This window comes from Galeopterus variegatus, unplaced genomic scaffold (genome assembly GCF_000696425.1).
Source record: "Galeopterus variegatus unplaced genomic scaffold, G_variegatus-3.0.2 Scaffold433, whole genome shotgun sequence".
NCBI classification, from domain to species: domain Eukaryota; kingdom Metazoa; phylum Chordata; class Mammalia; order Dermoptera; family Cynocephalidae; genus Galeopterus; species Galeopterus variegatus.
Genome location: NW_007726544.1, coordinates 147371 through 219459, shown reverse-complemented (window position 1 = coordinate 219459; position 72089 = coordinate 147371).

The following is a 72089-nucleotide window of genomic DNA, read 5'->3' as shown; positions in this document are numbered from 1 at the left end:
TAAGTTTTCAACTAAAATAGGATTTAAAATATATCTTCTATCTTACTTTGCCTTTGGATTAAATGAGGATTTTTCTATATTTGTTAACACAGATTAATATGTGTTATTAAGCATTGGATTTTAACAGTGTAGTTAGTCTTCATATATTCATGATTTCTTTGTATAATCAAAGAGATAATGCATTAATCAAGTCATCAACATAAAATGTATTTCATACAAGTTACAATTAAATAGAAAACTTCATTTAAATAAATGTGAAAAATTCAAATAAAAGAACATGGCTTCTGCTAGCTCTTTTTATATTTAGTCATCTATTATTTTCCTTTTAAAAATTATTAGAGAAGAATCTTGGAGAGAGAAATTAAAACTAAAATAGTTTTTGTTTTTGTAAACAATGTTCAGTATAATAAGATCCTATTTTAATTTACATGAGAGGTTTATGTGGATATATTAATTCTAAAAATTGAAGATGTATTACAGAATTTACATATGAAATACAGGAAGAAACAGAAGGCAAACTGCTCAAACCTCGAGCTTCTATGTTAGCTGTATGGCAGGTCTTTGGGAATTAAAGACACCCATAGAAAAATGACATCGACTGATACCTGCTGGTCACCAGATTGGAGTAAAGGAATCTGGTATTTAGAGATCTTTTACTTTTTCCTGCTGCTGCACAGTATTGCTGTAGTGGCCATCTCCAGTAGACCATTTCATGCTTTGATGCTGCACTTGGACCATTCTGCCCTGCTAGGGGACATATCATGATGGCCCACCATTCAGCCATATCTTATATTTTCACAAAACAGCAGCCCTGAGATATTGTTCAGACAATCTTTCATAGTATAAATGTGTGTTTTTTAAGTATGGTGCCACTTTATAAATAATAAAGACAAAGTCAAACAAAGTTTGTTACTGTTTCTGATAAATTCATCCACTTTTGTAAAACCTAAAAGAATTATTTGAAAATATTTTATTCTCTTGGACTGAAATCTAGCCCCTGAGCCTATGATAAAGTAAACATTATTTTACTATATTGAAGAAATAACAAAGCAGAGGAAAAGAAGAGCCCACATGGGGCCCTTTCCTTCCGTTTCTGGAGATCGAAGTTCTCTGGTTATTAAAACACAATCAAAATTTCAGAGTTTGAAGAGATATTTAGAAAGCACAAATCCACCTCCTTCTGTTTACAGGAAATGATGCAAAAGCTGATTCTTTGCCCTCTGAATGCCTATGGCTTCCACTCCACATTCAGAACTGGAGGTGGGGGAGCCGGAGGGTGCATGTGAGGTGGACACTCCATCAAGGGACTGAGAGTGGAGAGAACATGGTAGAAGCAGATCACAGATTTCCTGGACAGAGCTGACATATTGAGAGGGTGCAGCACCAAGGAAGCAGAGTGCACGTGAGAGAGAAGTGGCCAGGAGTGAAAGGGGAATCCATGACTTTTCAGGCATTTGGGGAGTTTCTGAGAGCTGGAGAACAGGTGAGGAGATGAGAGGGAATCTTAGTAACTATTGCTGTGGTATGTGTTCGGATTGTTGTAAGTGGTCTTTGAAGGCATGAGTGAAGAATTGAAGTTATTTCTGAGTACCTATTAGAGGCTAACACTGCCTTTCAAAATTTTGCAACACATCAGCAACTAAATCATGTGGGTCTCTATAATCAATAGTTTTTAAGCATAGAAAGAAACACATATCGGGAAAGATAAGGTATTTATCTAATGAGTTGATCTGTCCGGTCACTATGGTAAGTTTGGGTAATGCTTTTTACCCAGTGCAGTCTGCCTTCCTTTCTAATCATCCCTAAGTTTATCTCCTCTAAGGCTCAAGCTCAGCATCAGAGACTGATTTACTCTAATGTATAAAAGCACCTGCCCTCCTGATCCAGAAAGTCCAAACGTTCTATTTCCTTCTAAACTTACTTTCATAAAAAAAAAAAAAAAAAAATGCAAGGCAGCATTTCTAGTACAAGACATCATTATTAAATCAGTTGTAGAAAGAGAAGAAAAGCTTGGTTGGAATTAGCAATAATACTGCACAGGTACGCATTTTTCAAAAATCTAGGGATTTCTCTCTCTGGTTATTTATGACAATGGAATATAAAAGGAAATGAGTAGATGACGTTTGTATAATGCTCACTATGTTCCAGGCGTTATTCTAACTGCATCCCACAGGTTAACTTGTTCAAAATCCACAATATCTTCAAGAGATCACTACTGTTGGGATCATTCTCATTTTACATGTGAAGAAACTAAGTCACTGAACATTTAAGTGACTTGTTCACGTTCATTCCTTTGGTGAATGGCAGAGCTGGGATACTGATGCCAGAAAGAATGTGCTCAACTAGTACCTATATTACCTTTATTGACCTAAAATAACAAAATATCTAATTAAATTTCTTGTTACATGTTCCTCATATTTATAATATCTTGGCAATTAATATAATGGTTGTATGTAAATAAATACTACCTAACTTGCTGAAAAGATGAAATTGCTCTTAGTAGGCTTACTAGACCCTATATATTGCACTGATACTTTACTGGAGGAGGATTTTATTATGGCTAGTACTGTCGATAACTAATCAAGGTCACATCTTAAAAGCAATACTCTTCGACATGATGATTTCCATTCCTCTGGGTAAATACCCAGAAGTGGGATTGCTGGATCATATGGAAGACATGGAACCAACCTAAATGCCAATCGATGGATGATTGGATAAGGAAACTGTCATATGTATATACACCATGGAATACTACTCTACCATAAAAAAGAATGAAATACTCCCATTTGCAACAACGTGGATGAGCCTGGAGAAACTTATGTTGAGTGAAATAAGCAAAGCACAGAGGAATAAATACTACATGTGCTCATTCATATGTGGGAGCTAAGCAAGAAAGAAGGAAAGAAAGAAAGACCACAGCAGTGCGGTGGTCTTACAGAGGGAGAGAACATTACTTGGGCTACAAAGTGGAATTGGGGGGAAAGGGGATGGAGGAGGGAGGTCGGGGATAATTAGGTGGGGGACATGGGGTACAAAAGCAATTTCTGGTAATGGGTATGGTGCCAGTACGAATCTGGCCCTCACATCATGGGCACGAGGGGTGACAATTAGCTTTGGATCTCATGAATATTCATAATAAAAAATAAATTATAAACAAAAAGCAATACTCTTTCCAATATTGTGGCCCAAATTACAAAGAATTTAACTCCATAAATTGGATTGTGTTTTATTTCAAATGTACTTTAGGAATCTGGAATTGCACTTTGGTCCCATACACATTGCCTACTTCTGCATCCTTTGTAACGTGGCTCTTGGGATAGGAGTTATACAGTTTTGTTTTATTATGTTTTTCCTACTCCCCTAACATTTATACTCATTGAGGAAAGCTATCCTTTTCCTTTCTGATTGTACAGTATAAAATGAACACATCGTTCCTTTGTCCTGGTTAAGGTTGGCATTTCCCAATAGCCAGGGGAGTAATTTTAATTTTTCACATCTGTAAGATAAGATGAGACTGTTCTTAAACTGGGACCTTTCCACTTTCTGTCTGGTATGGAGTCTCATCTATGAGCAATGCTTGGTACTTAGCTGCCAGTGATACAGGGGACAGTGATGTTCTAGACTTGTTCCATTTCTTCATCTGTTTTCTCCACCACTTCTGCAGCTGACGTTATCATGACAGCCAATCTCAAAGCTGTTCTGCTGCGGCCCAATTCAGGAATTTCTGGTCTCCCTGCTGCTTAAAATGACAAGATCTAGTAATATGTGAGAGGCAGAGGACATGTTGATTTGTAGTACTGGTGTTGGTAGAAACCATGAGGCAGTGATTTTAAACTCTGGGTCTCAGACCCCTAAGGAATATGAGAATAGAATTCAGGGGGATTCATAAATTCAAAAGGAACAAAACACATTTTAATTTGTGACAGCCTTTAGCAGGTACTATTTCTTTTAACCCTTCTGGTAGGCCACAGACCATAGTTGTATATTCGGGACCTGTGACTTTGTCATCAGTAGAAATCAGATACTTTTATTCTACTGTTGTTTGCAGATATCTCAAAATATCACATATACAAATCACTATTTTGCAATCAAAGTAGCTACTAGACTTACTAATAAATTTTGTTAAATACATTAAAAGGTAAGCACAGGCCATATCACAATTTGTTTATATTTTGATAACAATATTTAATATAATTGTTTTATCTTATAATTCATTTTACTGTGTGCATTTAAAGTCATTATTCTGGGATACAAACAAAAAGGTTAAGAATCCCTGCTATAATGTGATACACTAATGAAAAAGAAAATAGAAAAATAAATCCCCTGGGGGCCTTCTCTGCTTGCATTTTGGAAGTTAAAGCTGAACTCCTGGGTGCCTGCACAGAGGGGCCAGAGGAAGAGTGTTTCATATTATTTTATTTGATGGTCAGTCAGATGTGGCCATGAGAGAAGGCAGAGGGGAGGCTCAGGCAAACAAGGTTTCTCATACTCGCAGGTAGTAGAGGCAGGAAGCACAGCCTACCATGCAGGGCCACATGGAAAAGATAGCAGGGTGGTAAGGAGACTGAAGACCTGAGTCCCAGGACAGCCTAAGCCATTCCCTTTATTGGAATTTCCGTGGGCAAGGCAGGGTGAACAGTTTAGGTGAGGTTACTTTGAATAATTTCAGTCGGCTCTAAGCTGTAAGGGTTGGTCCTTAATTGCCTATTACCTAGCCCTGGGATGATTCAGGCTGAAGAATATTGCCACCTGGGGTGACAAGCCAGATAGAAGGGTCTGGCTCTGAACTGGGTTAGTTTGCAAATTAAAGGCACATTCCTGGATGGGTCCTTGCCATCTCTAAGATTATCTAGTCCGAGGAGGGGCAGTCTCTACCCAGCCAGAAAGGTTTTTTAAGATGTCAAAACATGCTAACATATAGAAAATAACACACACACACACACACACACACACACACACACACACACACACACACACACACACTACAAAGAACATCTGAGGGAAGTAAGCCAGCTGTCCAGACGATGACATACTGTTACTAATGTGTACATTTTGAGCCCGCCTCTTGTATCATTACATTGTATTCTTTTCCATTGAATCTAAGGAATTTCCACTTTTCTTAAAGACATAGTGTTGAAATTGTCACTTTCATTTTCATCAGTCGCAGTGTGGCTCTGAGGGAGTGTGGGCCATGGTCTCCTTGCAGCCAAGCAGGAGTTGAAAGAGGCTGTCCATAGTCTTTTAAACAGAATGTCCGATGCACTGGGACACTGTTACTGCGAGTGTGTCTTTTGATGCTTGCGTCCTGCTGATCGTGCCTGAAAAACACTTTCTAGAAATCAGATGTGCAGAAGGGTCCCCTGCCATGCTGACTTCACAGCACCAGGATCTCAAGGAGCCCTGAGATACTTGGGGGGGCTTCAGTATCCCACTGATGGCGTGTGGTGCAAAGATATCAATATTTATTCAGGAATTTGTTTTATCTTTTTTTCTATTACTTTATGTGCTAAATAATACTGTTGTCCATACCATATTTCAAGAGTTAGTAACAAAAGAGTTCTCTTTGTTTTACAAATCTTATATCTATTATATTAAGAAGCATACAGCAGAATCACCTGTAACACTTAAAAAATATATGTTCCTTGCTTATTCTGATATTCAGATTTCTGATTTCATATTCTAATATTCTGATTTCATAGACTTTGGAGATTGTCAGGCAATTGTGGTTTTTAAAAGGTGCATTTATAACAAACATAACCCTAGTTGAGAAAACCACCTCACTGAGCTGGTGAATAATTAAGCCCTTGTATTATTTTCATTATGATAAGAACTGCATAAGCTGATATAATGCTAAAGTAGCATTGGTTAATATTTCACACATGTGCACTTTTGTGTAACATTTTGGGAAAAATCTACAAAAAAATCTATTTCAAGATATAATATCTAATTTGCCTCTGTTAATTTCTTGTATTAGACATACATATATTTACTTTAATGAATGCAGAACATATATAATCATTGTAATTTACTTACTGAATTTATAGTCTAAGTCTGTATAAAAGCACATCTTCCCTGAATTGAAAGAATTATCCTCACTAGTTTTACTGAAGTCCTATATGCCTGATCTACTCCAAATTATGACACAGATCTCTAAACGGCAGATATCTTTTACCTTATATTTTCATTCTTGATGTTAGTCTCACTTTGATTTTCCAGTTATCTGTTTTCTTGATGACGAAAATAAATCTTCCTTTAGAATGCTGGATCCTATCTTGTATTCTCTTGAATCCCAAACACTTCAAATTTATCAGTTACCTTCTTATCTGGATATAGAATGTAATTTCATTCCTCAAACAGTCTTCCTCTGTTGTCTCATTGATTAACTATCAAGGAAACTTTTCTGGTGTTCCAGGTACTGTGACAGACCCTGGATATACGGAGTCCAAGTCCCCTGAGAGCAAATGAGCGATCACAATACCATGTGGTGATTGCCATAATCTAGGTAAGCCCGAAGTACTGATTCTGGAGTGACTGATTGCAGGCATGCCAGAGGAGGCGATTCCTGAGCTGATTTAAAATCATTAGTGAAGTCAGCCATTGAAGGGTTATGACTTATCCATCTGCGTATCATCAGCCCCTGACATGGTACTTGTCTCTAACACCTAGTAGATGCTCAATAAGCGAGCTGATTGAAGAATAGTCGAAACATGGAGCTGTGAGCAACTGAAAATAATTACCTGAGTTTGATTATAGATTGCAATTGATGAAGAAATTCAAAGATGAGTTTGAAAATATGTCAGGAGCTCTAAAATTACCTTCTGTGCCATACAAGGTGTTCATGTTTTATTTTAAGACATTGAGATTCCAGATAGGGGGAAGATACCATATGATTCAGTTTTGCTAATGTTCACTTGGATTTCTTATATAAAGTTTGATCTTGCAAACAGGCCTGACAGTGTTTGTCCCAACTTCTTACTGAAGTATCTACATAGCTTTCTTAAAAAAAAAAAAAAAAAAAAAAAATCAAACTTCAATACCACTTAAAGACAAAGAAAACTATTTTTCAGAATCTGCAAAAATTTCTAGGCTATGAATGATGGTACTGGATTAGGAGAAGCAATTGGTGATCTTTATATACTTTTGTGACCAAAAATGCAGACTCAGCCCATCATAAAAGAGTAGGAAAACATTATATCTCTCTCACATGATCACCTTTCTTTCTGAGAGATACAAAATTCTTCTAAGAACAAAAAAAAAATAAATATCCAGAGTAATCATCCTTGTTCTCTGATCTCTGATGACTATTGCAGAAGATTAAACATTCTCCCTGTGTCTCTCTTTTCCTTTTCTCCCCATTGCTTTATCTTGTTTCAGAGATGGCAATGAGATCCTCCTTTCTACTACTGGAAGGGGAATATATTAAAAAAATCACTGACCTACCAGACCACATAGACTATCTCAGTGCATTAAAAGAGCAGAAATAGTACAGGTGACATTTCAGACCACAGTGCAATACAGCCAAAAATTATGAATACAATTTTAAGAAAAGTAAGGATCTAGGACAAAATGTAGGTGTATATTTAATGGGAAATGGCTTTCTACGAATTTAATTCTAGAAAAAAAAGGAAAAAGTTATACATGTGACTATATTAAAAAAAAAATCTGACTGAATGCTTCTTTTTGCTCTTTAGCAGCTTTTGCTTGCTGCTTCAGAGCTCTTATGACATTAATATTGATACTGGGTGCTTTCAGGTCTGTATTAAGTCTCTACACACTGCTTGTCACTTGCTGTGCATTAATATTTTCTAAATTCACAAGTTAAAAAAATTAAATATAAAGATATTTGCAAGTCAACAAGGAAACACTAATACTCTAATAGAAAACTGTGTTTAAGAAAGTCCAGACTATTCAAACATCTGCATTACTAATAAACTATTTCTAAATATTTGGTCTCACTTGAAATAAAAGAAATAAAATTAAACTAGGTAATATAAATTTTCCCTATCAAATTGGTAAATGTACACACTATTGTACAGGCTTATGGTGTGAATACAGATTCATTACAATCTTCCTAGAATACTTGTAAAAAGCCAAAGCAGGACATATATTATCGTATTACCACAATTTCTAAAACCAAACCAAAACAAAACAGAACAAAAATGCCATCATGTCCTTTAGGGGCCTATAGATTAGATGAACTCCAAATACACAATTTATAAGAAATAAAAGGAAATACAAAAATACTTATTCATGAAAGAAATTAAATACATTAATGAAAATAATCCAGCCACAGTCCAGGAATATTTTTTTATTCTTCATGTTTTCCACTTTAGGATACACTTGTATATAAATATATTTCCTCCTTAGTGATATTACAGACTTACCACTCTCCTTGTTCTTGACTATACTGTAAAGTATTATTGTGATGGCTTTCACTAAGTTCAAGTATGTAAGAATGTAGCAGATGCATTTTGTTAACATATGAAATATATATGTATAATTTCAAATATATATTCAATATAGTACATGTTCCTATATTGTGTTAATGCATTAATTCATATATATTTGTATATTTTTTTGGGGGGTTTGGGGAGACTGGTTGCTAGGGGAATCTGAACTCTTGACCAGGTGTTATAACACCGTGCTCTAACCAACTGAGTTAACTAACCAGCCCCTTACATATAGTTTTCATATGTTTCATTTGATGTGCTTTTATTACAAAAGCATGCATTTTTGTAATAGCTTTATTTTTTTTAATTATAAAATTTAAAAAATTATACAGATTTAATTCAATTTTATATTATGTATTTATAAAATTATATAATTTTATATGTATAAACAGAAGACATTTTCAATGGTAATGGTAAATATTTTATTCATTTCTGACTTTATTAGAAATCTATTTTTTATTAAGTTTCTGTTGCATATGTTCATAAAATTAAGTTATTTTATTTTATTCTGTAGTTAGTTAAACCTTTTACTATAAAATAAAAAAAGATTTTTGACTTCTATTAAGAAGTTTTAGACATTCTTTCAGCTTACCATTTGATTATATTTTAAATATGTCTGAGTATTTGTAAAGTTAATCGACACTCACTTTCCTGGAATAAACCCTACCTGATCAGGATGTTTTACTACATCAATCAATTGTTGGTGTTTCTTTGATAGTATTATCTAATATTTTACACATATGTTCATAAATGAGAGTTTGGTGGAGGTAGCTAGTTAGATAGAGATAGGTAGAAAACGTATGCATATCTTCTTATTTGGTTTCCTTTTGCTAGCTTCACAGCCTCATACAAGTTTAGAAAATTTGTATTATTTTCTATGTTTGTCACTGTTTGAAAACCAGAAATAGGGAATAGGGAGTTACTGCTAACAGGTACAAAGTTTTGGGGGGGATGAAGAAAATATCTAAAATTAGATTATGGAGATGTTTGCACAACTGTGTAAATATACTAAAAAGTATGGAATTGTACACTTTAAATGTGAAATTTATGGTATGTAAATTATATTTCAATATAGTTGTAAAAAAGTATTTACTTCTTACATTTAACAGATCTCATTTAAAAATTTATTTGTTTGTAACTTCATACACACTCCCATGTATATGTACATATGTATTGATTATATATACTCTAATCAAATATATATTATATATTTATTATATATTATATACATCTTATAAAATTTTCAAGTTTATTTATATAAAATTTTATCTAGTATCTAACATATCTTATCTTTAGATGTGTCTTTTTTCTCCTTTATAAAATTAATAGTGTCTCATTTCTCTCTTATTTATATTTGAAAAGAATTTTTCTATTTATTAGTCTTTTCAAGTAAGCTTTTTGGGGGGGGTGTTTATTTCTCTAAGTTTTCCTTATAACTTCTTAATTTGTGCTTATATTGAATTATTCTGTTGTCCTTACTTTAGCTTTGTGGATGAAATCTGCATGGGTGGAATACAAAAACAGAAATTAACAAATTAAAAGTATGGTGTAGTTGTCTTATGGGTTATTTAATTTTCACCATTAGGTTTCCTATATTTTTGATGCTACCAATAATCAGCATTCATCACTGTTATATGCAAAAGAAAACCATTATTTTTAAAAATGTCATTTGAATTAAAATACAGAGGATGGTTTATAGGTAAGGGAGTGCACAGCGGGACATTTTGATTTACAGATAACTTTGCAAGCCATTTGTTATATGGCTGTTTAGATGAACCTGTAAACTGTTTAAAATCTAAAACTGCTATATTTATTATCAGATAGTATATACCTAATGTGTCCTAACCCTTACTGTTACTCTGCCCCTAATCGAACCATGATCGTGAAAAATTTTTATTTTGTCTTTTCTTCTATATTGCATGAATATGTATACATAAATATAGAAATTACATGTATCTTGTAATCAGAGTAAGATCTACAAAAGTTTTCTACAATTTTGGTTAAAACTGCATTTGCCTCTGAGAAGGAATCAGTCATGTTGTCAAATGCCATCATCAGTAAAGTGTAACCTCATTAAATACATGTAGGTTGTGGGATACACTGGGAGAATTGTTAAAAGTTTAATTGAGGAAACCCTTTGGGATTTGGAGAGGAGAGACAGGACTTATGCTGTGGCCTAAGTAAACTTCTCCACATCTTTATAAAGTTCAAGAAATTTGAAAGGTAGACCATTCAGTGTCCTATGAAGTTACCAGGTAGTAAAGAACAGTTTTGCTTATGAAGATTACCATTAATTATAATTTTGCTTTGAATATATGATTTGTCTGCCAGATGGTTACTCCTCTGTTCCTTTAGCATGGATCCATTCCTGATATCCTCTTCCTAGGGTCCCATATTGTTCCACACTCAGGATGGTTTGAGGATGAAAATGTTTTGGAACATTACCATGTAATTTTATCAAAAGCCAAAATGTTACATATATTTGTATCATAACATCCACATGTCAAAAGTGCTACTCCAAGTAGCTATCTTAAACCTATAGGGTTTGGCCATTGCAATAGCAATATCAAGATAAGAGTTGAGTTAGTTGGTACAATCATCTATATGAGAAATGATAAGCACTGCACTAACGAGATAATGACACGGGTGGCAGAACAGGAATTAGATTTGAGGACAAATTAAAACTAACAGGTTTGGTAATGGGCTAGAGACTAGACTGGATATGATGGGATAGAGATTAAAATCAGCAATATTCAGTAGGGTTCTGTCTTAGCAGATATATTCTCTGAAGGTTGTATTTATTGATACTGAACAAACAAATGCAGAAACAAATGGTAGAAACAAAGCAGGAAGATCAGTTAAGCAAATTTTGAGTTTATGTTGCCCATGGGTTGAGATTACTAGTAGGTATGTAGATACCTATTACAGAAGTCATCAGAGTAGTACGGACAGGAAGTGTCCACGTGGTCTAATCAAATCAGCCATAAATAAAGCCATGAGGGTAGATTAGCTCAACCATGAAGAGTGCATAGAGTGAAAGGAAAGTTCAAGTGACAATCTTGAGGGATAAGAGAGAAGCCTTTCAAGCAGAAAAAAAGTTTCAAACTAGAAAGAATAGAGAGACTGTCATGGAAACCAAGGATGTATCAATGAAGAGGAAGTGATCAGCAGTGTTTAATGTTTTAAACAGGTCAAGTTATTTAAAAACTAAAAGCAGTATTTCTTGGACTTAGACTCCAAGTAGTCACAGTGAAATATCAGAAGAAATCTACCAGGTATGTGAGTCCAGAATGGAGAGGTCACTGGGTTGAGGAATCAATGGGAAGTATGAAAATGAAAGAAAATTATTTCAAAGCCTTTGGCTCTGAACCCAAAAACCTTTTAAAATTCATGACTTCTTCAGAAATGAATAGCATTCTGATGTCACTGGTAAATTTGAGACTTACCATTCGTTTAGTCTTTAATTCATTTTTCTTTCCATTTACCATTCACTTACAAATTAACTTGCCTTTTCAAAAAAAAATTTCTTGCTCTTTAAATATAAACCCTAGTCCTCTTCAATTTTACAAAGCGAGAATATGTAAGGTTCCAGCAAATCCCACAGGCATGTTCTCTGTAATTCTTTTTTACTTTTTGCTTTCTCCCATCATCCTTTATGTTGTGACATTTTTCTGAGACCACACATAAGGGCCATATCTTCCTTCCCTAGATATCCACAGCACTGAGCTAACTGCTTTCATTTCAATATGGGTTTGCTGAAATGGAAATTTTGTTGGGTATTATTCTCTTCCTACAATCTACAAACTAACTTTAAGTCAGTATTTTCAAGAGGGTTTTGTGAAATACTAGTTGCACCAAATTCTTAAAGTTGAAAAATGAATTCTTGTTAAACAAGTTTGAAAAATATTGCACATTATTTCATTTTTAAAGATTCCTAATGTATATTAGCATAGGAAAAACTCTGAGAATCCCTGAATAAGTTTATGTTTTAAAATAATACATATTAGTATCTTATAGTACTAGTTAGAAAATGATAAACGCTAAAACTCCTAAAAGTTTCTCCTAGTTTGTCCTTCAGGGAAAGTCTTGAGACACTTGACTTTTATCTCTCACCAACTGGTTTACATTTTGATTAATTTTGTATTTCTATAGAGGGTTTCATAGTTCCTATATTTTGTTTGTTTGTTCTGTTTATTCTTCTCACATTATTCTTGCACAGGCAGTATATATTCTTACATATCCTACCCCTTGCTGATCCTCAATACCAAATGAGTTTAACATCTTGACCATCTCAAGATCCCTTATGTTTCACCCCAGTGAAGCAATTTTCATGCTCTGACATGCCAAATCTAACTCAAAATAAAAACAGGTTGTTTTCTTTATGTCTTTACATAAGTCTATGCCTTAGTGTTGGTAGCTCCTTCAGTTAAACTTGTACTCTTATATGCAAGTAACATACGGCAGTAAATGACTTTGGAGAAATTTCTTGGCTGCTGAGCACCTCAATTTTTGCCTTTATTCAAGATGGTTTGCTTTTTTTCTTCAAAATTTTCTATTTAATCTGACAAATTTTGACTTTTAAGAATTTGGGGAAAGCTGTTAATACCTTAATTTTGTTTATTTTTTCTCTCTCTTTTTTGTTTTTGTTTTTTTGGCTGCACGTATTTTGATTACCAGTGTCTTTGAGTAATTTCCATATCTGGATGGGGGTGGTAAACAAAACATCTTAACCTGCTATATATTGGGCTACACAGTGCGTTTCAATTCTTTAAACTTTTTGTTTCAAAATGCAAAATAAATCATTTTTTGTTTCAAAATGCAAATAATCCAGAATTAGTATTTAGTTTTGTGTATATTTATTAAGCACTCGGTCCTGGGAATTTAAATATGAATGCAACTAATACTAATACTGAGCACAAAATCTATAATGTAATGTCAGCGTTGCTTTTTGCACACACTGTGCTCAGTATTAGAGTTAAAGCTCTATTTGATTGCTTTCCAAGAGTACATATAATGGGAACCTGACTAACATCTGTAGGGACATTAATCATTTGACTTTATTCAGTTGAGCTTAAAAAACAAAGAAACAAAAAAAAGCAAAGAAACAAACAAACAAAAACCAGAATGAGCATATATTTCTTTTTTCCTGCACTGATCCAATTATTACCAGGATAGGGGTTATGTTGTTTATGCTGTTACTGCTGCTGATAATGATATGTATGTATTGATATCTCTCTTCGAGTGCCAAAATTCAAGTTGTTTTTACTTAAAAAGAAATGCATAATTCTTAAGTGTGCATTTACTGAGTTCTGATAAACACATATACTGTGTAACCTTGAACAACAATCAATATATAGATCGGATCCCAAATAAGTTTTTAACTACCCTCTTTTCAGGCCTTCTGTAGATTATATCTGCCCTTGGAATATGTTTCTTGACACCTACTTCTTTATTTTTGGCCTCTGAATCCTGATCCAAAACCAAGACTAAAGAGGCCCATTTGACATCCAGTTATTTCTGTAATTTGGTAAAATTAATTTGTAGATTAGCTCTCACACTATATATGTTCCAAAATTTATTGATATTATTAACTACTTTTCAGAAAGGTATTATCAAAGACATATGTACCAAATAAAACACAATATATTTCTTTGGGACTAAAGAACTCATTCCCATGGAATAGTTTGATAAGTAGTGGTAGGTTGTATACCTGGATAATAATATTTATTTCTTTTTACTGATTAATTCATTGCTAAGATTCTTATGTGTTTATTTTTTCAGTAATAATTTTATTTTAGAATGAAATAATATATAAATGGAAATATACATCCAAATAATATGTAAATAATATAAATGAAATGAAACTAATTATTGGTGATGTAAGAAACATTACAACCTATAGTTTTAAAATGCTTAAAATCAAAATACTGAAAATAAAAAAAATACCTTTCTCTGAAGAACAGGTATTTCTGGCTTAAGAACTGGGAAAAATATTCAGTATACGTGCATTGAAGCTGTCAGTGACATTTTACATTACAGAAAATTAGCTATATTAAGTCTCTAAAGCCAATATATACAAAAAAAGATCTTTTTTTTCTTTTTTGGAAAAGAAACTTGCTCCTCTTACCTCTTCCTTCTTGCCCCAAAACCTTACCTATTTTTAATCATTTGAATTCAGAAAATCAAAATGAGAAAAAGGCAAACGCTTTGAGGATGTAAAATGGAAGGATACTTTGTTTTATAAAAGACTTAATTTTTTCCTCTGCTGTTAATGGGCAATAAGCTCTAGTTTATTCTTATTTTTCTTGAAAGGGGCATTGTCCACATTTGTTGAACATTCGAGCTTTTATATATATAGTGCATGACTGCAGTCTGTACAAACATAAAATCATTTCAATGCCAGGAAGTGGCATAAGACTTAGCGAAATATACATACAAACTTTAAATTGATTTGGCTTTGGTTCAAGGTCTCTGAACAGAGGTGAACTCTACCTGGAAACCCACAGAGAGAACAGCTTGCAAAGAGGTGGACCCAGATTGGCTTTGCTTGCAAGAAAATTACTAATTTCAATAAGAGAAATTGTTTAAAAAAGAAAATATAAAGATCATTCACAATCTACATCATCAGAAAAATAAAGATGTTAACATGATTAAATAAGTAACTAAGCCATATAGAAATGAGCTGTAGTATAGAAGGTCCAGTTCCGTGTCCTATTTTCACTGACTTGACATGTTGAGTGTGAAATAAGTACAGTACTCTTATTTTTATGGAATGAACCTTACTCAGTAAAGCTCATAATCTAGGGAGGTGTCTGCAGTAAACCAATTGATTTATCTATTATCGATCTGGTAAAAGATTTTTACTTTTTTTTAATTTCAAAAAAGACAGCATTAATACTTAGATGCAGTCAGAAAAAAAATAGTGGGCATTAGAAAAAGGCTGCACATTGGAGATACTTTGTCATCTATTTTAAATGCTTATCTCTGAATTTCATTTATTATGTAGTGCCTCCTGTCACTTTCAGTATTTCATAATTTGCAAAGCAGGTTCAATATCGATAAGATACACAAAGAAATAAAACCAAGAAGTTAGAATTACTGGTAAAGTCATGGAAAGGCTAAAGTATTGAGATTATACAACAGGAAGAAGAAAAAGATAAGCAAATGACAATACTTTCAAAGTTTTTATTTTTTTTAAAGAAAATTGTGACTAGTCACCATTTTTCACATGTAAGTTTATATATATTTGGCTTAGAACATGATAAAGCTATGCATAATAAGTATTTCTAAACATTGTGATTATTATTAATCATAATAGCTCTTGGGTGTGAAATTTGAAGAAAAGTAAGGCTTTGGATGGGAAGACTTTATTGCATAGCAGATAATAAAATAAACAATATTCTTATTTGCTTAGCATAGCTTAAATATATTTTATATATTGTATATATAATATGTATAATTTTATATTAAGATATTATGTATTTATATAATTTATATTTTTAAACATAGAGAAATTTCTTAATATGTAAGATCATTCATGTCATTTTGATACCTTTAATTCTATAACTCTTACTCTATGTATTTACTTTTTTTTCTGGTGGGGGGCGGCACATGGTCAGTACTGGGAACCAAACCCTTGACCTTGGTGTTACAAGGCTGCATAACCAGCCAACCCCTGTGTATTTACTTTCAATATTTGATTTACTTTAACTAAAAGTGACAAATTTCCCATTTTAAACCATTTGTGCTTTTTATTTTAATCATTTTTTAATGTTCTTTGCCTGAACATAAAATTTGTGTAGGTTGATCCCAACGAATTTTTATGTCCAATTGGAAGAAAATAATAGCCACGATAATAATTTTGATTTTTAATATTTGATTTTTTTTTACTAAAAATAATTTCACATTACCAACCAATAATTATGAATAGAACATAAAGATTTTTCACAGTGAGTTCCCCTCCCTTTCACTTGGAGAAAGGTTTAAATGCTATATTGCTATATTGATTACAGAGAAAAATAGATCTTCAAAAGTTGGCTGTCTGGCGCTATCCTATCAGAGTATGATTAATTTATCCAGTCTGAGGTTAGCAAGTTCACAATGCGTAAGAACAGAATTCTTTTAAAAGTCTACTATTTTATTCCTGGCAACTCATTTTGAGTTTCTCTCATGATATTGCTGTGTCACTGAAAGAGACTTTTTCCTTCCACATCTGTCTCCAGTGAATAAACAGCTGAGAATAAATAGGTAAAAATACTTCAAATGTCAGCATCAACTTCAGGACTTTGTGAATAGCAGAAAATTTGGAGTAATGTCTTTCGAACATAGTTTTTCTTTAGAGTTAAATTTCCCTCTAAAGTACTTAGAACAAATATACTCCTTCACTGATACATTTTATGTTTATTATTATTTTAGGCCAACTTCCTCTATTCTCTTTTTCTTAAGAAAGCACAACTCATTTTCACATTATTATTTCCCTTTCAATCTAAATGCTATCTCATCTCCTCATTAAAAAACACCAGTACTAAATATAAAAGCTCCTAGAATCACCATGCAAGGTTAACTTTAGAAATGAGAAATTTCTCAACTTTCAATGAGAAAATACTTTTTTACCTTTTACCTCTCCATTCACATAAAAAACGAAACCTTGTGATGAGATGATCCTAAAAGAAATAAATTCTCTGAACAACAAAGAAATTAAATTTTTGTATCAAGCTAGTAATTTCAGCTCACATATTTAGTGTAACCTTTCTCTCAAATGTTAGTTAAAATGACCAAAAAAAAGAGAAAAAAAAAAGAAAAATGAATTCTGCATCAGTATTAATATAACAAAAAACTGGTTGTGCTTCTACAGGACCAGAGGGAAGGGCCAAATAGTTCATGCATTATTCAACGCATGGGTTAGGAAAGTAAGCAAAATAAACAAAAAGCACTTGAGATACAAGATGGGAAAAGCTGTGAGAAACAAAACAAAACAAAACCAGAAGATAACAAAAGCAAAAACAATAAAATCCAAGTCCTGGCACTTAAGAAATTGCCATATAGAATATTTGCTCAGTTCCATTCTGGCAAGAGGGTAAATTTTAATGCTCCTTTGAGCAATGTTAACCTTTTTATGAGACAATTCCCCAAGTGGGCTCTCTTAGTAACAAAAATGTTAAGAAAACACCTTTTAGTAAATGCCAACCTGTTTCCAAAGTCCCTGTGGCTCTGGGATGAGGCTGTAGAAATTTGTTTGCTCCTGGCTTTAGCTGGTTCCTTTCAAACACTTGTTTATCCTTTAATACTGCAACCAAAATGGGTAGTTATGGAAATGCTAAGCAAGTCTACCAAGAGAATGCAATGTTATGGAAAATTGAGGTAAACAAAGCACACTCTTCTCTCAACAGTACAGGTTTAGTATAATTGACAGTGGATATCAGTCAGTAAGACCAAGCAACTTGCACATCTGTTTATTCAATGCATGTTCACCCAGAGTACTTCTGATTGGCATTTTGAAATTTCAGTTTGGCAATCTAGGTTAAAAAAAAAAAAAAAGACAAAACAGTACAGCCCAGCACCATAACAATAGCATGTATTTTGATATGTTTACCAGAACTGGTGAATTGTTCTTTAACTACACACATGACCTGAGGTTATTTTGTTTTTTGTTTTTGTTTTTGTTTTTTTATGAGCTGCATTTTTATGCTCCAAGGCATAAACTGCAATCTGGTTAAAAAATTACACTTAAAAATGTCAGGTCAATTTTAAACGTATAAAAACAGTGTTAGAGGAGCATATTTTTGGAACTTGTTTAAATAAAATATATAGAAAAATGCAAATTTTCAATGAGAAATTTTAGTCTTCCTTATATGAAAATAGTAATAAAAAAGCTATCATCCAATATTAAGGTGACCACGATTTTTTTTTTTTTTTATCATTTCCCAGGTGAGATTTAAAGGAGATTCTTTTAACCATCAGCTTGTGTAGACATGAATTAACCTGGATTATCCCAGGCAAACCGGGTTATGGTCACCCTACCTAATATGAAACATAAAAAAAAGCAAAATTTTATCATCTTTTTCTTTTTCTGTAGAATTAATAAGAATAAATTAGTGAAAGGGGCATTTGGGGCAACAAAATAACTATTATTTTAATAGTCCACATATATTTGCAATATACATTAAAGAAATAGGCTTTGAAACCAATAATGTAATTTATCAAGAGCTATTAAAGTACTTTCATCTTAAACATATAATTGAAGTCTCAATGGTACCTGATGTAAGTAGCTTAGGAATTATTATTTCCATTCTACATATAAAGAACCTATGGTTAAAAAAAAAAAAGTTCAGATAATTTCTCAGATGCTTGGTTTCTGGGCAAGGCAGGGCAAGAATGCTTTATACTTAAATTAACATTCCCTATCACACCATACTATGTGTCTAAATACATTTTTATCAGAAAGTTTATCAATATTTATAAAAGAAATAGTAATGAATATAGGGAATACAAGTCTAAAAATCTACCCATTGTTATAGTCCACATTATGAAAGTATAAATGGAGTGTCTATTGAAAACAACACAGTGTAGTTTTAATAACGTGACATTAGATGGACCTGGGTTCGGGCCTCTTTACTATCACAAAACACATGTGTGACCTTAAATCAGTTATTAAATCTCTCTACTCTCAGGTTTACATTTAATAAGAATGATCAAAGCATTTGCTCATAAGATTGTGGGGAAGCTGAACTAAAATACTGAAAAGTGAATGAAAACACAGGGTCAGATACATTGTAAATGCTCAGTAAATATTTACTCTTATTAACTACTATTATGTAATGAGTACATATTAAGTCATTTATTGATCTTTAATATTTTTATTTTATTGCATGAATATGAAAAATTAAAATAATATTCAACATATGTGTATAGAACTATAAAATCCTATGGAGAGTAATTATTGAAGGCCTAAAGTGAGATGTATACCATATTCATGAATTAGAACATTCAATATTCTCAAGTATGTCCTTGCCAAATTGATTTATGGATTTACTGCAAACCCAGTCAAAATTAGAGCAGACGTCTTTGCTTGTTTTTGTTGTGAAAATTGACAAATTGATTCTGACATATTTTTGAACTGCAAAAGACTAAAAATTGTGAAGACAGTCTTTAAACAGAAGAAAGTTGGATAGCTTACATATCTGATCTAAAGATTTATTATAAAACAATGGTATAAAAAGCAGACTGTTTTTGGTGCAATAATAGATAAATAAATCAACGAAACAGAATACATGGTAGAGACGGACCCACAAATACTTAGTCATTTGATTTAAAACAAACATGCCACTGGAATGAATTGAGAAAATAATACATATGTTTTATGGTACTGGAGCAATTGGATATCCTTATGCAAAAGATAAAATGAACCTTGACTTCTAATTTACATGACACAAAAATGAATTCCATATGGATTAGTAGGCATAAAGGTGTAAAGTAAAATGCTTTTAGAAAATAGCATAGGAGAATATATTCATGACATTAGGACCATTAGAACATTCTAAAAAACACTGTCCATAAAAGAAAAGTCTGATAAATTAAGCTTCATTAAAATTAAGAACTTCTATTCATTAAAATACCACTATTAAGACAGCAAAAAAAGCAAGTTCTAGAGAGGGAGGACATACTAACATTATAATTTGGACCTAAACTATGACAAAAGTAGGAAATCCAGTAAAATTGAGCAAAAAGGATTTAAAAGGCATAGCACAAAAAAGAGACATGCAGATAACCAATGTATTAACTTTATATTCATGCAATTAATTAAATATTTTATTTCTCAAATAATGGCTTTTTTCATCTAAGTTTAGGTTTTTAAATTATTTGCCCATAATAAAAGTAATATATTTGCCACATAATATTTTTAAAACACTGGAAAGTAATATATACATACAAAGCCATTTGTCTTTCCCTACTTTCCCAAACATTATGCAATTCATAAAGGATTCAACATCTACATTTTCATGTACCACCTTACAAGCATTTCAGGAAATATATATTTGTACTTGCCAAGAGATTTTTCTCATATTTTATTTTTTATCAATATTATGACCTCAGTATTTCTCTATATTATCCAATAATCTTCATAAATATCATTTAAAAATTAACGCCATAATAATAAACCATATATATATATATATGTCCTTGTTTACTTGAATGTTCATCTATTATTTAAAGTAGGAAAATCTAAAAGTTCCATTGTGTTTATGTAAGTCTCTACCATTACCTTTTAGAACCAGCTTCTTCTGGTCCAACGATATCTGAAGGGAGCTTTAGGTGTTAGAATATTGCTAACCCACCCACTATATTTTACCCAACTGGGTAAGTCTCCTCATCTCCTTGGGTTTTAGGCCTCTCATTTATTTTATTAAGATGGTTCCTTCTGTGAGGTGTGGTGAGGATAATGATCACATAACAGAAGTAAAAGTCCTCTAAGATGCAATATAGTATTTGTAGTTGTTAGGCCATATTTTTGCTATTCCCAGAAGTATTCATCGCTATAATCTGTAGAGAGGACACAGTAGCCATTTATCGTTTTCTACTGAATAAAAGGTTCTTTCTTGTATCATGTCTCCATCCTTTTTTTCCTAAACAATTAAGTCTACCCCTTTTGAACTGGACCACTTGCAAATGGTCTAGCCATTTCAAAAATAGGCTGATAAAATCAGTGAAATAAATTATCCCATACATTTACGAATGGGTTAAATTTTGTAGACACATGAGTATATCAGGTCCACTTTAAATGTAATTAAAAATATCATTATTGAATATCAATAGTAAGAAAATAATTTGTATCCCCATCCCCTCATTACCAAACACTAATATTTCTTTTTATCACATACTACTTTTTCTTTCTTTAATTCCAAATTCCTGATTATACTTCTTTACAGGACCAATCGTATCTTACTTATCTTTGCATTCATCTGACATCCTAACACATATCTCATACAGCTAGGGAAGTACTTAATTGATTTTATGTATATGGTAAAAGAAGAGAAAACTGCCTAATAGGTTGGCGTAAGATGGTTTTCTTCAACTAGGCTGCAACATTATTAGTGATGAAGATATCAGCAAGCCGGAGAGATTTTTGTTTATTTTAATGTATTACATTACATTGTTAACCTACAATTTCTAGTATGTGGCAAGGACCCAAAATCTCTAAATTATTGCTTAATGAATATAAAAACCAAAGTCAATTAATTTTTTTTTTCCCCATGACTGGCAGGTACAGAGACTTGAACCTTTGACCTTGGTGTTACCAGCATCATGCTCTCCCAAGTGAGCTAATCAGACAGCCCAAAGTCAATTAAAATGGGTGATGAAAAATTCTTAAAAGTGCATTCTTGAGGAAAGGATTTGTTTCTATAATAATCTAGAAAATTCCCTGAAGAATATTATTATCAATCATATTGCAAGAACGTTCAATTAATTCTGACTTTTTGGACTTTTGACTGAAGACTGTATTTAATCCGATGAATTACAAAAGTCAGAGGACAGTAAAGAATAACTACCTTTGATTTACGTCTTTCCAAAATTAATGTCAGCCAAGAGAAAATGTTACAGTAGATGTTTTCAAAATGTCTTATGTAAAGTAAGTTCATACAGAGAGGTGGGTGATAATATTGCCTAGAATCTGGGGCAAAACAGGCTATAAATGAGGAAACCGAGGTTGGGAGAGAGAGAAAGGTGGAGCAGAAGGGAGGGAGGGAGAAAAAAAGAAGGAAAGAACATCAAGAAGAAAGGGGGGAGAGGAGGGAAAGAAAGAAGCACGGAAGAGGTGAAAAAAAGAAGGGAGGAAGGGAAAGAAAGACAAGTAGGGTAGGTGGGGAGGGTGGAGAGGGAAGGGAAGAGGAGGTAGGAAGAACGAGTAATCCATTTCTCAATATATGCAATGTGGTTCCTGTAAAGAGCTTTATTTGGAAAATTTGAAGTTATTTGGTGAATTAACCTGGTTTAATGGAATTAGCACCAGACCAGGAGTCAAATTATTATAGCTGTAGATCTAAATATGTCACCAGCTTCCATGTAATTTTAAAGAAATATCATAACCTACTTTATCTTTAGTTTCTTAAGAAAATTAAATGTTTAGACTCGCATCTTTAAGATCCCTTCCAGCCTTAAAATCCTATCCTTTCACAAATTTCCACAGCAGGAGACAAATTAACTTAAAGAGAATAAGAAAACTACTAAGTCAGTGATGCTATTTAGATAAGAGATATTTTGAGTGTCTTCGTAATTCATTGGACTCATACAATGCCTTCCTTGTGCAACTAGTGCAAAATTTGTATATTAAGGTTTGTTTGAGGAGTTTGGAACAAGCTCCTCACTTGGTATGTCAGCAATGAGACATGGAGATGGATAATACACTCTTAGGCTGGAGTGATCCTGACATCCATTACCAAAAATGTCGCTGTTTATGATATCTGTGGGAGAGCTGTAATGTACTAGTACACCTAGGAGACCGGTTGTAAACTTATATTAGACAATCAGGGAGATGATGATAAACACCACTTGAAAGAAGCTAGTGACATGAACATATTTTACCAGATGCCTAGAATACAAGAATTCAGATAAGCCTATGCATATGTTTAGCTCTGGCAGTAGAATTTATACTCTGTGAGTTGATTAAATCACATAAAAATCAGGACTCCTTGAAGAAGTCAGTTGTCTTTTACTGATCACTTGAGCTATATGGTGTAGTTAGATTTGCCTTTGAAATGGAAAGCATTTATTTAAGCCACAGATAAAAAGGTTGTTTTTAGGAACCTTTCAGCCACAGTTTCAATTATTTTCTGACATGATACATTTTTTTTCACAGATGCTATGCCAACTATACTACTGTAAATCTGCACTTGAAAAATGCCTTAATTTTTATATTTTGAAATATGCATTCAGCTACTTGTGTTTTAAAAATTGTTCACAACTTGCTAAAACATAATGTAAATGAATACCTTTTCTTCATATTGCTTTGGATATGGAATTTTAAATGTGGTAGTAGTTCTTGGAAAACCCCTTAATTGTTAAGTCAATTAAGGGAGACCTAAATCTTTTTCAGAACTAACAACTGCAACATGCCTCATTACATATTTTCTCTGATAAATGTATACAAAGTAGGATATTTGAAAAATACCAAGAGTTATATACTTACAAAGTATTAGACAGACACACAAACTAATAAGCTTGCATAACAAAAATAAAATTATTAAAATTTGATATATTCTATTGAAGTTATTTTCTGTGATTAATATACACAAATTATGATAATCTATATACAACTTTATATTTTTTCTTTATTTAACTTTATACCTATTTAGATCATCAAATAATCTTCAAAAGCCATGATATTAATGGTTGCACAATATTGTATTTGTAGATATGCCATAATTTATTCAATAATTTTTCTACATAAGAGCACTTGCTTCAGATTATTGTTATTATAAATAATGCTAACATGAACATCTTTGGTCATAAACTTTCATTTTGCCTCTGTCTTTCCCTCAAGCTGGGCATCTAGAGTGTGATTGTGGGATCTGATGGCACTCATATTCTTAGCGCCATCCATCTGAATTACCAGACTGCTTTCCAATCCAGCAGAGGTGAGAGGGCCTGTCTCTGAATATTCTACCTTCTGCAACAACAAGTATGCTAATTTGATTAAAATATCACGGGCCAGCCCGGTGGCACACTGCTACAGTGCGCCGCTTGGGAGCATGGCGGCGCTCCCGCCGAGGGTTCGGATCCCACATACAGACCGGTTCCCGCTCACTGGCTGAGCGAGGTACGGTCGTGACGCCAAGGGTTGCGATCCCGTTGCCGGTCCCGGTCTGGTACGGGCGTGACACTGAGGGTTGCGATCCGTTGCCGGACACGAAAAAAGACAAAAAGGAAAAAAAAAATATCACATCGTTCAAATTTCTTCCCTTTTATTAGTAATAGGATATACATTGGGTTGTTCTGCTTTGTACTGATACGTGGCTATTGTTGATACACATCTATCATTTATTGGTACATATCTATTCATATGTTTATATATCTGTGTATATATTCTGCATTTATTAAGACTATTAATTGAACATTATCATCGGAGATGTATCTGACAAGGGAAGTTGGTCACTATGGTCAAATAATTTAAAAATGTTGCATTTTACTATCCCCCATGAATAATAATAAGACACATTGGTGTATAAAAGGCTGAGAGATGCTGCACACCAAATACACTTGTTGAACATAAGTTAGTACAAAGATATCCAAATGCATTTTAAGATTACTTCATTTTTCATATAATGATTATTAATATACTGGTAAGCTAAGGTTACATGTAAAACATATTCCAGACATTCACTGCGAAGTATATCTGTCACATTTTTTTCACAAATGTTTATCCATGCCTGCCTCTTAATGCATATTTTTTTTAAAACCACCACAATTATCAATGCTCACTCTATTTTAGTGAGGCCATTCTTTATATGGCCCTCACACTTGCTATATTAATTCCAGCCTTCATGTCTTTGCAAGCTGTTTCTGTCTCTAATACACAAGTGCAAGGGAATGCGGGGTTTAAGTGTGAAATTTGTACAGAGTTATGTGTTTAAGAATGATCGCATCGGATGAAACCTTCATTTACCTTCATTTCCACTTTTTCTCAATATTCTTGTTCTGTGGGAGTAAGAACAGAGGTGTGTTTATGAGAGAGAGAGAGTGAAAGAGAGAATATGTTCATGTATGGTTAATAAAGTAAACAAGTAAAGGGGAGGAGGTATGGTTTGACTAAAATTTTCTTCTGCTCTGAAGTGCTCACATTTCCCAAAATTGCCAAGTACAATACATACCACTTGGTAAGTTCAGTACCTGACAAATTATTTTAATCTCTCTCTGAATTTCTTCACCAGAAATCAGTCAGCAACTTGAAGACAAGACACCTCATTATCAGATGGGCTTCTTTTCTGCTTTCTGCAGAATCTGCCCTCCCCACATCAACACATGCCACATGATCAGCTGCCCCCACCCCAGTACGTGTTTGTCTGGAGCAGGAGTGAAATTTTCAGTCAGATCCAGGCAACCCCTTTGCCAGTGAGTAAAGATTCAATTTTTTTGTATTTAAATTACTCTCTAAGAAACTTAGAAATCAGAATCAGGCTGGTGTAGGCATTTGAGAAGACAGAGGAAAAGTACAGGCCTGACACCACATCATGTCAAACCAAAGCTGTGTGCAGGGTTAAGTTATTGGCAAAGTGGACCATACGGGCACTGAAGCAGAGAGTGATTGATTAAGAGAGAAAAGAATGATGCAGAATGAAAACATGTGGACCCGGAGAAGGAGTAATGAGGAGAGGAGCCACTGGAGGTCTCCGTGACTTTCTACTTCTTCCCTCGGAACTCCATGAGTTCCAGTAATGTTTCTGACCTTGGAAGTTGATGGAACCAACCTAAATGTCCATCAATGGATGACTGGATAAGGAAAATGTGGTATATATAAAAAAAATGGAATACTACTCTGCCATAAAAAATAATGAAATTCTGTCATGTGCAGAAACATTTGGATGAACCTGGAGAAAATTATGTTAATTGAAACAACCTGGATGCAGAAAGAAAAATACATGTCCTCACTTACAAGTGGGAGCTGAATTCATAAACAGATAAACAATAAAAACAGAGAAAGAAAGAAAGACACAGCAATCACAATAATATGTTGAACTTTTAGGAGAGAACAGAACTGTGGTTACTAGAAGTGGAAAGGGGGGGCGTTAATGAGAAATTAATGAGAAATTGGTTAGTGAACACAAAGACATAATGTAATGATGAATAAGTTAATTATCCTGATTTGACCATCACAAATTGTACAAACTATCAATAGTCAACTTTGTACCCCACAAATAGTGTATAATCAATTATGCTTCAATAAAAATAAGTTGGAAAAGAATAAAAATACAATTAAAAATAACTACAAAAAGATTGACTTTAAAAAGTTCATTGACTCTATTTATGTTTAATAAAAAAGAAATAGTGGAGTTCACATTTTTAAAAAAAGAAAGAAATTTCCCAGAATTATTCAATAGCAACCCTTTGAAACTAATCTAATTTAAATGGGTGTCTTTTGTTTTCAATTTAAAAAGTTTGGCTAGAACTCTAAGGCTATCTCATTTGACTTAGTGGTTCAGAATCTAGCACAGAAGGATCCAATTTAAGATTAAGGAAATGATTAAATGAATAGTTATCTTTGGAAATACAACTGAAAACATAATATACTTCCTTCCCTAAATCTCTCGATGTGTCTATTTTTCCCTTTCCTCTCCTATTATAGCGATTATTTTTTGTACTATATATTTTGACATTTGATTATTTTCTATCTAATACTGTTAGTGAATTGCTTTACATCTTGAATGTACATTCTGCTTTGAAATTTAATTATATCTTGTTTTATATTACTATGTAATTCATATTTTGTTTCCTTTACTAATTGTGAACTTTCTGAGTACAAGAAATACATCACACCTTCTTATAGTTTTCATATGTTGAATACTCACTAAAAGCTAATTGAATTAAATATTTTGTGAAATTTGGTAATTTTCTCACCTTAAAAATGTTTTCCATTTTTCTACTCAAAAAGTCTGGTGCTGATTCTACCTCCCATGAGAATGCGATGAAAATACGTTAGAATGTTATGTGTGAAAATTAAAAGTCTGGGAAGTTACTGTTATGAGGCAGCACACATATCAAAGAAATGATCACAGGCCATTATTATCTTTCTCCCCCCTACTTTTTTGTTGTTGTTCTCTGGTGTGTGAAGAGAGGTATTATTCCAAGGTGAACGGGTTTGGAGAAAGGCAGAAGGTGACATAGGACAAAAGTACATTTTCAGGAAGCCTAACTTCTATCATTTAGTATCAGTGTCCACGTAGTGTTTGGGAAAAGGTTTTGTTACAAAGAAAATTAACGAACCTACTTGTGTTTTTGAATTGCGAAACAAACTTGTATGTAAAAATTTTATTGATAACATAACCTGTTTCAGTCTTAGATATTTTCTAAGGACCCTGAAAAAGATGTGGTGACAATGATAAAACAAAGGGAATAAAAGAGCAGACTCTGATAGGAACATGATTTCCCATTAATTCTACTTTCCTCTGTCTAATCCTTTTATTCAAATAAAGCAATGGCTTTCACAGCAGAATATATTTCTTCTGATGGAAGCCTACCAATGAAACCTTTTGGAGCAAACATATACTGTATTGTTAATGCTATGGGACTGGAGTTCCTGTCGAACATATATTAAACCAAGACATGGAGTTGAGGGTACAGCTGTTTATGGTTACTCTTCTTGTCTAGAAAATGTTTATAATAATACTCAGGCCATTGATGATGACTGGATCCAGTGCAATATACTAGTCTCTTTCCTTCAATGCAATGTTGAGACACAATAATAGTACAAGTAAATTAACACTCCAATTATAAATAACTTAATTAGTGTAGAGAAATATATTTTGATGATTATACTAATGAAGAATGCTATGTTTGATGATAATACTAATGAAGAAAAAGTGAGAAGATATAGAAAAAAGGAATGGATTGAAAAAACATTTCACAGTGTATCAAGATATAATTAATAGTTTTTTTAAAAAAATGAACTTACAATACTTATAGTATTGGAGCATGAAGTAAGATAATTAAGGTTTTGAAAGTTAAATTAAAGTTTTCATAAGTATTTTCAGGATAATATTTTACAGGAAAGTATTTTTAAGGCAAAATTTTATATATTAAATCCTTTTTTCTATTGGATTCTGTAATAAAATTTAAAATAAGTACCTATGATATAATAAATATCAACAAAGAATAGACAAACTCTTTAAACTGCATTTATAGTGAAGAATATATTTTTTTCTGATAAAGTAGTAATAATTTTTCTGAAATATGCCATAAAATGGAAATGTTATTTAGAAAAGAGTATGTTAGTGCTTGCCAAATAATGTAGCTATAAAAAGGAAAGTCAGTGTAACTAAATTGTTACTTAGCATATACCTAAGCCCTACATTGTTTTGATAGTTTATAAGTCTGTTTGTTATATGTTCTTTCATTGTACAAAAGATTTGTGTTTAGAAATACATTGGTTTATGGGGACCTAAAGGAAAGTGAAACAAAAATATTAAACAACTACTTCTGAAAATAAATATCATAATAAGTTGGACCAGAAGCCGTCAGTGAAAACAATTGTGAGTCTTTGTATACTTTATGTATTTCCATAACTTTACAAATCCCTGGATAGCCCAGATTCAGAGGTCATCAGATGAAGAGGGGAAAGATTAGACTCTAAGTTATTTTTTGGATCCTCTGATAAGGTATAAGAAGCATTGCAGTAGGCTTGTAACAATCCTCTTTTGGGTCCCACATGTAGGGTTTTGTTCCTTTGGGATTTGGTAACCTACATTTGGGTATTGTACTCTCTGACTACTGACTGTGTTTCATTAATCCGAAGCCACTTATCATGCATCATTTTCTGTGATTACTAGAGGCTGAGAAGGAAAACGGGGGTGGCTGGTGGAGAGAGGGTGGTTTATGGGCACAAAATTAAAGCTAGATAGGAAAAATAAGTTCTTATGGTATACAGTAATACAGTAGTACTATTTATCTGTAATTAACAATAATTTATTGTATGTTCTCAAATGGCTAGAAGAGAGGAGATCAAATGTTCTCATCACAAAGAAATGATAAAGTTTTGTGATAATGAACATGCTTGTTATCCCTATTCGATCATTACATATTGTACACATGAATTGAAATATAACTCTGTATGCTGTAAATATGTACAATCAATACATGTCCATTAAAAATAAATAAACATCTTTAGGAAATTAAAAAAATAAAAGAAGCAACCACATAAAATTCTCTAAGGTGAATCTGGTGAGGTATAAGAGTTCACAGGTAATTTAGTGCCACTATACTATTCAATGCCCTAAATTTCATTATTTTTAAATGAAAAATGTCCAACTGATCTCAGTTGCACTGTGGAGAATGATAAACATGTTACTGCCTACCCACAGGGCAGCATGATATGTGACAAAGCAGTGTATCCTTTCTCCATGAACCCGGAGAGGTGGCACCTTCCCTGGTCACTGGGCATGGAGGTCAGTACTTGTAGAATGGCAGTCTTTGTTGTCAACATATGCCATGGAATTCTGTCATGATTGGAACAGAAGTAAAGGAGATCGAGGAATAGTTCCAGCAAGGAAGGGAACAAGGAACATTCATTTCTGGCAAGATTTCAATGAAGATGGTAACAAGATCTGATCTGTTTACACTCATGTGCATACACACTCCATATGTGAATATATATATGCATAAAATATATATGACTCCAATATATGGAGTGTGCATATATATATAATGCATATATAAATATATGGAGTGTGCATATATATATAATGCATATATAAATATATGGAGTGTGCATATATATATATATATATATATATACAACATATGCATTATATATATGGAGTGTGCATATATATAATGCACATATATATATATGAGTGTGCATTATATATATATAAGCATTCACACATATATAATTTTTTATTTTATGTAATCCAGTATAATTAGTATGTCATAAAACTAGTGATTAATTAAATATCCACACATGTGTTATTTAGCTTTAAATAACCAAAACCTCTGTTTCAAAAATATTGTTACCTAAAGCTAAATGATCAAATAGGTCTGAGTCTTTGAAGTTAAGACCAATTGAAATTGTGGGTGGCTCACATGAATTTATCATTTGTCAGAGCAGAAAAGCAATATAAGATTTGGCTTCAGAAAAATCTGCCAAGTTTCAACATCTAGAACGTGGTGCAACCAGAATGAAGAATTTTCTACAATCATAATAGGAGCCTTGATATTAAAAACTTCAATTTCTGTCATATTGTGCTAAGTATTTTGGTCTTTATATTCCCTGGTAAGTATTTGGACTCTTGCTATAGAGGAAGGTAATCATTGAAAGATTTAGGCAGGAAGCGACAGTATAGAATGTGCTTTTCGAAAGTTCACTCAGAAATCTATATGGAGGTCCCTGGAAGACATTCACAGGAAGGTTATCAGTTATGGGAATGGTTCATCAATCTTGATTAGGAAAAATAAGGGCCTTAAATAAGGTTGTAATAGGAGAGACATTCGGAAATGGATGAATATGTGAATTCTTAAGAAACTATGGTGAATGGTATTCATTCATACCTGAGGATGTGAAAATGATGTCTGCATTTAAGAAAAAAAAAAAGATAACATGACCCAACTATTTTATTTAATTTATAAATCTTGAATGGCAGAGATAAGGTCTTGGGCCTATCAAACACTTTTCCTCCTGCGTACACAACTAAACCATATTTCTCAGGTAACCATGCACTTGCCTGAGGCGACAGTAATGAGTTCTACCTGATGGAATCAGGTGAAGTAAGTAATCCACTCCCAGGCCTGGAAAAACAAAAGTAAAAACAAAACCAATAAACTTCCCGTGCAATCCTCCATGTTTTCTCTTTTCTCTTGCTGCCCACTAGCTGCATCCACAAAGTGCAGTGGAGAGCTCTGAAGGCCTTTGTGGATGCATGAAAGTGACAGGAAATGATTCTTGAATGAATTCAGAGAACTGTGCCCTCTCCTGCACCCAGCCCTCACTCTACATGTCATAAATTGGACTCAAGTGTGAGAAAAAGAAGCACTTTCTTGTGATGAAGGCCATACAATTTCACTGTGAGTTTTATTTATTGAACTCCTTGTCTAAAATTACTCATGTGTTCTATCAATTACCTAGTAATGAGAGATTAGATATGAGCCCTAGAGCACTGCTGCACGTTATTTGTAATGTGTCATAGATTTTTAATACTTAATATGACTATCTAGTTCTTATTCTATGGTATGCCTTAGTTTTATTTTTATTCATTCTTTTTGGTGTCCTTATAAAATTCTAAGTTAAAAGTCTTTTCTTATATAGTTTATGAGGAGTATTTAAATTAGGTGAACCCAGCTGAGAACTGTGATCAGCATTCTGGAGGCTGGAGTAGGCAGAGCAGCCAAACAGCAGCTTGCTTGCCTGCTGGTTATATTCCTGCACTATATTAAGTCACTTAGAGATGGTTACTACTCTTTTAAATGTATTTTTGAAAATTATTAGATTATATTTGTCTCTGGTTTGATTGCTAACTCTTCAATTATTTGTAAACTTGATATTTAAAAAATATTTTATGATAAAACCTTAAATAATATGCCATAATATCTACTTTTTTTGTGTGTGTGTTTATGTTTCAGCCATTTGTTTGCCGTGGACAATTTAAAATTGTTAATTAATCTTAAGGTGAATGCTGCTTTATTGTCAGAGATCCAACTTTAAGACCCATCCTAATTGCCATACTGAATCCATACAAATGATTGATTTAAGACCCCTTGCACTTAGAATTTTAAATTATTGGACACACTGGCAAAATTTCAACTGTTTATTAAAATATCCCAGTCTGCATCACGTCTTTTCAATTAGCAATTCAATATATTTTAGCTCTTGTTCTTTTATTAAGTATTCTAAAAAGCAACATGCATTTGGTCTTAAATGTTCTACTTTAAAGAAAACATACAAATATAATTGGCAGAGAATAACTTTTATCTTTTTTTTCAGTGTAAAAAGGATTAATGGTGGTGCAGTAATAATTCAATATATCCCACTTAAACTAAGATTCTTAAACTAAACTTCATTAGGTTTTCATGATCCCTATCATGCAAAAGGCATGAACTGTAAGGCTCATGATCACTAATAAGTGCCTATTTCTTTCAATAAAATAGTCTAGCTTTACATTATAAAAATTTTATAAAATGTGGGTACTCTATTAAGTATTATTTTAATGTCTTATTTGAAACACTACTAAAATGGAGCTCAATTTTTAAATTGCTTCTGCCTAACGAACACTTACCACATACATTTACCTTATTAAATTAGATTTAAAATTCATGTTACAGTCCAGAGTTCTTTTTCTTGGAATACTTATTAAGCATTTATTGAAGATGGTGACTTAACTTAAGATTTTGTTATATCACTTATCAAGAAATGTGGTATTTATATAAATCCTTCAAATTTTGATGTGTTCTGAAATGCTTGTTTAATTCCAATACTTACCTTATCATTTAGGGACAGAGATACTAGAAATTAATATGGATTTTATCCCACAATAAAAAAGAAAAATCTATAATTGAAATTCTGAAATGACTGTCATAAAAATTGATTTATCATAAGGTTCTGCATTGTTTCTTTCATGAAGGAACTCTCTGTAAGCTAAGCCAATTATTATTTCAATTGGCAATGACTTACATTAGTCAATGGAGCTGGATGGCCAGAATAGTCTCTTCCAAAGTTTATAAAAATGTAGCCAAATGTTAATAATTCTAGGAAAAATTAAGACATGGCAATAGTAAGAACAGGTGGCAGATTTAGTACAGCATTCTTATAGTAAAATGTACAAAATTTCAGTTTTTGCAAAATTGGCTTGTGTTCAGCATACAGTCCATCTTTACTGGCTATCATTTTAGGTTTCGATTCTCTAATGGTTAACATTCCTAGAATACATGGGCATTTCAAATTAACTAAATTATTTTTCTAAGTTTCAAATTAGAGTAGCAATGAAAAAGAACTCAATTTTTAAGCTCAAAATTATTATTGAATGAACAGACATTGGAATAGTGGTGTTTTACCACCTATGGTAGTTATACTATTTCCATTCAATTCAGGAGAAAATAGCTCCTGTATCACAACTCATACTTAAATATTTCCTTTTCCTTTAGCGAGTTTTTTTTTTTTAACCTACTTGAGGCTCAGACTTATTTTCTCCATATTAAAGAAGCTAAACTAGGCCTAATGAATCAAATTTAAGAAAAATCTAGTATTTAATCTCATAAAAGGAATGTATTTGACACCATTTGAAAGTATCTTAGCAGGAGGTATGTTAGTGATCTGGTGGAAGAGATTGCAACATGTTCTGCTGAAGATAATGATTTTGAGATAGTACACTTATAAACTAAGCTGTTTTCTCTCCTACACAGCAAAACTTTGTAAAAGAGCTGAAGCTGGGGCCAGCCCGTGGCTCACTCGGGAGAGTGCGGTGCTGATAACACCAAGGCCACGGGTTCGGATCCCATATAGGGATGGCCGGTTTGCTCACTGGGTGAGCGTGGTGCTGACAACACCAAGTCAAGGGTTAAGATCCCCTTACCGGTCATCTTTAAAAAAAAAAAAAGAGCTGAAGCTGTCTCCACCCCCTTCCTCTTTCCCATTTTTCTGGTACCTCTTCCACCTCGTATCTCCTACCCACTACTGGATTGATTTTGGTCTTCTCCGGCTCACCAGTAACACTTGCATTTTTCCAAATGCAATGACCACTCCTTAGTCCCATTTTACTCCTCCCCTCAGCAGCATCTAACATGATTGACTGTTTCTTCTTTCTTTAATCACTCTCTGCTCTTCCATGACACCACTTTTCCTGAACTTTTCTCACTCTGCTGCCTTTTCCTCCTCTGTTTACCTACAAATGTGGTAGTTCCCAGAGCTCTGCTTTGTGATCCCTCTATTCTCTCTGTCAATATTTTCTTTCAACAGAGTCTCAGATATCCTGGAGATCTTTATGTTTAAATATTTATTCTGAATTTATAAGTCCAGCCATGCCCATTCACTTGAACGCCAGAGTTATTTATCTAATTGACTTAAATGTAACAAGTCCAAACACATCACTTGGTTCTTATCCATACTTTTGCTTCTCAGTAACGAGTACAGTCATGAACCCAACTACTCAAACTAAAAGCTTGAGTTATACTTAATTTCTAGATTTCCATTACATTTCATATCAAGACGTCTTGTTAATTCTAAATTCAAAACATGGTCTAAATCCTTCAACTTGTCTGCACCTACTGTAGTACCTCCTTGGATGAATATTATCTCTAGTCTCCTACAGCTTCTACAGTCTTCTAATTGGTCTTCCTATTTCTATCCTTTCCTTGGTGTCTATCTACATAAAACATCCAAAGTAATGGCTAAAAGGCTAATTAAATCATTTCACTCTCTTTTTTAAAACCCTCCTATGTCTTCCCCTTTGTAGTCTACATAAAAGCAATACTTCATACTCTAGCCTACCAGGCCCTGTGTGATCTGGCTTCTGATTTGCTCTCTGATTTCTCTCATATTCCTTATTGCACATGATTTCATCCACACTTTCATTCATTCTTCAACCATATCAAAACTCATGGCAGGGCTGGGCAGTGGGAGGGTCTTCACACTACAGAGCTAATGAATGCCTGGAGCGCCCTAACCTCAGATGAAAATATAGCACAATTTTCTTAGCATTCAATTTTCATTTGAAATATTATTTCTTTCTAGGGAATCTTTACTGACCTCCCAATTGGCCTTTCAGTCAACACTTGTCATATCTTTTATCTTTCTTTCATCTTCCTTAAGGCTCTTAATTACTTATCATTTTCTTGAATATTTGCATGTTTATTGCTCTATATTTCTATAATCCCATACTGTGGAACACTGTCTGGACTACAATAGGTTTGCAAAAAATGGTTTGTTGAATAAAGGAATAAATGAATGGATATTATATACCTACTGGGGAACATGAAGTCAAGGAAGCTTTCCCATGTTTTCTACAGCAACATTTAAGGCACAAAATACTTGAGTGTATTTATATCATGAAAGGGTGATTGGAGGTGAGAAGCTGGAGATTCTGCAAAGGGCAATATAATTGATAGAGCACGGAGGTTAGTAAGGAGGCATTCAACACTTAGCTTTGGTAGAACAGTACACATAATCTTCTTGTGACTAAGAAAGGAGTAGAAAAGGAAGAGTTTCAATGTAGATGAGTATATGGCTGGTAATAGTGAGATTAGAGAAAATTCCTTCCAGGAATGGCTATCATGTGTGAGATCCCTATCAGCTAATGCCAGAATAAAGAGAGAATCCTAAAAAGAGGAAGAGAAAAACGTCAAGTCTCCGCTCTTTTCCTGCTCGTTATTCAGAAACTAGAGTCCAGCCTTAAAGAAGGATCAAAGAGAAGAGAGGGCATCAAACGACTGTCTGTTCTGACAGAAACACTGCCCTTATTTTTCATAGCAGTCCCATAGGGGCTGCAATTAAATATACTGGCTGGGATCTGTTATGATTCCATCCAGGCAGACATATTAGAGACACTTAGCTTTCTCCCCTTATGCTTACACTACAATTTCTTCTTCTCATATACTTATTACCATTATCCAAAGTATCTTTGATGCTTATTAAAAAATTCTGCCTATTGTTTTTATCAAACACATATACACATTTCAATCTATCTACTTCTGATTCATTTTGATTCCCTGTATTAAATGGGCTCTTCAAACAAGGTAGTCCATATACACACTCGACTCACTAAAAATTTGACAGTTTTCCTCTCAATCCGTTGTTTATTATTCAGAGTACTATGATAAAGCAAAATCTCTCCACTGTGTAGTTTCCATTGGAAAAAAAAATGCTATTACTAAAAGTAGAAATTCATCAATAATTAGCAAGTAGCAGGCCAAACAGAAATTATCCACTGTGTGATGGTTTAAGAAAATTGATAGAGCGCTACTGAGACTGTGCAGAATTAATCATACTAATGTGCCATCAAATGGAATGGCCTTTTAGTTATAACTGCCTCAACAATCATTTGCATTTAAAGATAGCAGAGAATTGAATGTATGAACTTGTTTCTCTTAGTTGACAAGCCCCACTCAACCTTTATCTTGCATTTCGCTTAGAAACCCAAGCATGGCTCATTATTTGCAATAAAAAGGGGGTTTAAAAGGTTCAATATTATTCATCCCGTGCATGTCCCTAAACCTTGTGTTGAAATCAATCTTGCCTTACATGTGCTTCTAGACCTTGTATTTAACTCACAAGCCTTCATATATAAAAATGATAGGGCCATTATGAATGTCGACCTAGAAGCTGTGGATACCAAAGCAAATCCAAATTTGCAGTGATAACTTTTAGCTCCAAATGAATAAATAATCATCTATGATAGTCAATCTACCTCTTTTCTTCTTCTTGCTTTTCTCTTATACCCTCAATAAAAGGACTTTGAAATGAGCTGCCCTAACCACAGGCCTAGTGGAGGAGATGGAGTTTTAATCTTACTTTATGAAAATAGCTGATAAACTTTCTATTCTTTTGGTTAAACATGTAGGTATGATACACTTATACCTACGTACACTTAAATTCCACTGCTAAAGTAGTGGGTGTTTTACTATTAGATCTGTTAAAAGCAAATTGCTGGGATACACTTTTACCTTGTAAAATCTAAGAAAGAGGCTTCAGAATTTCCTAATGATAGATTTGTCTATAGAAATCGCACCATTTTATTGTTTTGCTTAACAGATTAATTTATTATAACTACTATTTATTAAGTAATGATAAACTCTGTGCCTTACATAGATCATTGAACTCAATTCCCCACAATATAGAGGAAAGTTAGATAACATTTTCTACATTTTGTAGATGTGGAAACTAATACTCATAAAGGTGAGATAAGTGGCCCAAGTTTACATGGCAAATTAGTCTTATAACTCAAGTTTGCCTTAGAAATTCAAGTTAATCTTGAATCCAATTTGACTGACTTTATTATTTATGTTAATCACAACCTTGTATTGCTAGTGCTGCTTTTGTTAGCTATCCTGTGTTGCCATTTAATATTTAGCTTCTTCATGAGGTTGTGGCAATTAAACATTTTAAATGATACAATTTGTATGTGGAAACCAACCCCCCAAAAAAGTTTGTACCATTTTCTTTAGATCACTAATCTCCAAATTTTGTTAAAACTAAAGCCAGTACTTTCAACAAATGTGCACTTATTTATTTGTAAATTATATAAAATATTTTATAATATTTTATATACATTTTTAAATGTACACAAAAGTAGAAAATCATAAAGGATAATATAAACATGAAATATATTACGTTATAATGTATTTTATTTTAATTAGGCACATTTCATTTTTGTTCTATGGAGAAAATATCCTTAATTACTTTTAAGTCTTAATTTAGTATTTTTAACACAGTACAGTGGTTTTAAAGTTTGATTTTATTTCAGTTTATTTAGTTCATTAGTTTAAATAACCATCATAATTCAAACAATTTCCTTACAAAAACATTAGTCCAAATGAAAGGATTGGTTTGTAGACTATACTGAGTAAATATTGATACTATGATGGAAACACTTTTGTTAAAATATTCGTGGTTGATTTCTATCTTCCCTGATGTCAATTAGTTTTTCTTGCAAACTAATCAAAATGTGTTGTATTTTGATATTTCCAACACATTTATTTAAAATTCACTGAACCTTGGGCTGGCCCGTGGCTCACTCGGTAGGGTGTGGTGCTGATAACACCAAGGCCACGGGTTCGGATCCTATATAGGGATGGCCAATTAGCTCACTGGCTGAGCGTGGTGCTGACAACACCAAGCCAAGGGTTGAGATCCCCTTACCAGTCATCTTTATATAGGAAAAAAATATATAAAACAAAAGAATAAAAATAAAATAATAAATAAAATAAAATAAAAAATTCACTGAACCACTTATTTGGAAGACCTAGAAATTTTTTGCTTCCCAAATAACTTAGCAAAGTTTGTTTTTATATATTTGAATCATGGAGATCTGAGAGTTGCTTGCATTGACAAAAGCACATCCATTTTAGTTACAAAATCAAATACTCAAATACGGATGGAAACTTTCCAAATATTCATTTTGAAAGTTTTCTCTAATAAGCAGGAGTCATACAGAAAGGAGAGATCTTTGTCAAACATTGATCAAATGGCATTTTTTGCAATAAAAGGATGCATGAAGTGTGCTTATGTTCTAAAACGTTAAGTTAATGTTAGCATGTCACTGACAACATTTGTCATCGCAGAAAATGTCAGCAAATTTGGAATACTTGTCTGTTTTGTTACAAAATGTTATTTATCTTTAAGTTTATCAACTCCTGTGAGTTCCTTGAAAGAAAGCAACTAGGGAATATTTAGACACATAAGATTTTCATGAAACCTCTGAACATTATTACAAACTAACTATTGTTTGTAATAATGAGGTTTCATGAAAACTCTGAACATTATTACAAATTATTGTTAAATTTTATTTACATTTTGAAGAAAGTCTTGTTTTAATAAAATTAACTGTATCAATGATATCCTGTAACACTTCTGCATTTCTGGTTTTAACTTCTTGTCTCCAGCATTTGACAATGAATGCTGTGACGGATGAGAGTCATTCTTGCACAGTCTCTCTAATTTTCATTTAGTGATTACATTTTTCCATAAGATGTTTTTATAAAAACATATCTTCTCTGTTATGCTTCTTTTATCAGCTCAGGCAAAACTGTTATGCATACACTTCAAATTAAAAAACAGAATTCAACAAATATTTTAGGTTGAGATGTATTGGAAACATCTGGTCTTTTACCAGCTTTACAGAACACCTTCCACACTGAATTACTTGCCCCGATACTTTCTTCAAATTTTCACCAAAAAATCTCCATATCTTTCAACAGTATTTACTGATAAGGATATTCATTTTAGCCATTTTTACTCTAACAAGCAGAAGTTTTATCCCCATATGCTATTCAGTGCTTCACGGGGTCTACAAACTTGAATTTCCTTAATTTTATTAACAAACAAACAGACTTCACTGTTATAAAATATTTTTAAAGTCTAATAAACAATAAGACAGACTCAAAAATATTTTATGCTAATATTAATTTCAAGATCACTAACATGTTAACTTGTGCTATCTGGATTCTTTCTTTTATATAGACCTTAGTATAATGTTTCTCCTGACACTCGGTACATACATTTTAAAATTGTAATTAATCTGCCTTGAAAAGCAGAAAAAAAAATCAGCTCTATGTTGGTCCATGAAAAACAAGATGGTACTAGCCAGTAAGCTTTAGTAGTCCATGTGTGACCCATGCAATTAAATGCCAGGCAAGGCTCACGGGGATTTATTAGCTAACAGGTAGGTCTTGGTGTGGAATTAATAGCTGTACAAAAACCCATAATATATGGTTTGACTGTAATATCACTATAGAAAGAGTCCAATGCCTCTGTCAGGTTGTAAGTGCTTCTCATCTGATTTTTATACTCATGAAAAGGAATATGAACACTGGTTAGTTATTATTAGTATTTCAAGCTAAAATTTTTAATTTGGAAAATTCCTACCTTATTTTCATGTTTCTAGAACCACTGAACTATCATCTCCTGACTATGTAAGGTAGTGTTGTGAATCATGATTTTCTCAACATTGAACACAGAAAACAATAGTTATCTTAATACCTACACCTGCCATCCATAAACAAGGATTTCAATTTTATGTGGTTAATAAGATATTGTAATTTGCCTTATTGATTGAATTGTGGCATATATTATTGATTTGATTTGCTAAATTATCAATTTTATCTGCTTTAGATTTTTATGTTCATATATGAGAGCATTCAAAAGGAAAGTATCTAGTGCTTGAGAAAAGAAACCATCATAATTCTATGTTGTATTCTTGGTTGTATGTACATAGGTCGAAGAAAAATGCTACCCTCCCAAGCATCACTATGACACTTCATGTCATACTGATGTTGGGCTTCCTGTTTTTTCTAGACTAAAACCAATAATCTTAAATGAGGTGAGAGAAACCACATTCAGGTCTATCCCATTTTTAATCTTCCAGCTATCTTTATTCCTTTCCTTGGACTCTGTAGTGGATTGAATTATGTCCCCCCAAAATTCATTGAAGTTTGAATTGTGTTCCCCAAGTTTTATGAATTAGAAACTTAGCCCCCACTGGGACTGTGAAGTGGTTGGGAAATCCTATTCTTATAATTGAAAGGTGGAACCTTGAGTAGGTGATTGGACTGTACAACTATGCAGTAGTGAATTAATTAAAAATGGTGGTAAAGGGCATGGTTCTGAGGGCTTTAAAAGAAGAGGAGAGTCCATCTCTCTCTCTCTCTGCTCTTTTGGCTTCCAGCATTTGCAATGGTGAGACCCCCTTGGTCACTGCTGCCACCACCAGACGGACTTTGGACTTCTCAGCCTCAGAAACTAAAAACAATAAATTTTGTTTCCTTTCAAATCACCCAATTTCAGGTATTTTGTTATAAGCAACAGAAACAGACTAATACAAACTCTCAAAAAACTTTGCCCCCCTTTTGGTATATTTAGTTGTGTTTTTGCATATCAACTATTTGGTCATGAATTCTTTGAGGATAAGAATTATACATTCATTTATGTATTGCCAGTAGTAAGCCTAGTGGTGTCTGGCACAAAGAAAACACTCAATAAATGTTTTGAGTTTTAGTAAATTAAAATAAATTCTCCTGTTTCTATAAAGACATTATCTCCTTTATATTCTTCACTGATTTACACTGACCACTTTTTTCAGCTTATTTTGCACCCTTATCCTTCAGATTCTTCAGTTTTCTCTGACCCTCTCTATTTATCCTTACTGATTTGTCAACAGATATGTTTTACCCCCATTTCTGTGAGGTTTGCACAGAAAACAGTTATGCTTTGCCACAACACACCTCTTGGATCCTTTACTGGAGAAGGATGAATGGGTTGTATGCACTATTTGTCTGACCCACTAAGTAATTTGTCCTATTTTAATCCAAAGTAGTCCAGACCTGAAGGACATGTTCACACAGCTTTAGCCATTCTGTCCCTCACAAAGCATCTGACTCATTTCTCTTGGAGTCCACATAGCACTGCAACTAACGTGCAGGTTCTGGATTGCACAGAGGCCAATGTCCCTGCATGTCACTACTAACTTTGTCATCCAGGGCATATTACTTGCCTTTCTGTGCCTCCACTTACACATCTGTGAAAAGGGGATGATATAGTACCCATCCATATATTTACTGAGGATGAGATGAGGGACAGGCACACATACAACACCTGGACCAAGGTAAGCATGGAATAAGTCGTAGCTTTTTCTGTTGTTTTTCTTGTTCAAGTTCTCTTGAGATTGCTTACCTGGGCTTGAAAACACATGGAATGTGAGATAAGGACTTCTGACCTAAGTTTCTCTGGGGTCTTTTTGATAAATATTCAGTGTTCTCCAGAATAGCACACCAAATACTTTTGCTGTTGGCATCACCGTAGCATGTCTCCTACTTCCAAGTCTTCCAGTCTGAGAACTATATCCCCAACAAGACAACAGAGTGAATTTGAGAAGACCATGTATTAGATTAGTGTATGGTTTACATTGGAGCAGACATCGACAGGTGACAAATGGATGTAACTTAGGAGAAACCGTGAGAAGAGGTATGATTCTTGCTAAAGCCCATAGCTTCACTTCCTCTCTTCCTTTCTTTTTGCTGATTATCTAAGTAAATTACTGTCAGTATCTAGTTAATTTATGTCCAAAGGGTATTTCTTTTAATTAAGCCATTTATTGAAATCTTCTTACCTTAAAATAGTCAAACAGGAAGAAGAAAATAATAAAATGTCTTATATACCTTAAATAAAAAGAAAAAAAATGCCTTAGATTTTTAAATAGAGTATTAAAAATACACAGGAATAGAAGTTTAATTTATTTAATTCAATAAGCATGATGGCAGTTTATATAAATTAATTAATAATAAATACTTGCAGTTTTGCTTATGAATTCACTTTTCACTCAAACATTGGACAAAAAGGCGTCGCATGCTCTCCTAATCACACAGTCAATGTTTCCTAAAAAATTATTTCTAAATGGTCTGAACATGGAAAGAGCCATATTTCTGCTGGTTTGCACCACAGCAGAAGGCCTACTGATTCCCTCACTTCTCACAGGGGACACCACACAGATTCAAATCCAGACAGCAGGTCTTCCCCATCCCTCTGAGTCTGATGTGGACTTCCTCCCAGTGACCTTTCCAACGCACCAGCACAGAGTACACCTGTGACCCTGCTACCCAGCTGAGCATCGCATCTGTGTGGAGGATAGTTGGCAGGATGTAGCAATGTGGCCCTTAGCCAGGAACTCTGTCACCTCCATCCCACCACATGTTGGTCTTGTTCAATTTATGAACAAAACCAAAGCCCTGAAGACCTTAATGATAGGAAGGAAGACTAGACTTGTCACATTACCAGTAATCAGAGCAAAATGAAATTTGCAGAGCCAGAGGCTGTAAAGCCAATTGGCTAAACTCCACAGAAAACTGATTCTAAGGGTGTTAATTGAGCATAAATTAATGTGAATGCAGTAATGATCCATGTGAATTTCAGATGATTGACCGTATCATTAATCTCAAAAGCATGAGTAATGTGACCCCTCCCTTCTCTTCTAAATGATTATTGAAAAAAAGAAGAGCTCACTGGATATTGGTGTTGGGGAAATGAAGAAGCTGAAGTAGGGTGGAAGGATAGCTGATCAACATTTGGATTACTAAAATCCAGACGACCATTATGTGGATAACTTCCCCAAAAGCCTATGGTGTTTAAATGCTTGATGTAGCATTTATAATGAAGTCATTTCTCAGAGATAATTTTGACTTAATTATAAGATACATTTCATTTTTTGAAATTTTCACAGATAAACATGAAGATCTTCAAAAATTTATTTATTTGTTGCTCTGAGTTTGCATTTAAAAATGAATTTATACTGGCTTTTCCTTCTGTAGTTTCTTCCTATTTGTCCTTAAAGTATCTAAGGTGACTTGGAAATAGTAAAAAACATACATTTTTTCTCTCTCTCTCTTTCTCACACACACACACACACACACACACACACACACACACACACACACACACCCCACCAAGAAAAATAAAAAAGAAAAATATATACTAGATCAATGATAAAGCTATTGCCAGGGTGGAATCTGTGAGAAATTTCAATTAACTATAAAGTAAATGATTGAGAAAAATCATTTCAAAAATATCTCATTGATAACATGCTTTGCCACTGAAAATAGAACTTGCTGGTTGTAAAGAAGGTCGGGAGCTATTTAATTCCTTTTCTACTGACTGATTCTAGCCCAGACACCCAAGGTACAAACCAACCAGAAATTAGGGCACCCAGAACTTCACTACCGGGATGCTATACTTTGAGTCTGCCGGTGGCCCACTTCTCCAGTCTTCTACTACACCTCTCCTTCACCCTCTAAAAAGCAGAACCCAATGAGAGGTAAAATGACCACAGGTAAAGTGCTGCATGGGATGACAGAGTCAGGAAGGGTCCAGGAGACATATAGGTTGTGGACTGCCCAACCTACTCCTGTGGTGGAAATTGTCAAAGGGCTAAGTATCAGAGGTAGGAGAAAGTTATAGCTCAAACAACACAATGATTTTTTAGGAGGATTTTCAATTCTTAAATTTGAAGATAAAAACATAGAAAGAAACATGAAGTTTGTGAGGAAAATATGGGAGAGCAAAGAAAAAGAAAACAACTTCCAAAAATATCCACAGAAATTATATAGTCTGGAACAACATGATATCCTAATACAACAGAGAAATCATTTAAAAACATTTGCATTTTTGGTAGGATGCACAACAGTAGATTTCTCTGTAATGAGTGCAAAAATCCATTAGTAAAGATCTCCAGATGAACAAACAACTCAAGGTAAGTAAAAGTGGAATTATTAAGAAATATTTACAAAGAGACACAAGAATGGAAGAAGAAAGCATAGTTAAAGCATGCATTTATGCCAGTAAGAAAGAATAGAATCTATGGTAAATCCTCTCAGTGTTGTGGAGGACAAATTTGAGATATTCTCCCAGAATGCAGCAGTAAAGAACCACAAGTACAATGGTAGAGAACAGAGTATGGGAGATAAAGGATAGAAGTGGATTTCAAAAATGGCAGATTTACTTGAGAAAAAGCCAGAATAATTACAATAGCAAAAATATTAAAAATATAAATGAAGTCTCTGTTTCAGAACTAAAAAACCCCCAAACTTTTTTAATTTTTAATTTTTATTATTAGTATATTCATTATTACAAATAGCAATTTTCTTTATGCCCTTTGTCCGACCTATCACTCCTCCAACCCCCTCCCTCCCTCCCCTGACATCTCTAGTATCCTTCGGTTTGTTCTCTCCTTCTGGAAGTTCAGCATATTGTTGTGGTTTCTTTCTTTCTTTCTTTCTTTCTTTCTTTCTTTCTTTCTTTCTTTCTTTCTTTCTTTCTTTCTTTCTTTCTTTCTTTCTTTCTTTCTTTCTTTCTCTCTCTCTCTCTCTCTCTCTCTCTCTCTCTCTCTTTCTTTCTCTCTCTCTCTTTCTTTCTCTCTCTCTCCCTCTCTGTCTCTCTCTCTCTCTCTCTCTGTGTCTCTCTCTCTCTCTGTCTCTCCCCCGCCCCCTTTTATACACAATAGAGTACTACTCAGCCATAAAAAAGAAGGAAATTCTGCCGTTTGCAGCAACATGGATGAGGCTGGAGGAAATTATGTTGAGTAAAATAAGCCAGACAAGGAAAGAGAAATACCACATGTTCTCACTCATAACTGGGTGCTAAGAATAAAAACAAACTTAACATCAAACCAAACAAAACCTTTAGCTTTCAGATGAAAGGGATTCATCCTTCCTCTGTGATATCCCCTCTAGAAGATATCAATCTAGAACCTATTAAAGGTTTTAATTAAAGCCATAAAATTCAATTAAAATATTGGGAACAATATATTTCAGTGTTCAGAAAGACCCACACATCATAGCACGACCTTGTCCTTCCCCATTTCCTTCCATTTCACAGAGGAATGAATTGAGGCTCGGACAGGATGAAGTTGTGGACCAATGGATAGGGTAATGGACATGCTCTCAGCCCATCCACCCTTCCTTATGTCTCACTCCCAAGTTAAGATATGAATTTTCATAGTCTATTATGGGTGGAAATTCGGCATACACCACTGATCCTTCTGAGATCTGGAAGTCAGAGCCATGGGATTTTATTTAAAGTAAGCCAGAAGCAGATTCATTAACATGCTTTCTCTTGAGCAGTGACCTGATTCCACCAGGGGAGCTCATATCACATAAATTCAGTGACAGAAGACTGACAATCCTGAGGCCTTATGTTAATTGTATACACGATAGTCAGTAATGCAAGTAAACAAATAACACTTGTCTAAAGAGAGAGCATGATGTGGCTCTGAATCAGTTGCTCGTACCTGGACCTACATTTCTGCTCCTATCCATGTTCTCTTCATGTATGGTCCTCTTTAAGGGCATTTCTTCAATACCAGAGAAAAAAATTATATTTTTTCAGCATTGAGCTACCGCCCCCACAACTTATCCATTCCCATCCTAGTTAACCAGTTCTAGAAGAAATGTTATATCCTCAAAATTCTGATATAAATTAGTGACCTGACAATTTAATACTAGGTAATATACTGACAGGACAGTATAAAAGGAATCGAACCCAATAAAGCATAATAAGATAAAATTGCCCACTGCCACACTGCCACCCACCACTTTCAACTTAAGCCTTTTATTCTAACCCATTGGCATCTTAACAAAGGTTATGAAGATATCTGGCTGGTAGGCGTTTTGCCATCCCTCATATTAGTTTATTTAAATTGTACTTGAAATTGGGCCTAGATAATGTTAAGTAATCTCTAAGTATATGGGTAAACATAAAAATTTGTGTGGCTCCTTCAAATACAAAAAAATAAAAATAAAAACAACAGCAAAGAAAAAAACAAGAAAAAAGGAAAAATATGCTTATCTAGAAACTATTTTTTAAAGCAAAGGCAGTGAGTATAAGAAAATATGTAATTAGTTATATTTCAAAAGTTTAATTTTATTTTTTAGTAACCCTTGGATTAGAATACTATCCCTATTTACATTATTTATATGCAAAATAACATGCATTAAATTACTTATATATTCTGGAATACTAAGCTTGCCCCATTTATTTTTATTTATTTTTATTTTTTGTCTTTTTCCGTGTCCGGCAATGGATCGCAACCCTCAATGTCGCCCCCGTACCGGACCAGGACCGGCAACGGGATCGCAACCCTCGGCGCTGCTCCTGTGCCTCGCTCATCCAGTGAGCGGGAACCGGTCTGTATGTGCTCCCGCGCCTCGCTCAGACAGTGAGTGGGAACTGGTCTGTATGTGGGATCCGAACCCTCGGCGGGAGCGCCGCCGCACTTCCCAAGTGGCGCACTATCGCAGTGCGCCACCGGTCTGGCCAAAGCTTGCTCCATTTAGATTATATTTATAATATGGTACATAATATATTAATTAGTAAAATGTGATTGTTTATTTCAAGTGTAGTAATTTAGGAGTCTGTTTCTACTAAGAATCTATTGTATTTACTAGGAGACTGGAGGGAAATATCCATTTTGGCAGCTCATTTCCCAGTCTCTTCCATCTCTCATTGCTTCAGAAAGCAATAAGGAAAAAAATATATTTTTTTTCCATCAACAGATGAGGATTCTTTTTTTTGTTTGCTTTTCAATACCTGGCAAATTGTAGGAATTCAGCTTCCTCAAAAATGGTTATTTCTCACTTCTTTGCATGCCATGTAGCCACGACATTAACTTTGATCTCTAAAGGAACTATTCCACATGTCATTTCTCTCTTTGTCTCTCATCACATCCTTATCTATCCTTTCATTCCTAAAACATTTATACAGTGAACATCTACTCTATTTGAGGTACGATACTGATCACTGAAGAAACACAGCAATGAAAAGATAAGAAAACAAGAAGAGAGGTGCCATCAAGGCAAGAGGTGTAATGAGACAACGGAAGAGGACAATTCATAAGAGAGGCTTCTGGAGTAGATTTTATGGAAAGAAAGATTTCTGCAGTACTTAGAGGGTCAGAGATGATTAGCAGCAGTAGGGAGACCAGAATTCCCATTAGGGTAGACAGAAAAGAGAGGGGGTTAAAATATAGCAAGGGGTACAAGGGAAACGATTAGCAGTCTGATATTGCTAGAATATAAAGTTTGAGGCAGGGATAAATCAAGATAGAGCCTGTATCATGGAATTCCTAATATTAAACTACTTTATTACTTAGCCTGCTTTATTTTTCTTCAGAGTGCTTGTCACCGCCTGGCATATATTATATATTTACTTAAAGTATATTTTACGTATACTCTTTTTTGAATGCTGTCTCCCCAAGGACAGGGGTTTTCCCTATCTTGTTCACTACTATATCCCTAGTACTTGCAACAGAGATTTGCACACAGTGGACACCCATTTTGTCATGAAGAAATGAATAAGTTAATGAGTAAATTGTGCACTAAAGATAATATCCTTCAAAAAAAAAAAAAAAGATAATATCCTTCAAAACCTTCCATACTCTGATTTCAATTGCTTTTCCAGTTTGAGTGCAACCTAAATTACAATCAAATTCTTCACCCCATTTCCAAAAACATCAATTTTTTCTCTATGACTTGATTAAGTTATTGCCATTAAATAGAAGATCTTTTGAGTGGGGATCCAGTTAAAATGATCATTATTTGCAAAGTTACAAAACCTCAAGACAGTATTAATCATCTATAAAGCATAGTTTTAAGAATTTAAACTTGATTCATAATGCCAATACCAGCTTCTTTACTTACTGTGTGTCCTTGAACAAGTTACTGAATCTTGCTGTACATGTCTTTCCTCATATGTGAAAGGATGTCACCCATTTCACTATTATTGTGAATATTGCATTGTATAAAATCTGTGAAAGTCTTAGAATAGCACCCAACATATAATCTATTTTGGTTTTCCTTGTATTACTAACTATATATGTGCACATATCCATGACTCTTATCATTGTACCCAATCCGAGGACAAGGATTGACTTTTAAATGTTTGTGTCTTGTTTAACATGTTGCTCTGAATATACGTGGATGTTTAACAATTAATTGTTTATTTATTGTGCTGAATCTTATAAACAGGACTTTCTCTTCAGCAATAGGTCCAATCAATACACATGAAATAGTTTCCTAGATTTTCACCTACACGACCATTTCAGATAAAAATTAAAAAGGTAAACCATTACATGTATGAGGTTTTCTTTCTCTTGATTGTTGGAATTTTTCACTTGTACATGGTATATTTTATTTCTATAAACCTGTGAAGCTACCTGCATTTAATTCAAAATAAAGGTATCTCAGCACTTTTTTCTTTCAAAATAATGTACCAGTTATAACATTTTCAATTCTCAATAGCATAACTTGTAAATAACTTTACTTTGAGAAATTTTGCTGTGATCATAGCAGAGTTGATACAGGTAGAGTGGGTGTGAGTTTATTCAATATTGTCTAAACTTGTTATGAAAACAATTGCATACTCTTATGTGAGAGGGGATTTCATTGATTCTGCCAGTTTTTCTAAATAACACATATTCAAATACTTCACATCCTGTAGAATGAACAAAATAATTTGTAGAGAATATTTTATACATATTTTATAAGGAAAGGACTAAAGCCAGAAAATATTAAATTCATTCATTTATACATTCATTTACCCATCAAACATTTGTTGAATTTATAAAGTTATTGCTGGCAAGAGAAAAAAGTTAAAAATATGTGAATTGATACGAGAAAATTTCCTTGTGGCACTGTAAGTAGACAAAATTAACATATACTGAATAAGGAATAAAATAGAGGCAAACTCAATGTCCTGTGAAGACAGATGGTGGATGGGGTGGGTAAGGAGGTAATTGCTCTATCGTGTCAGTAGAAGCAATTAGCACAGGTTTACCAAAGGAAATAGTCCTCGATATCCTCTAGAAGAAAGGGTAGAAATGATTAGGGTGAATAATGAAGCGAGAATATTCTAGACAGAGGAAGCAACATGTGCAAAGAATGAGGACATGAAACTGCATTGTAGATTTTTGAGGACTGCATATTTGAAGTGGCCAAGGGAATGGGAGAAATCAAGCTGCAGAAAGAGCCAGAGACTAGATTGGGAACATCTTCGATGCAATACTCTATATGTGACCAATTGTAAACCTCCAGAGAGATTCTCCTGATTCTTTGAATCATATTCTTTTCATAACACAAATTCTTCATTTCTGTTTCCAGAAATTTTAATCAGTTCTGGCTCAGGCTATAGTAAATAAAATGTGGAAACATGCTCTTTGAACCTAAAATTATATATATGAAGCAAAGTTAGAAGGTTCCAAATGAATCACTCAGAAGCCTTGATACAAAGTAGAAGTGTTTTGTAAGTTCTCCTCAGGGATGGTGCACATGGGAAGGACCCCAAAACAAAAGAAACAATGGCTGGAATTGAGCTCTCTGAAATTTCCTCAGAGCCACAAAATATGAGCTGCATGTGTGGGTTAGGTTAATTAAGAGCTATGTTTAAACTATATTTGGGTTGCCCTCAAGATTTTATATGGGGAAAGAATGCCTTATTTGGGGTTTATTCTGCTTCAAAGAGATGTAGAATTTTCTTAGGTATTATGTTGTAATCAGTGACTATTTTATAACCTATTTTGTATGTAGCCAATTTTCTTCTAAACTGGCCTTCATTCATCTTATTTCTAACCAAACTTTTATTTTGAAACTTTAATTTCTAAAATAGAAATAGTGTAATATTGTTTCTTAAGGCTTTTATATTGATTTTTTTTGAAAATTTGTGTGCCACTTTAATTATTCTACTTCTCTTAAAGTCATCAGAGACACCTTCACTGTATATTTTCATGCAGTTCTTCCTCCAACCTTTTTGCTACAATGAGCAAAGTCTGGTGTATTGTGGGGGATTATTTTTAACTTTATTTTTAAATTAACATACAATTGACCTTTATTTGTGGCATACAGCTCTGTGAATTTTCTCCTGTGCATATACTAATATAATCATCAGCTCTGAAAAGGATGTAGAACAGTAATATATATTCTTATCAACCACCAGCAATGCCCTTTTATAGTCCCACCGTTTCCCACCCTCACGTCTATTAGAAACCACCAATTCATCTATCGCTAAAGTTTTACCTTTTCAGAGAATAACACATTCATGGGAACATGGAATTTATAGCTTTTCTTTTAATACTAGCTACTTTCACTCAGAATAATTGAGATTCAACCAAGATGTTGAATGTACAATAAAACATGTTCCTTTTAATTGGCTCAGTAATATTCCATAGTATGGAGGTACCATAATTTGCTTATTTATTAACTGTTAAAAGATATTTGTGTTATTTCCAGTTTTCGGCAATTATAAATAGAGCTGTTATAAGCACTCATATGGACGTTTTGTGTGATTATAAATTACTTTTCTGGGCTAAACACTGAGGAGTTAGTTTACTGGGTCATATGGTCAGTGAATGTTAAACTTGATATAATACTACCAAACTATCTTCTAGAGTGACTGTGTCATTTTCCATTCCCCCAAGCAATGTATAACAATCCCAGTTGCTCTGTACCCTTGCCAGTACTTGCTCTGGCTAGTACTTTTTTTTTTAATATTAGTTATTCTAAAAGGTGTGTAGCAATATCTCATGATTTTAATTTACATTTTCCTAGTAGCTTTGATTTTGGATGCATACAGAAACTAACTCAAAATTAATTATAGATCTACATACAAAACACAAATCTATCACCTTGAGATGAAAACACAGAAGAAAATCTTCATTCCCTAGGATTAGTTATTAAACCTTACACTTAAATCAAGTCCATTAAAGACAAAAAAATTATAAATCAAACTTCACAAAAATACAAAATCTTTGCTCTGTGAAAGTCACTGCTAAGAGAATGAAAAGATAATCCATAGAGAGAGCAAAACTATTTTCAGTTACATATATGATAAAGAACTTATATTCAGAATGTATAAAGAAACCTCAAAATGCAAGAGTGAAAATCGAATTTAGAAAGGAATAAAAGACATGAACAGGTGTTTTGCCAAAGGAGACATGGAAGTCAAATAAACATGTAAAAAAGATGTTCAAAATCAGAACCATTAGGAAAATGTCAATTAAAATCATGAGATATGAGACCTTAATCAAGACCTTAACAAAAAACTAAGACATGTTTATGTCATCAAAAAAGGATAAAACTCGGGGCCGGCCTGGTGGCGCACGGTGCTTCTCTCCTTTCTTAAAAGCAGTGGCTCTTTTCTTGAATGCATGTACTACTCTTTTTCACTGAAGACTCTGGGATTTTATGAAGAAAAGCAGCCATAGCGCCAACCAGACACCTTTGGGTCTACTGCTCTTCTCCTAAAAACCTCAAGAGTCAAATGGTTTCATCTCTGGTGGCTCAGCTCTTGAGCTCAGTAAGCATTTGAGAAACAAAAACTAGACTAAAATCTACCTGTTTAACTACATGGTCTCAAATTTTCTGACATCCACTTAGTTATCTTAAACAGACTTCTAAATTATCTTCTAGTCTCTTCTATGTATTTCTTCCCAAGATCCTCTGGTAGAATTCTATGCTATTTTCTTAAAAGGAAGAAAATCTTCTCTGCATCTTCTTGAAAAGGCTTGCATACTTTGCTTTACAATGTAAATTTGTTATCTTGCTTTCTTTAAGGCAGGGTGAGGCCTCACCAATAAGTCTTTTTGAAAAAACACAATCTAAACTGGAATGTTCTTTTTACTGGTGAGCTTTTTTATTACATTTTAAACAAAACCTGTAAGATCCTTATTTGTTCTTGTTGTTTATGTCTGCATATATGCATGTGTAAGATGTATGTTATGTCTATATGTTCTTGTCCGTTTGTGTAATTGTGTTATGTGCAAGGTCCTAAATTGGCTTATAATTAATACAGGCTCATTAAATAAATAAGTATACTTTTCAAGTTCACATGACTTAAATCTTCTAATGTTTTGATAAATATATTTTCAAAATTTGATTCAAACCTTTTACCTAAATTTGTCTCTAGGTCAGTATGTCTCCTTGTTATCTCAGCTCTGCCTCCTGGCCATGCTGGGAGAAACAATATCTTTTATGTACATATCACCCTCTGTCTTAAGCTCCACATGGCTCCAAATGCCATGTGGAAACTAAGGACCTGAAATGCCAATGAAAAGAAACCTATGTCAAATATCACATAGGCCCTAGCTAGCATTTACCAATAAGGGTATAGATCTAATACACCCAGTTTTGGGCTGGGAAACCATAAATATTTATTTAGTAAAAATAGCTAAAACTCAAACTGGGCTTTGTATAATTTGCTCTGGTAAATGGACACCTATTTACTAACCTGAATGTATAAGAATGTTCTTATCAGCACACCTCATTGCCTGGGTGTACTAATCAAACAGGATTAGTAAAGGTCTTTTCACTTAACTGCTCTTGGTGTAAAGTTGTAAAAGGTTTTCTTTGTCCCTTAGGTAACTGGTTTAAAAAACTTATTTCATGGTAATTTCTTGTGCTCTCTGCCTTTGAAACCCTTTGTCACTTTGGTTTTATTTTTTGTAGTAATTTGTCATCTTATTCAACTAAATGTTTTAAGCCTTTTGTTATTTAACAAATCTTTCCAACACAAAATTCTGAAAGTTTAAAATAACTCTGAGGAATTCTAAAGGCCCTGGAGATTCTCAAAGTATATCTAAAAGATGTATCAAAACTAATTGGCTTATTTAATAAATTAGACTATATGGGAAAGCATTGTCAGTACTGAAGGTGTTATGGATATGTGTTCCAAAATCTTGTAATGTTCTTAAATCTCTGTGTCTTGATATAAATGCTACTGGTCATAATCTTGGTTTAACTATAATTTTAAAATGTTATGTCTTCAAATATTTCATGAAAAAACTCTGATAGGTACAGTTTCCCAACAAACTTTGAGTTCATAGCTTTAAACTAAAGTTCCGAAATTCTAAAGAAAAACTGCTGGGTTTGTGAAATTGTTCACTAAGGTCAAAACAGCAAAAGTTAATTGGTAAATTAATTAAAAAGAATTATGGGTCTTTACAATTTCCTTATTTTAAAGCACTGCTGGTTCTCCTAATATTTTCCAAATGTAAGAAAACTCCCTCTCTCTTAACCTATCTATACCTAACAACAGTTTGGTAAAATGTCACTTAAAACAGAGATAAAAGCATTTGCTTTCTCCCTATTTGATCCCCCCCCCCCAAATTTAATAACTTTAAGTATCCTTATAATTATTATAGCAATATGTCTATTTTTATAAGTTCAATGAAAATTAACTCTCTTTATAACAGAATATAATTTAAAACTTTGGATATAAGATAGCATGTCTCACTTCCAAGTTGCTGATCTCTCTTTCATGTTTGCAGTAATTTGGCCTAATCTGCTGTTTCATCCTGCTGCGCATCTTTTCCTCCAATGTGGGACAGACAGATCTTCACCTGGGAAACAACATTCCCAGCAGCCTGGGACTTATACAAAGAAAAGTAAGACCTTTCCAATCAAGATATTTATCATCTATGCTCTTATGAGTAATTTGTTGATCATAAATGGGGAAATAATGTCTTCTCTACAAAAGCAGTTCTCTAAATTTTCCTGGCCTTAAAGAAGGTGTTTGTAACTTGGATGAGACATCCTGTTCTTAAACAAAAGACTTCTAATTGATCAAAAATTTTACAAAAGCCTAGATGTTTTGAAAGCAGTAATGTCCTGGACAGGTGAACTAATAATAACAAACTCTCTGGATTCAGAATGAATTATTGTGCACAGCAGAATACCTTTCCAGAGTTTCAACAGTTGGTAATTACACCCAATTCACAGCACCTGGAGTGATGCTGCACAGTCACCCTGAGAGACGATGACATCATCAGTCCTCACCTGAAGTAAATTAAAAGGACTTGCCATTATAAATGATACTAACTTTGCTTTAACAAAATGCTTTTTCTTAACTGTGCCAACCTGATCTATAGCTTTTGCTTTTCCTTTTAAATAAATAAAATGGGAGGAAATGTAGAGGATTCTTAAAGCAAATGTACTTCACACGGCCTGGTTTTCCAAAGCCTTGCAGTTTCAAATATTGATCTTGCAGATGACTGGAAATTTTCCTCAGGCTGTTGAGTCTCTGGTGTAAGATAAAGATTTGTGGCACAGCAAGGTTGCTGGCTCAAGGACAGACTAGTTACTGATTATTATGAAAAGATACTGAGAAATTGCGGTAAGATCACTTAATTGTCTAATGGAATGTAATCTGACTTGTTTCACTGAAAGTTACCAGCCTATATTGTTAAACTATAATCCCACCTATGTTCTCTTCCTGTGTAACTTCCTGGTCTGGAAAATAAATGCAGAAAGAGAACCCCAATTTGGGGTTAATTTTCCCAAAGAAGGGATGCCTCTCACTGGAGGGTTCCGGGGAAGTTAACCATTTCAGGGCTTCTCACTGCTCAGAAGAGATAGGCTTTGAGTAATCCTTTGAGGTTCCATCACTCAGGTGAAGAGGGGTGACAAATCTGTGGGGGGCAAAGCAACAATCCTATCTTTAATTTTTGATATTGATAATTTGGGTCTTCTCTCTATCAATCTTAGCGAGTTTTTCTAGAGGTTTATCAATCTTATTGATCTTTTCAAAAAATGTCTTTTGTTTTAATATATTTTCATTATTATTTTTCTGCTTTTATTTTTGGGGGATTTCTGCTCTTCACTTTCTTATTTTCTTACTTCTACATGCTGTGGATTACTTTGTTCTTTTTTCTGTATGGAAGCTTAGAGAACTAAGCTTGGATTATTTATGTAGAGACTTTCTTCTTTTTTTGTATAAGCATTTATTGCCACAAGTTTCCAAGCACTGCTTTAGCTACATTCCACAAATTTTGATATTCTGAATTTTCATTTTCACTCAGCCAATACATATTCTAATTCCCCTTGAGATGTATTCTTTGATGAATTATCAAAAATATGTGTTGTTAAATATTCAAATATTTGGAGATTTTCCTATTATCTTTTTGTTATTGATTTCCATTTTAAAGCATTATGATTTGAGAATAGATTGTACATGATTTCAATTCTTCTATATTTGTTAAATTTTGTTTTATGATCCAGGATATGGGCTATCTTGGCAGATGTCCCTTGTATACATGAAAAGAATGTATATACTCCTGTTGTCGAGTGTTGTGTTCTATAAATGCCAGTTAGAATCATTTGGTTGACGAAATAGTGTAGTTTTCTGTCTAGTGGTTCTGTAAATTACTTAAAAAAGAGTGTTGAATTCTCCAACTATAATTGTAGATTTGTCTGTTTTTCTTTTCATTTCTGTCAGTGTTTGATTTATGTATTCCGAAGCTCTGCTTTTAGTTACATACACATTGGGTTGTGTTGTCTTCTTATGTAATGTACTTGTTCATTTCTGGTCATGTTCCTTCCTCTGAAGCCTACTTTGCCTAATTAATATAGCCATTCAAGCTTGGTATTGATTTGTGCATGCATGTGTTTCTTCCCATCCTTTATATCTGACTGTATTAGTCTGTTTTCTGTTGCTTTTAACAAAATACCTGAAACTGGGCAATTTAAAAAGAAACAGAATTTATTTCTTAGAGTTTTTGATGCTGGGAAATCCATGATCCAGGGGGTGCATTTGATGATGTCATTCTTTTGGAGGGAACTTTCTACAGAGTCTTGAGGTGACACAGTCATGTGGCAAGGATGGCAAGAGCTCTTTCATGTATTCTCCTTACAAATCCACCAGTCCATGCCCATGAATGTAGGAATTATTCCAAAGGTCACTTAGCAACTGTTCATTCTTTTCAGTTTTTGTTCTCTCCATTGTTAATCTTGCATGATTCCTTTTGGTCTGATTTCAAGTTTACGACTTTTCTTTGTCATTTCTGTTCTGCTATTATGCCTATCCAGTGATTTTTTTTTCAGTGTTAATTTTTTCACTTGTTTCTTCTTTATATTTTTTCCTTATTTGCTGAGATTTTATATCTTTCCATTCTTTTCAAAAATTCGCACCTTTGCTTGTAGGAATATTTTATAATAACTCCTTAAATTATTTTTAATAGTCTTAATTTCTGTGTCACCTCAATATTGGCTTTTTTTGTACTGTGTTTTCATATATGAATTGATAGTTTGTATTCAAGGATACTTCATAAAGTTCATAGAAAAATGAAATTAAAAGACAAACATAAAATATTTAAACTTTATTTTTCAACATAAGCTCCATCAAGTTCAAGACATTTTTGAAGGGGTAATATCAGCCATTCAGTCTATTCCTAAAGAACTGAGGGGCTTGGAATTTAACCATGTAAATGAAGTTCTTTTTACATAATTAGCTGAAGAAAAATGGGTGTGCTTTAACAATTTTTAAGATTAGGAAACAAAAAGAAGTCAGAAGGATCCTGATGGAGTTTGGATGTGTTGTCCACTCCAAAATTCATGTGGAAATTTGATTCCCAATGTGGCAGTGGTGGAAACTAATTGAGTCATGGGAGCAGATCCCTCATGAATGGATTATTGCTCTCCCTGGGGAAATGGGGATTAATGAGTGAGTTCTTGCTCTATTAGTTCCTGTGAGAGCTGGTTGTTTAATAGACCCTAACACCTCCTCTCTCTCTCTCTCTCTTGCTTCCTCTTGCCATGTGATCTGCTCATACCTGCCGGCTGCCTGCCACTTTCCTCCATGAGTGGAAGCAGCCTGAGGCCCACACCAGGTGCAGCTGTTTTAGAATTGTAAACCAAATAAATCTATTTTCCTTATAAATTACCCAGTCTCAGGTCATTCTGTTATAGCAACACAAAATGGATTAATACAGAGCCAAATCAGGCCCATAAACTGGATGCCTAATGATTTTCCATCAAACCTCTCACGAAATTGCCCTTGTTGATGAGAGAAATGAGCAGAAACATTGTTATGGTGGAGAAGGACTCCGTGGTGAAGGTTTCCCAGGTGCTTTCTGCTAACGCTTTGGTTTCTTCAAAACAATCTCATAATAAGCAGACATTATCATTCTTGGGCCCTCTAGAAAGTCAAAAAGCAAAATGCCTTGGGTATCCCAAAATATTATTGCCGTGAACTTTGCTGTTAACAGGTTTGCTTTTGCTTCTGCTTTAACTGGACCACTTCCACTTCTTGGTCACCATGGCTTTGGTTGTATTTTTTCTTCAGGATTGTACTAGTGAAGCCATGTTTCATCCCCTGTTAAAATTCTTGGAAGAGATGCTTCAAGATTTTGATCTAACTTGTTTTAAATTTCCATTGAAAGCTCTGCTCTTGTCTGCAGCTGTTCTTGGGTATGACAGTTTTGGGACCCATCAAACAGCACGTTTGTTCCACTGTAATTTTTCAGTCAGAATTGTGTAAACCGAACCATTTGAGATGTCTATGACCTTGCCTATTTTTTATGTTGTTAATTGTTTGATTAGGACATGAACACAATTAATTTTGACCTTGCAAATTGATGTGAATGGTCTGTCACTGCGGACTTCATCTTTAGCATTGTCTCATCACTTCTTAAAACAAGTATCCATTGATAAACTGATGATTTCTTTGGGACATTGTCCCCATAAACTTTCTGTAAAGCATCAGTAATTTCATCATTCTTCCACTCAAGCTTCACCATCAATTTGAACTTTGTTATTGCTTCTATTTCAGCAGAATTCATGTTGCTTTGATAGTGGCTCTTTTCAAACTGATGTCTTTTCCTTCTTAGTGTCTCAAACTAGATCGTGTTCAGATATGCTACAACAAGTTAGTATGAACTTATGCAAAACATTTTTGAAATCCATGCATAATTTTTTCATAATGCACATTTTCCATGAACTTTTTGAAGACTTCTCATGCTGTTTTGAGAATGTGGGACTTGTATACATCTTAGAAAAAATGTCTTAATTTTTGTTTTACCAGGTAGGGGCCAGGCCACAAGGTTTGACCAGCCTTCTGTGACTTGTGGTTTCAATGTCAATTACATTTTCAAAGTCTGTGCAATGCCACTTAGTTACAAGTCTGAAATCTAGTCAATTTAGTTGAACCAAATTCAGTTCTTCAGTGTGTAGGTTAGCAGTATATATGCTCATCTGGAAGTGATTCTAGGGGTTCCATCAAAAAAAAAAAATGAATGATTTAGCTTTCCTGAGCTCTCTGTCTCTGTGATCTCCCCAGTACTTTCCAATTCCCTGGTGGTTCCTGTTTTTGTCTTTTAGCTAGAATGCTGGGAATTTATTTATCTCACTCTGGTGCTCCTTTTCGGAGTTGCACTCATGTCTAAGGCAAGTGGTGAGAGGACAAAGAGATAATAAAAGCAATATAAATTTACCTCACCCTCATGAGGCCACAGCTACTTAAATTGGAGAGGAAGGTGTCCCTCCATCAGAGCTTTGGATGGCTTCAAGCCCTTGTTGCTGTTGCTACCAACAATTCACATTCTTACTTCTCAAGCCTAAACTAGAGGACTTCTCCTGATCTTCCCTATGTCTGTACTGGTGCCCACTTGAGTCCAGGTTGAAGGAGGAAAAAAGGGAAAACTTACCACCATTTCAGCAGTACTTTGAAGTCTGGTCTCCTTTTCCAACCTGTCTGCCACTAGTTACGTTTTAGAGTTCTCAGAGGGATGTTCTATGCATTCCATTTAGGTTTTGTAGCTTATTTCATCTTACAGAAAACTGGAAATCTTAGATGGATGAATTTTGATTCATAGATGTGCATAGGTATAAATAGAATCAAAGCTGGGGTGCTGTTTCCAATGAAGGCATAGAGTGATCTATTGAAATTTTACTGAATTCTTATGTAACAAGAAGATTCCCTTGACCAAACCAAATATTCACGTGCTGAAAGAGTTAACTGGGGTATTACTGCACATACATGGCATTATGTATGGAAATGTTATGACTTTTTTTCTTTACTTTTATATTGATACCTGCATTTTATACTTTTCTATAGCTAATATGATCTGTCTCCTACCTCCAATTGTTGTGAAATAAATTAATGCACTTTTCAGACTGATTTATGAAAAATATATACAGTCCCCTTCATGTCTCTCAATCCCTTAATATGCCACTATATTGACTACATATTCTGAGTTGTCAATATTGTTTATGAAAATATTTCCAATATTCCCTTGTCAACTGATTCTATTTACCCAACTCTAGAAGAATTATTTGCTTATTGAACAGGCAAAAAAAGAACAACAAATTGATTTTTCACAGTAATTTTCATGTTTCTTTTTGCTGAGATCATTCATCAGTTGAAACTGTTTTGCTCAAGAAATATGTGCTGTTGCCAGTGACATTTGGGAGAAGTTCTATCATGTCAGGAAGATTCCTGCTTTATTGCCCAGAATAAGCTTGGTTTTGTTTTTTGAACTTGAAACCACCTCACATAACTTTTAAATACTCTTGTTCTTCACTTATAAAAAAGGTATCAGTTGGTGTGCTTCTCATTTGTATGTGTTCGATCCTCACATCAAACTTTTTTCTATGTTAGGGATGTTCCAGAAACCTCTCTGTTTTGTCCTCTTGGTCCCACACAGAATGCTCCATTATTTAGGATCAAGAAGGGAGAAGAGGGCTCTAGTGTCTTTCAGCATTCTACATGTCAGGTAATCTTTTATTGCCATATGCATGTGGAAAGAAAAGGTTAAAATCTAGGATCAGGGAAGAACGGTCATTTGTCACTTGCATTTTTTCCCCTTGCAACATTAATTCAAGGAATTATGAGAATTTATCTATGTTCAGATAAGAAAAGGAGATAGATTGCCCGAGGACTACATACCAGGACAAACTCCCTCACTTCCTTGTTGAAACTGGTTATGGAGTAATGAATAACCTGTAGAGATGCATCAGCACACCTGATGGGTCTGACTCGCTAAACACAAACCGTCAAGGGACATCAAGTTGGCCACACTCAGCCTCTTCTCTTGAATTTCAAGTTCTGAGTTCAGAATGACTGGAACGTCATGACTCAGGACGAGGAACTCGGGAGACCACAGCTCTGTTGGTCTATTCCGTGTCTCATGTCTTTTCTTAAAACTTAGTAGACTCAGTGCTGGCTGAAACCTATTGAGTTCTGTCAGTTTGACTGTCAATCCAAACCCAAGACTACTGCTGCAAGTAACATGAAGTAGTTATCAAAATATGCCAATTCCCTTTCGTTTTCATGGCTAAGTTTCTCCTCATTTTGCATTTACTTGCGTTCATTTTCATGGAGACATCCAGTGCAATCATTCTTTAGGTCCTGATTTACCTTACAATTATGTTTATATTTGAGAATAATCTACAGAGGAACACACGTTGTATATTTGTCAATACTTCCTTACTTTTTCTTCTCAAATTGAAAAGTTTGAGTAAACTGTTATCAAAAAACCTTTCCTGAAATTTTGTAGCCTTGGAAATTATTCTTTTTGTGGATCTGAGTTCAAAATTATCTTGTCAGTGTTTTTGTATCTGAGTAATATTTTTCAGTAATATAAAATCCTAACTCTGTAATTATTATATATCATAAAAGAATTCAGCTTTTTACATTTCTAATGTTTGAACTTTTTCTCCCTTGATTCATTATTAGCAGGGGGAGAGCGGAGAAAGGGTGGAATTGGTAAAGGGCTACACAAATCAACTACGTTGTATATTGATAAATTAAAAATAAATAACGTAAATAAATAAATTATTGGTTTTGATCCCATTGTAGACCATTATACTGATAAGATATTTTATGATCAATTTAATGTTTAAACATAAGCTATCAATAATTACATTTGAATTATAAAAGAGCTGTGTAATTTTAAAAAGAACTTGCAGCACTACTACCTGCAATGTGGAGGATTAGGAATTCCAATACGCCCTCCACTGACAGAGTACACTCAGATATGGAAAAAAACACAACAAAACGCATGGTAGTTTATTTCCAAGTTCAACAGAAAATACAAGAAGTTTTAAGGGCTGAAGAAAATTTAAATAAAGCTAAAACTTAAAATAAATAAATAAATAAAAAGCAAGCTTTGGAGCCAGTACAACCCTAAAGACCAAGCTAGTACTTGGGATCCAGAATACCTGGGATGAACAGATCCGAAGGGAAATGAGCGACTAAGGCTTGCACTGGTACAAAAGATGGACTATGAACAACAGATTCATGAATAAGGCCAAGAAACTTAAGTGTTATAATTTTAGTGACATTCTAAATTGGGGTAAAAAACTGCCTTCCTATAAAAGGAATCAGTGAAGACACTTCTTAGGTTCTGTTCCTTCCGTCTGTGGCATAAATTAGTTACCTTAAAGATTTGAAACCATAGCCATGTTGTTGCATATTTCTGGGTTATAAACCTACATTCGGGATCCCCACTCTGAGAAATCAAATTAAAGTGATTCCAGACTGGTAGCATACCCCAATACCATTCGAAATCAAATTAAAATATTTTTTCTGGACAAAAATATACTCAATCCAAGTCATTCAGTATTCTGTTAACTCTGAATTCACAATAGAAAGTCACCAAATACAGAAGGAAAAAATTCATTATAATTGAAAGTATAAGCAGAAAGCAAAGCTACAATATTTATTTACCCCCTCACTACCACCAACACAAACTAATCTAGTTTAGTGAAATAGAACAATGTAGACAAAGCAGATCATCTACAAGGAAGCATCAGTGAAACAGATAGCAGGTTTTTTAGTGTCCATAATGACATAGTGCGATATTGTTTTCAATGTGCTGAGAGGTAGCAACCATTTTTCTAGACTTATAAACTCAGAACATATTTTTTTTTTTTGAGAAAAAGACATCTTCATACAGTAACCAAGAGATTTTACCACGAAACAACCATAACTAAGTAAGGGACCTTTTAAAAAAGGAAAATACTCCAAATGGAAAATTTGAGATAATAAGGAATGCTGAAGGCAGAAATTTAAAATATTTAACTAAAAGTTAAAAAAAAAAATCAACTGTATAATACCAGAACAATAATATTTCATTTGTGAGGTTAACCACAGTAATAGGTTTTGATTGATAGAAAGAGAGAAGAAAAACAGAAAGAGAGAGATTGAATACTGAATCCCAAGGCCTATCTTCAAATCATCTTTATCAATGTGTTCAGAATTCAGTTATTTCTAATGTATCCAAAGGTTTTTTTTTTTTTCTTCTTTTTTAAAAAAATGGACACTAGAGGGCCAGCTCAGTGGCGCACTCAGTAGAGTGCGGCGCTTGGGAGCGCGGCGGCGCTCCCGCCAAGAGTTTGGATCCCATATAGAGACCGGTCCGCTCACTGGTTGAGCGCGTTGCGGGCGCGACACCAAGGGTTGCGATCCTGTTACCGGTCATGAAAAAAAAAAAAAAAAAAAAAAAAAAAAAAAAAAAAAATGGACACTAGAGGCATAGAGATATTCCCTATAAAGTCAAAATGTGAAAAATAATTTAAAAATAAAACTAATAAAATAAAAATAAAAATAATATACAGTGTGTTTCTTAGGGGCTATAAGAACTATAATTTGGTATAAAAGTAATCTTAAATATATTTGTAATTATTTCATATATATAGTCTATAAATATTTTAAAAAATAAAAATTTAGAATACTAAAAAAATTTGCAAATAATTTAATATATGCAATTCATATAATAATCCTAGGAGTCATAGAAAGGTATGTTTTATCATCTTAAGACTGAGAAAAATAAAGTTGAAGAATACCAAAAGTAGAAAGTGATAGAATAAATTAATTCCTCTTAGGGTTAAAGTTCTGGAAATTTATATCTGTATTACTAAATTTTATACCTGAATTATATATGCATTATATTTTTGTGTATTCTACAGATACAAGAGAAAAAATGTACATTAATATGAACATTTATTGAGTTCATAGCATATACCAGAAAATGTCCTAGATTGATATCACTCATATTATTTAGTCTTTGAACCAACAATCTGAATTATTAATCCAACTTTGCACATGATGATACTAACATTCAGACTAGAAGTAACTTCTCAAATTGGTGGAGTCAGGATTTCGAGCTAGGTCTTTCTGAATCTAAAGTCTTTTGCCTCAATGAACTCACCACCTCAGTGAGAGCAGGTGCATGTACAAAAACTAGCCAATGCTAAAGAAGATAGGTAGTAACAAAGTCTCCTATTTCATTAAATCCTATTCATACTGATAACTCCATGATGTTTTCAACAAAGAAGTGTGTGTTCCCTTCCACCATTTCTCGTCATACCTTAGAATTACATGCATACTAATTATAATATATCTTCTAATTTCTCCAAGGATGATTGTTCCTGCCAACATATAGAAATATAAGTACAAAGTTTGCCTGTCAATCTTCATTGCTGAAAAGAGTTTTAATTTTAAATTAATGTGTATATTTCAATATATGACTTTCAAACATGTATCATGTGGGTGAGAATTCTAAAAATGTAGCTTCTGCAGAAACTCTATTAAAAAATAACATTGTGAGCCTGTCAAGTCTGTGTTAAGAAAGGACAGCTGCACACACTGAATTTCATGTGAACTCAGAAGGCAACCAACAGGCTTATTGTCATTTATTTGTGAGAGAATAGTCATTTGGTTGACATACTGAAGTCAGGCTTGGGGTGAGGCAGCTTTGTTCAACAACTATCAGACAGGAAAAATTATTCCCCATCCTCCTAAAGGGAAGTCAATGAGAATGTTGAAATAGCCACTTGTGGATGCAAATAATAGGCTGGGCAACAGTGTGGGGAATTCCAGGCATCGTTAAAAAGAGGCAAATTTCCTTTATTTCTGAGACAATAAAAATTGTGTTTCAAAATTCAACCAATTCATGAATATTCATTTTTATTCACCTGGGTTTCCTAATGCAGAAGAATTTTACCCTAGCATCGTGTTTATTTATTTGTTTTACTTTTGCTTTGTTGCCTATAATACAATGCCTTTGATCAAATATTTAGCCAGACACTCTCACTGTTTAATGAACTACTTTCTTAAGGAAGTGAATCTGCTACTCTATTCAAAATTAAACACACTACGCAACACTGACATTAAAAAAAAATAGGAAAGCTATGGGAATTTTTCAAAAACACACACATAAAATACTTTTCTTGTGCAAAATATTAACTCTATACCTGTTTCTTATATATGGTATTGTTGCACCTCATGAAAGACAAAATGAAAGACTTTTAGGTCCAGATCACAGCATGTAAAAAACATAAAAGGAACAGGAGACTGCCTTTTGAGGATGGACTTAAATGATGCAGACTTCAGACTGAAAAGATAAAAAACTATGAAATTGAAGAAGAATGATTCTGCAATTATGAAGTCTGAGGATATATTTTAACTGAATTCAGTTAAAAAGAACCTCCTTTCAACCAGGAGGGAAGAAAATTGAGGGCCAATAAAAAGAAATATTAGTTGGCATAGTATAATTTTATGCTATTGAGTTTTCTAGTCGGAATTGATATAGTCTGAATTTGGAGTAGTCTGAAAAAATAGGTAGTTTGGACATGTATTGCTTAACTTTTAGAGTAATATTCAGAAAATCAACAGAACTTTCTACAATATATTTCTTTATGCCTGTTAGAGACAAAATGCTGAATTGAATAACCTACACAGTTGGCTAAGTACACTAACTTTTGTATACCATTTTCATGTTATCCCTATAATATGATTTATTCCTTCTGAATAAATGATGTAAAGAACATGCTGTCTTCGTGTGTTGAGAAAATCTTTGTTTTCACATAAGAAAATACTGATCAAATAAATTTATACAGCATAAAAAGAAATCATTGATATTAGCATATGTATAAAACAATAAAATACATAATAATTATACATTTCTAAAATATAATAGTTTTACAAGTATGTTCAATATTTGACTTTTAATTATATAAATAATTCTGGCTTCTCCCTTTCTTTACAAGGCTATATTTTTGTGTACTTGAAGACTAAAAATCACATCTCTTCTCTGTGTAGCTTGTGATTATGTAGAATGTTTCAAAACAAATTAGAATAGCATTTCACGTATCAAGGACATCTCAGAATCATTTTCAAGTTTACATTTTAAATTAATAAGGATCTGATAGTAAATCATAGACATCTCCTGACAAGAAAACTTTAAAACAATTTTTGATTTGTCACCAAGCAGAAACTTAGTTCCATACACCAAGGAGCCCATCTGAGTCCTTCCCAAATGGACTTTCTCCTACCTCATTCTATACCATTTCCATGTGATGGGGTTGCATTTTTCATACATATATTTTGTAGTGCTCTTTTCATGACAGCAAGAGCAAAGAATTCCACTGATTTTTTTTTTTTTAACTTTGCCTAATATTTTGCTAGGAGTTTTTGGACTATTATTTACACTAGTATGGGTTTAACCCAATACATCTTTTTTGGTCAATTTTTAACCCATTTATATCCTTATCTATAGCATGGTTGATTCCTTCCTATGTCCCTATTTTGACTAAATCTAGATAATATTAGAATTAGTCATAGAAATAAACAGGTGAAAATACTTTATAATTTACAAAGCACCTTTATATATGTTAGCTACTGTGACCCTATACAGTATGCTGGGACAGACATTATTCATATGTCTATTTTAGAGCTAAGGAAACTGAGGCTTACAAAGTGTTTAAAATTATACAACCAGTAAGTGGCAGAGCCAAGGTTTGAAATTTAAAACCTGTGGAGATACTTTATGTTCTTCTATAATGATTAAAAGTCAATCATTTTTGTGAGGTTCCACACATTTTTGTACCTGTAAGTTAGTCATTTGTCCATTTATTTAGATGAAAAATATTAATCAAGATCCTAAAATAAGCAAAGCACTGACCTAAATATTGGGGATGCTAAAGGACAATTTTCCTTAATAAAAAATATAGATATCTAAAATAATGCAATGGAAATTGGCAGAGTCTAGAGGTAAACTGGAGAATGCTGTAGGAATTCAGAAAGAATCATGAACAATTCAAGTTGGAGTTTTCAGGAAAGAATGCACTGAAAAGTTGAATTGTATTTTAAGGGAAGATAAGAATGCACCAGAAGAATGTAAAAGAGCATTCCAGAAAGAAGAATCAGCATATTAAAAACTTACTTGTAATATTTGGGAACAAATACAGCATAATGAACTTCTACAAAATCATTTAAAATCCTGCCAAGAAACTTGTCTTGTATTATCTCCTTTTATAAGCTGATATTTATTTTTTTGGAGTTTCAAATATAATAATACTTTCTGGTTTTCATGTTCATCTGAGAGTTTTGGTTCATGAATGACTGAATCAGGCCTTAGTCCCCCCTGTCTGTACCTCCAGGTGCTGTCGATATTTGTGTTTCTAGACAAACAAAAGAACATGGTGATATTTATACATCTATGGTGTAGGGACTGTGGAGAAAGTAAATTACTATTCTGATGCCTTCTGAAAATAGTTACTGCAATCTCTGGGTGATTTCTTCAAGAGCAGCTATTCCTCAGGTGTCCGTGTGGGTAGCTGTCACTTCCTTCAAGTATCTGCTCCAGTCCGACCTTTCCAGTAACCCTATACTTATCCCTCAGATAAAATAGTAACATGAACCCACCCCACCCACAATTTCTGTCCACATTACCTTGCCTAATTCTTCTCTATACTACGTCATTGATATCTGACATGTATTTTACTGGTTTGTTTTTTGCCATCTGCCCACTAGACTAGAAGCTCCATGATGGCAGAGAATCAGAGTTGTATCACGTATCTCTAGCAATGAGGACACTGCCTAATACATATTAATACTTAATAAATATCTGTGGGATCATAGATCAATGAATGGACCTAAGTAAATGAAATGTACATGAAAATAAAGGCTTTTAAAATATTTGGTGGTTAAATCATTATCCTTTGTCATTTCATCAGAGTTCTGTAGTAGACTAGCCAACTTGAATTTCGTGTTCTTTGTCTACTCCATTACTTGATAAATTGTCAAATAGAAAGGAACCAAGAGCCTAATTATAAATGTGCTTATTTGTGTGTATAAATAATTTAATTGAATAGAAAATAACTGATACATTAATATTTACATAAATGTCTGTGAAATTGTACATAATTTTGTCTAAAGTTTAAGTCATTCCCATAACATGTGCTTGTTTAAAAAGCCATTTCTAATGTTTTATTTGTGAATAGCTGCGTTTCTGTCAAGACATTAAATGCTATTGCTACATTAGTGCATTTATACACATAGACACAGTTTCTACAGGGCAGTTTCACAGGTAGAATTAATTTTAGTTGATTTTGCTTTGAAAGTCCCAAACATTATCATGAATCAAGTGCAATGCAATCCCTGCAGGAGTCCACCACCTATGACAAGGTATGACTGTGAATTCTGAGCATACGTACTGTAAACACCAGGTTATGTCATTATATTTCCTGTCTGGCTTTGAATGAGTTCTACCCTACAGGACTATTAACAAATAACAAAATGGATAGTACTTCACAAGCCAAGAGATAACTAACCTACTTAAATATGTCTTCCTTTTGGACAGATTTAAAATGCCAGCAGTTAAGCATCTGATGTATCAGCACACATTGTAATGGAGGGATTTTTGCAGGAATATGCACTAATACCAAATATTACTCTTCCCATCACTGCCTGGAATTCATGTAATTTAATTAACTGATGCTTCAGTGGCATTTTGAAATGAAGTGGTTCTGAAGTAAGCATTGGAGAGAATCTACTTAGCATTCTATCTCAAAAGAGTGAAGCATAAATCTAAGTCTTTCAATAAACTATGCTTTGATATATCAAAACTATATTTTGATATAAATTGGTTTGAAAAAATTTGGACTGTTTAGTAAGTTTGCTATCTTTCAATAACTTAGTTATAGCCACATTGGCGAAAAAATGGGTTTTCATGTGAATTTGAATACTAGATTAATTTTATATGACTAAACATATATACATCCACATACACACACACACACACACACACACACACATAGTTGTATACACATACAGTTATCGGGGTATGTGTGTGTATGTGCATTTTTAAAATTTTTATTGAGGTATAATATACATAAAGAGAATGACAACTATCATAAGTGTACAGTTTGATCAGTTTTCAAAAATTGCACACCATCACCCACGTCAAGAAACAGAAGTTTATCCATCCTTAAAAGTCCCTTTATATTCTTTTCCAGTCACTAATCTTTACTCCTCAATAAAGGTAGACACTATCCTGTGCTATAACAGCATAGATTAGTTTTTCACAATGTTTTTGTATAAAATCAGTATTTAGAATCACACTTTTCTTCACAGAAATAGCACAGTATAGAAAAACTTGTCTCACAACTCTTGACAAGCCACTTGGACTGAGATACTGTTATAACAATTAACAAGAGATTATAAAATATTAGATAACATGTCAAAACACAAAACTTTAAAAACAATCAGATGTAAGGCATTATAGTGATTCATTTTCCCTTTAATAATGTTTCCAGTCATGCTGAATAACTATTGCATCCATTTTCCCTAAATTTTGATTATAGCTAATAGGAAAATACACAATGAAATATAATATACATGCAAGAACACACACTCTCAGAGGTGAGAGGCTGTCTTATTCATCTCCGTATTTTATATCTGTACAAGAGGCTTCTTGTATCTTCACCCTATGCACCATGAGAAGGGAGCAGGAGGTGCACGCCAAGCCCCAGTTTTAGTTAGCTTTGTCACCTAATGACTGGATGACCTAAGAAAGCTGTCTACCTCCAACCTCAGTTTTCCCATCTGTATAAGGTTGAGAATGATTGAAGATCATGTATGTGAGAGGCTGTCTCAAAATGACATGCCTTGGTGAATCATGACAAAGCAATTTTAGAAACAAACAAGCTTATACATCATCGCCTCTTGGTTACAAATTCCCTTCAGGTTGTGCCAATCACAGTTACACAGGGCTCCATTTGTGTTCACTCTCTCAAAACCAGTTGTTTGTCATTTGCACTAATAGTCTGAGAAAACTCATTTCTCACCTTGGGAAATTCCTCCTCCTCCTCAAGCATTTTGGTAACTGCCCAGAGATGATAAACAAAAATGCAAATACACAAAACACTGCTGTCCATGGGAATTTCTAAAATCATAACAAATGTCCTATATTTGTGATGTCTATTATAGTAGCCACTAGCCACATGTGACTACTGAGCATATGCAATGTGGCTGAGGAACTGAACTGTTAATTTTATTTAATTTTAATTAACTTTAAATTGAAAAAGCCATATGTGACCAGTTGCTATCATTTTGGACAATACAGCATTAAGTATATTAGGAACTGAACAGTGATTCTTACTTTCTTGTTCTTATGATTTTTTTTTTTTTTTTGCAGAAGTACAATCAAGCAATTCTAAACTGTCAAAAAGACAAATTTAAAGTTAATGTGGGTTTCTAGATATTGAGAACTAAAACTCTTATTTTTCAATTTGACTCCCACTTTGCAGTTCCTCATGTCGACATAGCAAACATATTTATTTTCTTAGATAGTTAGAAATGTATAAGATTCTTCTTTTTCACTTAAAAATTGTCACAATTTTTAAGGCAGTTCCTATGCAGTTTATATTTTACAAAATTTAGATCACAATCACTATCACTACGTATGTAATTATAACTACAATGATGCCAACTGAAAGAAAACTTTATCTGCTAATAGTAGGGTAGAAACATTATTCCTCAGTGCGTTTTCTGGTGGGAGTCAGACTAGACTAAGCTTTGTTCTCATTGAGATCTGTCAATTTTACCTGACAGCCTGTATAATTAAGTCAGGAGCCTATCATGCTAACCAGCCTTTAATGTTTTGATTATATGGATAAATTCTAATGCAAAAAAAAAAAAAAAAAAAGACATAAAAGATGTACTGAGGCAACACAGAATGTGGTGAAGCATTTGGCAGTTGCATTTATTTAATAAGGGAATCTGGATCGTTCAGACCTCCAAGTGTATTGTTCAACCTGAATGATACGTAGGTGCCTGTATTAGTCAATCTAACTATATAAACTTTAAATGTCTCTCTTTACTTTAATCACCTGCTGTAAGATAGGTCTGTAATGAATCAAGATGGCATTGTGGTATTCCATTAATTTTTACCAACCAGAAATTTCTTGATTATTCCATTAATAAATCTACTTGGGGTTTATTGTTCAATTGCTGTTTGCCTAATTCTGCTGTATTTACCATGACTGAAACAGGAGAAACTAAAAAGTGACTTTTTTTCTGCTAAAATAAGCAACTTCAAAAATTAGAGAAAAAGAATTTTTTTTTTTTTTTTTTTAGGTCAAAGACCATGTCTTTATTTTTCTCTCACCTTTTTTTCTCTAGTGTTTATTTTGGACTCTGGCAATTAGCACTCAAAAATATTTGTTAGATAGATCATGAATGAATAGCATTTACTTGGTATGATTTCCTGAAATTTTAACTTCTCATAATAACATTAAGTTTACATCCTCATATATTCAGAAAAAATTCAATTTCCTCATTGCTAACAAACAAACAAACAATATCAAGAAAAGGTGGACAGAATTTATTTGCACAGATTTATGGCGTTTGAAGCTTCCCACAGACTTTCCTCCACCAAACTTCAAAAATTAATTTCCCATTTCATCCCTCTGTTCTCTATGCCATCTCAGATTGTGAATCTAGGGTCTATAAATCTGACTTACTTTTTGATATCAACCTGCTTTAATTTACTTTGTTCCCTTAACCTGGAATGTTTTACTCACCAACATCCCCTTAGCTGCATCTTTGAAATCCATATTCAAGGCACATCTGACCTCTAATGGTCCAAACTTATATGTCACCTGCCCTTCTAAAGAGTGTAGCTTTTTTCATTTTTATTATAGTCATTTATTCTTTCTTCCCCACTGGTTTAGAAAGTTCTTAGGATGAGAACTGTTACTTGTTCTTGTTCTCTTAATTCGTTATTCATTCACTCAGCAGTTACAGTTGCAATGCAACACAATAGTGGAACTGATGTCCACTACAGTGAAGCTTATAACTTAGAACAGAAGCATTAATCCAATAGTCATACAAATGAGTGCATAATTATAAACTAAAAGTAAATGATATAAAAGAAATAAGTACTTAAGGAAAAAAAAATTTAAATGCCTGGCCAAAACTGGAAAGGGAGACGTTGTTGAAGAATCTTTTTCTCTTTGAGCAATGCTGGCAAAGAGATAAGTCAGTTAAGGATTTTGATTATACTCCTAACTCCAATATGAAGTTGTTATATGTCAAAAATACAGGGAGTTGACATAATAAACATTTTTGAGAAGATTATTCTGACTGCCTAGTCAAGAAAAAATAAGATAGGGGTGAGTGGGAAGCAAAATAGATTCTAGGAGGAGAATTAGCTGGCTATTTGAGTAATTCAAAGGAGAGAAAATGTTCGATTTTAACAGAATGGTGGTCGAGGACATGAGGGTAAGATAATAGGAAATATTTGAAATATATTTTTGCAAGAAAACAAAGAGACCTGAAGGTGAAAAGGACATGAGTTGTGGCAGGTACAACCTGCTGCATACACAACATCACAATATCTCCCTCTGCCCGGCATCTCAACATCAGCCGTATATTCAAAATCCATTTCTCTTCAACCTCCTTCTTTCCTTCCAACAAAATTTGGTTTTTTCCTGCTAATGACAGAGATCAGTGGACATTAGAAAGGAAAATATCCCTTGTCTCAGCTCCAGGGGATGGACTGGGATTGTCTAATATAACAGTGCTATGACATATGAATTCCTTTTGCCAAATGTTTGATCATTCATTAGTCATGTGTTCCAATTATGGATAAGGAGATATAAGCAAATGCCAGCTCATAAGAATTGCTGGGAAGGCTTTTG